This window comes from Capricornis sumatraensis, chromosome 8, assembly GCF_032405125.1.
Source record: "Capricornis sumatraensis isolate serow.1 chromosome 8, serow.2, whole genome shotgun sequence".
Lineage (NCBI taxonomy): Eukaryota > Metazoa > Chordata > Mammalia > Artiodactyla > Bovidae > Capricornis > Capricornis sumatraensis.
The window spans coordinates 14,428,757-14,491,110 of NC_091076.1; the positions used below are offsets into that span (position 1 = coordinate 14,428,757).

The 62,354-nt window shown below is 39.4% G+C and overlaps 1 protein-coding gene across 3 annotated transcripts; it reads left to right on the forward strand.

Moving 5' to 3' along the window:
- The first annotated feature begins 36,063 nt into the window (after window positions 1-36,063).
- Window positions 36,064-58,718, forward strand: ZBTB44 (zinc finger and BTB domain containing 44). Of its 3 annotated transcripts, none has more exons than XM_068977467.1 (5): window positions 36,064-37,081; window positions 49,697-49,781; window positions 53,413-53,576; window positions 54,974-55,274; window positions 57,031-58,718. In XM_068977467.1, exons 1-5 carry the CDS (start codon window positions 36,064-36,066, stop codon window positions 57,308-57,310), a joined length of 1,848 nt encoding a protein of 615 aa, XP_068833568.1. In that variant the 3' UTR covers window positions 57,311-58,718. The 3 variants fall into 3 exon arrangements, with proteins under 3 accessions (XP_068833568.1, XP_068833569.1, XP_068833570.1); XM_068977468.1 differs by having other exon boundaries at window positions 53,467-53,576; XM_068977469.1 differs by having other exon boundaries at window positions 54,974-55,057; window positions 57,031-57,147.
- Window positions 58,719-62,354: the final 3,636 nt, after the last annotated feature.

Sequence of the window (62,354 nt, forward strand, 5' to 3'; positions counted from 1 at the left end):
AGTTGCTTCAGTCATGTTCGACTCTGTGTGATCCCATGGACTGCAGCCTACCAGGCTCCTCCATGCATGGGATTTTCCAGGCAAGAGTAGTGGAGTGGGTTGCCATTGCCTTCTCCGTGCCAAGGAGCAAGTGTCTTTTAATTTCATGGTTCCAGTCACTATCTGCAGTGATTTGGGAGCCCCCAAAAATAAAGTCTCTCACTGTTTCCACTGTTTTCCCATCTATTTGCCATGAAGTGATGGGACCAGATGCCATGATCTTAGTTTTCTGAATGTTGAGTTTTAAGCCAACTTTTTCACTCTCTTCTTTCACTTTCATCAAGAGGCTCTTTAGTTCTTTGCTTTCTGCCATAAGGGTGGTGTCATCTGCATATCTGAGGTTATTGATATTTCTCCCGGCAGTCTTGATTCCAGCTTGTTTTTCAACCAGTCCAGCGTTTCTCATGATGTACTCTGCATATAAGTTAAATATAAGTGGGTGACAGTATACAGCCTTGATGTACTCCTTTCCAGATTTGGAACCAGTCTGTTGTTCCATGTCCAGTTCTAACTGTTGCTTCTTGACCAGCACACAGATTTCTCAAGAGGCAGGTCAGGTGGTCTGGTATTCCCAACTCTTCAAGAATTTTCCACAGCTTGTTGTGATCAACACAAAGGCTTTGGCATAGTCAGTAAAGCAGAAGTAGATGTTTTTCTGGAACTCTCTTGCTTTTTTGATGATCCTGGATGTTGGCAGTTTGATCTCTGGTTCCTCATAGGGGACTGGAATGCAAAAGTAGGAAGTCAAGAAATACCTGGAGTAATAGACAAATTTGGTGAAGCAGGGCAAAGGCTAATATAGAGTTCTGCCAAGAAAACATACTGATCATAGCAAACATCCTCTTCCAACACACAAGAGAAGACTCTACACATGGACATAGCCAGATGGTCAATTCCGAAATAAGACTGGTTATATTCTTTGCAGCCAGAGATGGAGAAGTTCTATACAGTCAGCAAAAACAAGACCAGTAGTTGACTGTGGCTCAGATCATGAACTCCTTATTGCCAAATTCAGACTTAAATTGAAAAAAATAGGGAAAACCACTAGACTATTCATGTATGACCTAAATGAAATCCCTTACGATTATACAGTGGAAGTGACAAATAGATTCAAGGGATTAGATCTGATAGACAAGGTGCTTGAAGAACTATGGATGGAGGTTTGTGACATTGTACAGGAGGCAGTGATCAAGACCATCCCCAAGAAAAAGAAATGCAAAAAAGGCAAAATGGTTGTCTGAGACTTCCAAACTGGTTGATTAACATCAATTCCTGGTAAAGGTTGAAACTGCAATTAGGTCAAGTACTAAATCTAGTTTTGCTATCATGGGCTTCATAAAACTAATGCCATTTGGGCATGTGGTTTTTCTCTTTAAATACTTATATGTGTAAAAGAGATGTCAACTGAGAGGAATTAGCTGAGGAATAAAGTATATATACACAGAGGAAATCATGTGCTCATTGGAGGAAAGTGTGTGGCATTTTGAAGATTCGAAAAAAAAATCTGCAGCTGGCACATTCCTTGAAAGAATATAATGAGAGTTGAAGCTGAAGTTATATATTGAACAGGCTCATGTTATGTAGCTGTGAAAGCCATGGTGAAAGTTTGATATTTTATCATAAAAACAGTACTCCCGGTGAATTTAAGGTTCTTTCTTTGCAGCAAAAGAATTCACAGACGAAGCAGGGAGGTTCAGAAAGTAAGAGCTTATATAAGAGAGGGAGTGGCAGAAGACGAAATGGCTAGATAGCATCACAGACTAATGGACATGAATCTGAGCAAATTCCAGGAGATAGTGGAAGACAAAGACCAACAAATGTCCGTTTAGTCAAAACTATGGTTTTTCCAGTAGTCATGTATGGACGTGAGAATTGGACCATAAAGAAAGCTGAGCACCGAAGAACTGATGCTTTTGAATGGTGGTGTTGGAGAAGACTCTTGAGAGTCCCTTGGACTGCAAGGAGATCCAACCAGTCCATCCTAAAGGAAATCAGTCCTGAATATTCATTGGAAGGACTGATGTTGAAGCTGAAACTCCAATACTTTGGCCACCTGGTGCAAAGAACTGACTCCTTGGAAAAGACCCTGATGCTGGGAAAGATTGAAGGCAGGAGGACAAGGGGACAACAGAGGATGAGATTGTCGGATGGTATCACCGACTTGATGGACATGAGTTTGAATAGGGTCTGGGAGTTGGTGGTGGACAGGGAACCCTGGCGTGCTGCAGTCCATGGGGTCTCAAAGAGTCAGAAGCAACTCAGCTACTGAACAACGATGCTCTCAGAGGGCAAACAGGTGAGGAGCTGCTCCCCTGTGTTTCTTTGGCAAGCTGGTTATGAGGGGCATACAAATGAAGGGGCAGAATATTCACTGGGGAAGGAGTTTAGGGATTGTTTCCCTAGAATAGAATTTTTCATCCCAGCTCCATTTTCCTGAGGGGAGGAGGGATTTTTGTCCTTTAGCTTAAATCAGAAGTGTCATCACTTCAGAGCATGATTGGTACTTATCTGCAAGGCTAATTTTATTGTAAGAACACAATGAGCAAGGTTACAGTTGGATGCAGGAGATTCCTGCTTTTCCCCATCTTTCTTTGTCTGATTTCAGGACACTTATCACCTCAAAGGTGTGGTTTCCTGTCAGTCTGGAGGTTCCTGTTTTTCTTTGTCTGCCCATGGACCCCCGCTATTTACAAGCGTTGCAAGATTTCCTGCCACCTGGTCCCTGCCCCCATTCTCTGCTCATACCTAGCTATCTGCCTGCTGTAACAACAGGAAGCCATTGTTGTGTGATACTAAGCATTGTAACTCCGGCTACCATGTAGAGAGTGAAGAGAGGAGGCAGTATATTTGGGAAACCAGGTAGGTATTACAATTCTCTGGACACAAGGTATTGGTTGTTGTTAGATTAGGATGGTGGCCATTAGGGTAGGTGGCTTCCCTGATAGCTCAGTTGGTAAAGAATCCGCCTGCAATGCAGGAGACCTGGGTTCAATCTCTGGGTTGGGAAGACCCCCTGGAGAAGGGAAAGACTACCCACTCCAGTATTCTGGCCTGGAGGATTCCATGGACTGTATAGTCCATGGGGTTGCAAAGCATCAGACACGACTGAGCAACTCACACAGGAATGGACAAATTTAGCAGGACGTTGATGGGCTGGAACTGAGATGTGGCAGAGCAGTGAAGCTGGTGTGCTCAACTGGACAGATGATGAACTGAGAATAGTAGAAGAGGTCCAAGTTTCAGAGTTGGGGAGCAAGATTAATTTTCTTAATATACTTGGAACACTAATAAGGGAGCAAGGGTTCTGGTGCAGTAATGAGTTCTCTACTAGAATTATCTAAGTTGGACCAGAGATCTCTGAGATATGTGTTCACTGTTTGTGCTCTGAAGTAAGTTGTGGACTAAATAACCAAGTTCGTATTCAGCCCTAATGGTCGACCACAAGCTAGTGCCATTTCTGCCAGAATTTGATCCCCCAAACAGTTCACGACTAAAATAAAACCCTCTTCGCCTGGAATTTGAATTCCTCAGAATCACCCACACCAGGTTAATAATTAAAGGTTCCTCATACTGTCTACCTTTGTTTGTTTCACCTGTGTGCAGGATTCTGGTTTCATAAAACCCTCCCAGCAGTATTATTTAATCTAGTGTCAAAGAAAGGTATATATATTCCACCAACCCAAGGGCAAGTCTCTACTAGTCCAAGAAGGTGGGAGGCCACAGAAACTGACCCTGCCCAAAGCCAAAACAGAGGAGAGGACTCCTACAAAGCTAACCTTTGTATTTTTTCTCACACCCTATCCAAGCATGGCTCAGCTGGTAAAGAATCCGCCTGCAATGTGGGAGACCTGGGTTTGATCCATGAGTTGGGAAGATCCCCTGGAGAAGGGAAAGCCTATCCTCTCCAGTATTCTGGCCTGGAGAATTCCAATAGTCCATGGGGTTGCAAAGAATCGGACACGACTGAGCAACTTTCACTTCACTTCACTTCATCCAAGCATCTAGTGCTGTGCCCTTAGGGCCCCACAGCCATTGGGTAGCCCCACAGTGTGGCCCCACAGATCATCGACTGATCCTTCAGTCCTAGGGTGGGGGTGCAGTGAGAGGATGCTAATTTTCAAACATAAAATCAAAAATAGAAAAGTATAAAAGGGGAGAAGAAACAAGAGAGTAATATATATTTTGTGTTAGGGCTGTCTCCTCAGTCCCCAGGGAAGCAGTAAACACTTGCCTAGTGGTCCTTTATTGATAGTCCTATTAAATGCCCTAGGAGAAGTCGAGGGGATTTGTTTGACACCTTTATTCCCACCCGATTCTTCTCCAAGTGCTAAGTCGCACACCTACCCTAACACAAGGCCCACCAGGACTTCAGGCTCCTGCCCTTCCTTCAGACTTGCTTTGTTGCTGCTGATCCTCTAAGGGTAAGCATTTCGCCTTCTTTTCCTTCTCCTTCAAATCTCAGCACAAAACTTTCTGGGCCTCATTTGCATCTTCCTGACTTTCCTCATCTCTGAAACGGGAATAATAAACACGATGGTGGGAGTAACAGTAAAACTGACCTATTAAAATTGCTGTGAGGATTAAACATTATATATACTTGAAAATCTGTTGGAAACCGCAAAAGACTATAAAGTTAGACGTTGTTTTCTGGCTTTTATTTCTAAAGTATATTTCAGTGGTTGGAATGAGTGGGTACCAGGGTGCTGTTCTCTCAGGGAGATTAATGCCAGGCGTTGCCAAGCGTTTCAGAAGAAAACGCCACTCTGCTTCAAAAGGGACGTCAAGCCCACCTTGCACACAGCCTTTTGGTGGTCTTTCGGTGCAAGAGCTGGGGGCGTGGGAAAACCATGTATGCAGATGCGGGGCGCCTCGCAAGCCGCACCCCCTCCGCCCCCGCGCAGCCCTCCGCTCGCCTGGGGCGCCCTTCCTCCCCGCCCGCCTGGGGACGATAAGGCATGGGGTCTCGGGAGCTCTAACCCTGGGCGCGATTCTGCAGGTGACCGAGAACTCTCGAGCCCCCGGCAGAACTGATCACTTCGGGGCGTCCCGAAGACGCCCTCGTCGGAAAGTCAGGTTAGTGGAGGTGGAACCCAAGGAGGCTCCAGGTGTGGAAGGAACAGGCCTACATGGGGAGCGGCTCTAGGTGCCCTCGTGTTTGGGGGAACGAGGTGGATCTCGCCACCCATTTCAGAGCTGGACGTCCCGCCAGCCGGCCCAGGGACTTTCTAGAACAACCCCATGCGCCGAGGCCGCAGGAAGCCGGAACCCGGCCGGGCGCGGGAGCCGGCGGGGCTCGGCGTCCTCACCTGCCTGGGGCCGCCTCTCCGCAGGCCCCAGTTTCCGTGTGTGAGAAATGGGCTGACTACGAGCTCACCCCCTCGCCGAGAGAAAGCGGCTGGGGTGTTCCGGCTCAGCGCCTCTACAGAAACCACTCGAGAAAACAGAGTCTGTTTCGGTTTTAGTTCAAAGAAGGAAAAAAAAAAAAAACCAATAGCTGTGAACCTTGCCCAGAAATGCTTGTCAGGTTGAGCGAGAAGCCGGCTAAGCGAACGAGCACAGGAAGGACGAATTGGCCAGGTGGCGGGTAAAGGTAACTCGGCACTTGTGAAGATGGACCGCCCGTACCCGAACCCGGCTGCCTCAGGAGACTGAGTCGCACACGGTTGAAGTAACGGATACCGGGAGCGGCCTCCTCTGCGCTTGCGCAGTACCCGCGTCTCCCCCAGCCCCGAGCTCGCGCCCCGCCCCCGAGCTCGCTCGCGCCCCGCCCACTTGCCCTCCCCTTCCCCAGCCCGGCCGCCCGCGCAGAGCATTGTGGGACACAAACAAAGTGCCCCCAAACAGGCTGGAGTGAGCCGAGCGGCAACGGCGGCGGCGCCGGCCCGCACGCGCGCGGCGGCGGCTCCCTCCCAACCTCCCCCTCCCTCCCCCTCACTCCCCTTCCCCTTCCCCACCCCGCCCCGCCGGGAAAACGCGAGCCGTCGCCGCGCTCCCCAAACCGCCGCCTGCCCTCGGCCAACCGCCCCCAACGGCCGCCCGCGCGTGGCTCGCCGGGCCCCCTCGCTCCTCCCCTCGGGCCCCCGGAGCGCTCCCCTCCCTCCGCCTCGCACTCTCGCACCTCGCAGGCTTGCCGCCGTTGGGGGCTGCCATGCCCCTGCCGCAGGCTGTCCACGGGCCTAGGCGCGGCGGCCCGAGATAGGGTCCCCTCCGCCTCCCGGGGGAGGAGAGAGGCAGCGGGCCGCGCGCTCCGCCCCCTCCCCCCGGGCCGCCGCCACCTCGCCGCCTCAGCCTGGCGGGGAGGAGGAGGAGGAGCAGCAGGCCTCCGGCCTCCGGCACCGCCGCCCGCAGGTAACCGGGAAGGGAGGGCAAGGCCGGCCCCTCCTCGCCGCCCGCGCCCTCGGGCGGCCCCCCATCTGGGTGCTGGGCGGAAGGGAACGTCGGGTCTCGTCACCCCCATCCGCCCCGGGAGACACCCCGCAGGTTCCCCTCAAAGGCGTCTAAGCCTTCAGGGAGGAGATTGGCCCCGCGCCCCGCCGCCTGGGAGAAATTGCCCCGATCTCCCAGGGCGCCCCTCGACCGCGCGCGCGTGTGCTCAGCACCCTGACCCTGAGGAGGCGGGGTGCTAGCGTCTCACCTGGTCGAGCCGAGACACACAGCTTCCCCCTCTCCCCCGCTTCTTTTTCTTTCGTATTGAAAAGAAAAGCGTGGCATTTATTTAAAAAACGAAAACCTTTTTTCTTCCCTACCTGGGGCACAGTCTGCATCTAGTCGTTTTCTGCTGGCCTAACCAGAAAAGGGTTACCTGCGAGTGAAATGATGAGTACGTTGGAAGGAAACTGCATGCTTGTTAGAGGTTTGAAGCTTAACCAGAATTTAGAATAAAGCCTAATAATGGTTTGCCTTATTGGAACTTAATTATAGAAATGAAGGCCAAAGCTTACATTTTTTTCGGCATCTAAGTGAATTATAGATTTTGGTCAAGAAGACATTCTAACTTCCAGTTATTTTCTTACTGTTTTATTCGGATAGAGGCTAATACCAAAAGTAGACTTCACAATTTGAGAGCTACTAATAGTTTGGATAGGTAGATTTTTTTTGTCTAGAGGGTTTCAGTTGGAATTACTGCATTAAAAAAAATACTGTGTAAATCTTCAATCATACAGTCAGTTGCTCCCATTACTTCCCTTTGACTGCCAATGGATATTTAATTTTACCTGATGTAGTTTCCTAATCATAGAATGTGGCAATAATGAAGGGAATGTTTTGTTGTCTTGTATTTTACAGTGTTTGCATTAATTAATTATGAGAACCTTCTCCATATCTGATCTGATTTGCAGAACAACCTAATGACTTAGATATTATTACTTGAGTTTTACAGGTGAGACAAACTTAAGTAATGTTAAGTAACTTGCTTTAGGCCACACAACTAGTGATAAAGGTGAGATTTATACCCAGATATGTTTTCAGTGTAGGTGTGTTTTCTACTGTACCTTCAATACAGGTACACCTTTTTTTTTTTTTAACACTTATTTATGAAAAATAATCAGTCTTTGAAATTGAGGAAAAATTTCAAGTAATATGCCAGTACCTAGGTTCTGTGATTGACATTTCTGCCATGTTGTCCCCCCCTTTCTGTGTGTAATCACTTGAAAGTAAATTGCAAACACCATGACACTCCAGTATTTCCTCCTGCGGTTATACTGACCCCAATATCATTATCAAGACTTTTCTAAATTAGCAATCCATATGCAAATATCTGGGGTCTCTTTGGGAAATCAACCCCCACCCCACCCCCCAGCTGTATTCAGTTAAGATTCACCCTTTGTATTTGTTGATTATGCCTTGGATCCTTTTTTTTAGACCAGTACCCATCTTCTTTCATTCTGCCAGTGAACCAAACCACTTGCTTTATAAGAATGCTCCCACTTTTGGGACTTGTCTGTTTCCTAATGGTGTCATTTAATGTAATCCTCTGTCCTCCTAATTTTCCTGTTACTGGAAGTTAGGTTTAAAGAAAAGCTAGATTAGTTTAAGGAAAACTTTTATTTGGCAAGAATATTTCATAGATGATGCTATATACCTATGTACTTTTATGTTACATCATGCTACACTATTAAAGATACTAAATGTGACCACTTGCTCGAAGTGGTGACTACCAGATTTACTATAACAGTTTGGTTTGCCTGTTTGTGATTTGTATATGATCTTGGGGTAATATCTTGACCCCAAGCAAACAACCTGTTTCTGGGTACCTTTTGCTCTGTGATAGCACCCATCGATGACTGTTGCTTCAATCAGTTATTTTATTGGAGATTTTCTGTCAAGATTTCTTTCATTAACTAGGAGTGAACTGAACTTTCTCCTAAAAATGTTAGTGTCCTCCCTTTATTTACCAATATTCAGGGTAAAGAGTTGGGGAGTTAGTCACCCCCACTGCGTGCATTGCATAATGGTGGTAAATTAGATTTTTTTTCTTTTTTGGGGGAATACTATGGACTGATGAGTTTTGATTTTTTTTTTTAATATAACCATTACAGTTGTTTTTCTTTTCGATGATCAAACTGTCCCAAATTTGGACAGTAAAACCCTTTCAAGTTGGTTCCTGTGTCTTTTTAATGCTCCTGCTCACCATTAGTCTTGGAACACTCTCTGGTGCAGAATATTCCAGGCTTACCTTGTTACTTTCCTTGTTCCAGATCTGGAATGGGCTTTTCATCCACGAAGTCTTGACTCTTTTTAGTGAGAAATGGTGTATAGAAACCAGGATCTGACGGGCATGTTCATTCTGCTGGAGTGTCACTGCATCAAGGCCCTTTGAGAAGGGAGAACAAAAAATGGTGTTTTGCTTGTTTGTTTAAGCAAATTCATAGGGATATATCCAATTCAGATTTAACATAGCAGGTTTTTCTTTTGTCTCTCATCTTAAACGAAAATCTTAGTTCCTAATAAAATGAACATTCTTGCCATAGCCTACTATATGTACTTAAAATCATTTCAATATTTTACCAATATCACTACTAGCAGTAAACTTCTGAGTAAAGTTTTAAGATTTCTTTGCATTTATTCTTGTCGTTAGAATATATTGCATGAAGGTTGTGTAATCAGAGTACTTTCTGTGTTCAGAAGTCACTTGAAGTACTTTCTCTGGTTATCCTGCCAATTTGATATGGTTCATTGGTTCCATTTTTTATTTTATGGTTTTCTTTTTTATTTAATTTTCCAAAAGAAACAACTTTTTATTGCAGTATAGTTGATTTGAAACTTGCTAGTTTCAGGTACACAGCAAAGTGATTCACATATATATATTTTTCAAATTGTTTTCCTTTATAGATTATTACAAGATATTGAATATAGTTTCCGGTACCATACAGTAGGCCCTTGTTTATTTTATATCTAGTAGTGTGTATCTGTTAATACTAAACCCCTAATTTCCTCCCCGCTTTGGTAGCTATAAGTTTTGTTTGTTTTTTGTGAGTCTGTTTCTGTTTTGTAAATAAGTTCATTTATATCACTTTTTTTAGATTCCACATGTAAGTGATATATGATATTTTGTTTTTCTCCGTCTTACTTCCCTCGGTTCATGGCATTATTTCATTCATTTTCATGGCTGAGTAATATTCCATTGTGTGCGCACATGTGCACATACCACACCTTCTTTATCCGTTTACCTGTCCATGGTCATTTAGGTTGCTTCCTTGTGTTGGCTGTTGTAAATAGTGTTACATTGAATACAGACACATGCCCAGGAGTGGGATTGCAGGATCATTTGGTAACTCTGTTTTTACTTTTTTAAGGAACCTCCATACTGTTCTCCATAGTGGCTGCACTAGTTTACCTTCCCAGCAACAGTATTGAAGGATTCCCGTTTTAAATTTTATTTTTGAGTATATAAATTATATGTGCTTAGTCGCTCAGTCATGTCTGACTCTTTGTGACCCCATGGACTATAGCCCGCCAGGGGGCTTGTCCGTGGGGATTTTCTAGCCAAGAATACTGGAGTGGGTAGGCTATCCTTTTTCCAAGGGATCTTCCCGACCCAGTTATTAAACAGGGGTCTCCTGCATTGCAGGCAGATTCTTTGCCAGCTGAGCTACCAGGGAAGGCCATGTAAACTATATACAAGGTTCAGAAGTCAAATATTTTAAAAGTATTCTTAAAGAAGCCTTACCTGAGTTAGTTTTAAAATGAAGTGTTATTTAACTCTGTCATACCTTTTAATATCTAATAGACTCACATATCTTCACTATAGGAGGATTAACAGTGGACAGAGTGTGTTACTTAACGTGAAGTGATATTGGAGTACATTTATGTTTTGCAATTAGATTCCAATTTCTCTGGCAAAGAGAAGGGACCAGACTAATCTTTAGAGGTGAGCAGAGAAGCAGATTTCAGGCTTATTTTTGCAAGCTTTACTTTGAAAAATTTCTTTATTGATGGGTCAATTCTTCTTTTTTCTTTTGGCCACGTGGCCTGTGGGATCTTAGTTCCCCGACCAGGTATTGAACCTGAGCCCTGGCAGCAAAAGCCTGGAATCCTAACCACTAGGCCACCAGGGAATTCTGAAAATCATGTCTTCAAAGAGGCAGGCACTTGATAGTTTTATAAATCCATCTACTTACATGTAACACAACAGAACTGACGTACATATGCTATCTGCAGATATAAAAGGTATTTGGATGTGTGATCAGTGAAGATAGCACTTTTTTTTGATTGGGCAAAATGTAATAGAATCTATAATTATGCCTTCAAATGAGGATTTAAGAAGGAGCAGTCAATGATGGTCTGAAGTGAGAATACAATTACACAGTTTATCAGCTGCCTGTCACCCAGGAAAAGATGAGCCCACGGTGTGTTCCCTCTGTACACCACCACTGCTTTTGTTAACAGAGCAAACATTTCTTTCCTCAGGGAATGGAGTGGGAAAATGAGCAATGCATATGCACTGGGCCCATTTGCCTTCATCCTGTCTTTAATCTTGGTAAAATATACTGCTGAAGATTATTAGGAAACATATAGTGATGAAAAAGTGCCACAAACAGTAGCATAGGTATATATTCTCACATAGCAGCTGTAAACTGTTTTGGTAGACTGAGTGGGCTGATACAGTTATGAGAATTGCCAGCATTTGTTGAGCCTTTCGAAAAGGTATCACTATGCTAAATATTTCATACATCATCTCATTCAGATCCCACTTTAACCCTTTGTTATTGCCACTTGTATCTTTGCAAACAAGTAAAGTGATATCCAGGTGTCAAACTAAAGTCCATCTTCAGTGTTGCTCTTAACACATTACTGCATCTCACAATTAAATATGTGTCATAAAATTGGATATATTTTCATTCAGCATGAATCACAAGAAATACATGACTGACATTAGTCCTACAGCAGCACTGAAGATTGCATCTGAAATTTTCCATAATAAAATGTTGGAAGTTTTAAACTTTGAGGAAGTCTATTTTCTAGCCTTGTAAAGGATAGAATTCTCTTGTTACTGATAATGGTGAAGCATCAGAGATTATTGTAAAGAGATTTCATATTGAATATGTGTGTGCATGTATATAGAAATACATATATTCCCCCCCGCCCCACCGTGGTTTCCTGGCATTTTGTAGACTACAAGTGAGCATATCTTTATATGTGCTATAATGGGATGTCTTAATGCAACCACCACATTCATGATTGAAACAGTTCTTCCTGTATCTTGACTGATTTCTTGAAATTTATCTCCTATTAAACTGAAAGCCACTTTCGTTTTTTCCTTTGTTCTTTATGTCAGAAATACTTCACTCCATAATGAGCTGGAAATCTCTGGATTTTTAGTCACAGCATCTAAAAATAGTGATTGTATGTGTGCCTTTAAAAAGATAAAGATGCATTAAATGTATATTGCACTCCTGCTTGATGGGCACTTTCTTCACTAACGTTAGTGCCAAAGGTGACTTCAGCCAGCACATTTTTACATAACTGATTATGGAGTAAATCAGTGACTTACATCATTGTGATCCTTCACATTGATAATTCTGTCTTGCTGCTGCTGCTGCTAATTCACTTCAGTCGTGTCCGACTCTGTGTGACCCCATATATGGCAGCCCCCCAGGCTCCCCTGTCCCTGGGATTCTCCAGGCAAGACTACTGGAGTGGGCTGCCATTTCCTTCTCCCATGGTGCGTGCTCAGTTGCTTCAGTTGTGTCTGACTCTTCGACCCTATGGACAGCAGCCCACCATGCTCCTCTGTCCACAGGATTCTCTAGGCAAGAACACTGGAGTGGGTTGCCATTTCCTTCTCTGAATTCTGTCTTATAAGAGTGAAAATTGATGAATGAAACTTAAACTAACGTCTCAGTTTTCTAGGAGAACATCATTTCTGTCTCCATATTGAATCTTCTTCCATTTTAGTAATTGTATAGCTTAAAAAAAAATCTTTATAAACTTTTGATACCCCAGTTTCAATATTCTAAACTGTTAATCCTTCTATAGGTATTAAATGGTGTATGTAGGTTGGTTTTGTTTTTTGTTGTTTTTTTTAATGTTGACATGATTTGTTATTTACTTGGTTTTAACAGTTTTTGATGCATTCAGCTTATAAACAACTTAGGGTTACATATAACTAAGAGTTTGAATCTTTGGAATCAAGATTTTGTGGAACTACTAGCCTCTGGCTTCTGAAACAATGTAATTCTTTTTAAAAATGACTTTCCTTTAATTCACATCTTAACCTAAGTATCTGATTATCACCTACTGTTACCAAGCAAGCCTGTTCAGAACTTTGTTGTTTTTTAGTTGCTGAGTCGTGTCCAGAGCCTTTGCAGCTCCATGGGCTATATAGCACACCAGCCTCTTCTTTCCATGGTGATTTTTTGGGCAAGAATACTGAAGTGGGTTGCCATTTCATTCTCCAGGGTATCTTCCTGCATCAGGGATTGAACCTGTGTCTCCTGCACTGGCAGGTGGATTCTTACTATTGAGCTACCAGGTTAGCCCCTATTCGGAACTGTCCTCTATTAAATGTGGCATGTTTAGTTTTGGAGGCTGGATAATTTCATTAGGCTAATGAGTGGGAGGATTATTCCAGCTATTTTGGAAAAGGGTCAGAGAGTTCCAAGAACTGGGCCACTGCCCACTTTTTGGCCTTTATAGTCAGCCTTGGAACTATCTTGGGGGCTTCCCAAGTAGCTCAAATGGTAAAGAAACTGACTGCAGTGCCAGAGACCTAGGTTCGATCCCTGGATCAGGAAGATCTCCTGGGGAAGGGCATGGCAACCCACTCCAGTATTCTTGCCTGGAAAATCCCATGGACAGAGGAGCCTGGCAGACTACAGTCCGTGGGGTCGCAAATAGTTGGACACAACTGAGCAACTAACAGACACAGACACACTTGGAACTATCTTGGTGCCTGTGGATGTTTCATTTAGCGTGCTGATGGTTATAGTGAGTGAGGCTTAGTGTCTAGAGGAAGTAGACTTGTCTGTCACCTTGGACCTACTTGCTTTATGTCATGTCCTCAGGCTATGTCGTTCTTTTAAAGGCTGTGCCCTGCCACCTTCCCTCCTGTTTCACATTTGGAGTGCTTCCTAGGCGGGAAGTGAGCCACTTGAGGATAAGTCACTCTGGTGTATACAGCTGGCCTCAATTTGGGCTTTCTCTCAAGTCAATTTGTCTTGCATTTGATTGGCGTACCCTGTTGAAGAGAGGAATTGTTGTGAGACTGCCTGATTTAGGAACCGGTTCATTTGCTTTTCCAGAGCTAGGCTTGCCAATTTGTTTGAAGGCCTCCATTTGGGAGTGGAAGTGGAATTTTTCGACTACACCTCTTCTGATTTTCTGTGTTACCATAGCTTAGTTGTTATTTATGTTTTTGTGTATGTGACTTTGGGATAAGCTATATATGGTCCCTTTTTTCTGGGCTGCTCTTCGTCTGATTATTTCTTTGTGGGGCAATGTGTTTGTTGTTTGTATGTGTGTTAGTACCTGCATTGGCCAGTTAAGACATCTTTGGTGAATAACAGGTCTTGGATATGACAATACCAGCTTTCTTATTGCTTAGGTTTCGCCTGTGGTGCAGCGAAACCACAGGTTAGGATTTTCCCTTTTGAACTATCCTTGGTCATTCATTCAGCTTTATCTCCAATGGGGCATTGGTTAGGATTCTCCCCTTTTGGGTGCTAGGGAACTGTGACACTGAGAGAGCAATTTGAATTGCTGTTTGCTTGTTAATTGGTGACACCAGCCATGAATAATTAAGTGTAGATGATCAGAGTTTTTATTTCATCTTACAGTCCCCTGGAGTTATTTGCAAAACTTAAGAGATCTTTAGCTATGCTTTGTAAATGAAAGAAAATGTTTCAGTCTATACTCCCTGAGATCTGGAAGGCAAAGGCCCCTAATAGATTGACTGTTTTGTCAAAGTGGGTCTTTTGCAGTTGCTTTTATCTTGAGGGTATGTGTGTGTATGTGAATGAGTGTCTTGGTACCTGAATCCAAATCTCTTTTTCTCATTTTGCTGAAAGAAGACTTGTGAATGTGAGTGGATGTTATGTATTACTGTATTTGTTTAAACTGGGTTGTTTCACTTAGTGTAATATCCTCAGGGTTCATCCATATCATAGCATATATCAGAATTTTCTCCCTTTTTAAGGCTAAATAATATTCCATTTTATATATATACCACAGTTTGTTTATCCATTTATCTGTTGATAGATATGGGCTATAGTGAATAATGCTCCTATGAACATTCATGTTACAAGTATATGTTCATGTCTCTGCTTTCAGTTCTTTGGAGTATATACCCAGAAGTAGAATTGCTGTATCATATGGTAATTCTCTGTTTAATTTCTTTGAGTAACAGCCATAGTATTTTACATAAAGTCTATACTTAACATTCCCACCAACAGTGCACTCGGGTTCTTTATCCACATTCTTGGCAACACTTACCTTCTATTATTTTGTCTTTTATAGTAGTCACGTTAATGAACGTGAGATGGCAAAGTGTGTGGGGATAGGTCACTGATTTGTAGACCATCTTCTCTTTGTATACATTTAAAGCTATAAATTTTACTCTAAGCACTACTTTAGCTGCATTCTACAAGTGTTGATAATGTTGTATTTTCAATATTACTCAGTTAGAAATACTTTTCAGGGATTTCCCTGTCAGATCCAGTGGTTAAGACTCTGTGCTTCCAAGGCAAGGGCCGTGGGTTTGGTCCTTGGTTGGGGAACTAAGATCCCACATGCTCTGTGGCAAAAACAAAACAAAACAAAGCTTTCTAATTTCCTTTGTTGATTCCTTCATTACTATGGGTTATTTAGAAGTGTGTTATTTAAAATACCTGGAATTTTCTTGATAGCTCATTGATTTCTAAGTTTTTAATTTGTGATTAGAGAACACACTCTGGGTGCATTCATTCTTTTGAAATTTATTAAGATTTGTTTTATGGTCCAATTGGTGAACATACCTTGTTGCACTTGAAATGGGTACCAATGATTTTGTGTCACTGGTAATACTTTTTGTCATGAAGTATACTTTGTCTCATATTAGGGATAGCCAATTCTTGCCTTCCAGTACTTACAGTTTGCATGGTATATCTTCTAACATACCTCTTTGGTTTTTTATTTAAAGTAGATTTCTTATAAAGTGCATGTAGTTGGGCTTGCTTTTTCAAATGATAGTGAAAGTTGCTCAGGCATATCCAAGTCTTTGCGACCCCATGGACTATACAGTCCATGGAATTCTCCAGACCAGAATACTGGAGTGGGTAGCCTATCCCTTCTCCAGAGGATCTTCCCAACCCAGGAATTGAACCGGGGTCTTCTGCATTGCAGGCAGATTCTTTACCACCTGAGCTGTCAGGGAAGCCTAGTCTCTCTTCCTTTTAGTCGAAATGTCTGTCAGTCCATTGAAATTTAATGTAGTTATATTTTATAGTATTTTGAAAAACAGACACATATTTGTCTGCTCCTGCTGCTCTAGCAAAAGAACCACAACCCGGATGGCTTAAAGAGAAAATTTTGTCTCAGCTCTGGAGGTTAGAAGTCTGAAATCTTGGTGTTGGCAGGGTTTAGTTCCTCTTAAGGGAAGGAACTTACAAGGGAAGGAGCTCTTCTTGGCCTCTCTCCTTGCTTTTGCTTGTGGCAGCATAATTTCAGTCTTAACATGGCCTCTGCCTTTGAATTTTACTTTATATAAGTACATCCTAACTACCTCAGTTTAGTTTGATTACTTTTGTAAAAAGCCTGTTTCCAAATAAGGTAACATACTCAGGTACTGGGGATTAGGATTTCAACATATCTTTTAGGGGATACGCTTCATAAGACAGCAGTGCAAAAGTGTTTTAGGTAAAGTCACTATACTTGTGTACATATTTTAAAGCATACAGAGTAGGACTTGGTATGAACACTTAAAAACTCCTTAGGGAAATACAGAGCTCTTTAAATGCTAATTGACTATAAAAGTGACTTAAATTTGACTTGCTTATGTAAGGATCCTAGAGACTGAATAAGATATACCCTTTCTTCAGGCTTTCTTTTTAGTAAAAATGATTTGATGTTAATTGCTGGTATTCCTTAAGTACTGTGGTTGAATTCTTGTAAATGGCAACTTGTAAGTTGGGGAGACGGGACTGAATCTGTGTTTTTTAGTCAGATCTTTCTTCAAATCCTGGTTTTATTACTTATAGTAATGTGGACAAGTTAATTTAACTTTCTGTTTCCTCCTTTTTTTTTTGTTTCCTCCTTTTAACTGGATCTTAAAAATTCTTTCCTGAAAATTATGACCACAGTGAGATAAAGACACTTCGTGGTACTCAGTGTATATGAATGTATTTTCCCTGGATATAGAAATTAATAATAAGCATAATTCTGGTTACCAGCAATGAGAGGAGATTCTAATAATTTAATGTTACTGGTTTTATTGATTTATTGCTTTAACTCCACTCAAATCTCATTCTTACTCATGTAGTAAAATAATTAAAATTTTTACTTGATTAAAAAGTGGCTAGTTATAAAAGTTAAAGTGACCTTTTTTTATAACTCAGATACAGTAATTTGGAATTATTTGTAAAAAATCAATAAAGACTTAAAGAAGACCTTTGAGGGTTAAACTGTTGTCAGATAAAGATCACATGCATTTTATTAGTGTTCATGCTCTCAAATATGAGTACTCATATGAAAAAGTTTAGTACTCCAGAAAAAAAAGGTGTGATTCCTCTCATGGGAAAATACAGATATTTGTTTTTGATTAGATTGACAACATAGTGACAGTTTTCTTAGAACAAAATTTAAAGTATGAGGTTCCATAGCATTTGTCCAAAATACTTGATTCTAAAGGAAATGATAGTGAAAAACATTTTAACAATAACTTTCTAGAGAAGGAAGTTGGTGACTTGTAATTTTCACTACTTCACTCAGATTTCTGTGTAATTTGAGCATGAACTTTTTTCTTCCATCCTTGCTTGAACCATGTATATTGACAAGTTTTCTATAAAATATTTGTATTTTAATTTTATATAAAATTATAATTTTATACTTTAAAATATTTGTATGTTAAACTCCTTTAAGTATATATTTTAGGTATTTTGTCTGAAGCTTTATTTTGCTGTCATTTATAATTGTACTTTTATTAATAATATGAATGAACATAAAAGAATGTGCTTATTCCAAAAGTAAGCACCATAAATCGCATTTATTCAACTTTTTTAAAAATGCCCCCCACATCTGTGTTAGGAAGTTATAGAATATACACAGGCTCAACGTTTTCCCACAAGTAGCATATGGATCTGTAGGAAAGCAAGATCTAGACACTTAATTGACTACCTGAGATACATATAATGCTAATTAAAAGAGCAGTGATCTTTTTGTGGCCATAAAGAAATGCCCAGTTGAGAACCACTGCACTATAATACACAATGTTACTGATAAGAGTGTAGCACATGTTAATGGTGTAGACAGAAATGATTAAGAAACTGCTGGTATGTTTACATGAAGACTGCACCAATAGTCATAGCAACTTTATTTGTAATAGCCCCAAACTGGGAAAACAGAGTTTGTTCTCTGTTAGGTGACAACCAGACTGTGGTAATTGCACACAATGGAATAGTATTCAGCAGAAAACAAAAAGTAACAAAAATTCTGGAGCCTAACAACATAGATGAATCTCAAAATAATTATATCCAGTGAAAGAAGCCAGATGATTCTATATATATTAAAATTCTAAAAAATGCAACTAAAAAGCAAATTAGCAGTGGAGGTGAGAGGCTGGTGGGAGAGATTGTGAAGAGGCACAAAGAAAATTACAGGAGTCATGGAAGTGTTCCTTATCTTGATATCCTGATGATATCTGTGTGAAAACTGACCTGATTGTATTGCAGGGCCCCTTCCAGGGCCCAAGAGTGGGCTCTTGTCTAACACTTGGAAATGAATTGTCCAAGGAGACACACGTACTGACAAAGCAAGAGATTTACTGGGAAGGGGCACCCAGGCAGAGAGCAGTAGGGTTCGTTCTGACTCAGGATTCTTCCTGGTGGTGTACCCGTTGCTCAGCCAAGATGGATGCCACTGAGAATTATCCTTGGAGGTGATTAGACACATGGTGTTTCCTTTTGACCTTTCCTGAACTCTTCCAGTTTGTGGTGACTTATTAGTGCCATGTTCCTTACTGGGACTAGGACCTCTATCATAAAATAACTCACATAAATGGTTAACTCTGGCGCCTGGCCAGAGTGGGCGGTTTCAGTCAGTGTGCTTCCTCTGACAGTTCAGTTCAGTTCCGTCACTCAGTCGTGTCCAACTCTTTGCAACCCCATGAATCGCAGCATGCCCGGCCTCCCTCTCCATCACCATCTCCCGGAGTTCATTCAAACTCAGGTCCATCAAGTCTGTGATGCCATCCAGCCATCTCATCCTCTATTGTCCCCTTCTCCCCCTGCCCCCAATCCCTCCCAGCATCAGAGTCTTTTCCAATAAGTCAACTCTTCGCATGAGGTGGACAAAGTACTGGAGTTTCAGCTTTAGCATCAGTCCTTCCAAAGAACACCCAGGGCTGATCTCCTTTAGAATAGACTGGTTGGATCTCCTTGCAGTCCAAGGGACTCTCAAGAGTCTTCTCCAACACCACAGTTCAAAAGCATCAATTCTTCGGCACTAGGCTTTCTCCACAGTCCAACTCTCGCATCCATACATGACGACTGGAAAAACAATAGCCTTGACTAAACGGACCTTTGTTGGCAAAGTAATGTCTCTGCTTTTGTATATGCTATCTAGGTTGGTCATAACTTTTCTTCCAAGGAGTAAGCGTCAATTTCATGGCTGCAGTCACAATCTGCAGTGATTTTGGAGCCCAAAAAGATAAAGTCTGACACTATTTCCACTGTTCCCCCTCTATTTCCCATGAAGTGATGGGACCAGATGCCATGATCTTCATTTTCTGAATGTTGAGCTTCTTTAAGCCAACTTTTTAACTCTCTTTCACTTTCATCAAGAGGCTTTTTAGTTCTTCTTGACTTTCTGCCATAAGGGTGGTTTCATCTGCATATCTGAGGTTATTGATATTTCTCCCAGCAATCTTGATTCCAGCTTGTACTTCTTCCAGCCCAGCGTTTCTCATGATGTACTCTGCATAGAAGTTAAATAAACAGGGTGACAATATACAGCCTTGACGTACTCCTTTTCCTATTTGGAACCAGCCTGTTGTTCCATGTCCAGTTCTAACTGTTGCTTCCTGACCTGCATACAGGTTTCTCAAGAGGCTGGTCAGGTGGTCTGGTATTCCCATCTCTTTCAGAATTTTCCACAGTTTATTGTGATCCACGCAGTCAAAGGCTTTGGCATAGTCAGTAAAGCAGAAATAGATGTTTTTCTAGAACTCTCTTGCTTTTTCCATGATCCAGTGGATGTTGGCAGTTTGATCTCTGGTTCCTCTGCCTTTTCTAAAACCAGCTTGAACATCTGGAAGTTGATGGTTCACATATTGCTGAAGCCTGGCTTGGAGAATTTTGAGCATTACTTTACTAGCGTGTGAGATGAGTGCAATTGTGTGGTAGTTTGAGCATTCTTTGGCATTGCCTTTCTTCGGGATTGGAATGAAAACTGACCTTTTCCAGTCCTGTGGCTACTGCTGAGTTTTCCAAATTTGTTGCCATATTGAGTGCAGCACTTTCACAGCATCATCTTTCAGGATTTGAAAGAGCTCAGCTGGAATTCCATCACCTCCACTAGCTTTGTTCATAGTGATGCTTTCTAAGGCCCACTTGACTTCACATTCCAGGATGTCTGGCTCTAGGTGAGTGATCACACCATCGTGATCATCTGGGTCGTGAAGATCTTTTTTGTACAGTTCTTCTGTGTATTCTTGCCACCTCTTCTTAATGTCTTCTGCTTCTGTTAGGTCCATACCATTTTTGTCCTTTATCGAGCCCATCTTTGCATGAAATGTTCCCTTGGTATCTCTAATTTTCTTGAAGAGATCTCCAGTCTTTCCATTCTGTTGTTTTCCTCTATTTCTTTGCATTGATCGCTGAGGAAGGCTTTCTTATCTCTCCTTGCTGTTCTTTGGAACTCTGCATTCAGCTGCTTATATCTTTCCTTTTCTCCTTTGCTTTTCTCTTCTCTCCTTTTCACAGCTATTTGTAAGTCCTCCCCAGACAGCCATTTTGGTTTTCTGCATTTCTTTTCCATGGGGATGGTCTTGATCCCTGCCTCCTGTACAGTGTCACAAACCTCATTCCATAGTTCATCAGGCACTCTTATCTATCAGATCTAGGCCCTTAAATCTATTTCTCAATTCCACTGGATAATCATAAGGGATTTGATTTAGGTCATACCTGAATCGTCTAGTGGTTTTCCCTACTTTCTTCAATTGTACACTTTAAATATGTTTGGTTTTACATCACTTATACTGAAAACATTTATAAAATGATTTTTAAAGAGCATGGGTATCATTGATTCCAAATATATACTGGAATTATCCTTGGAGAGATAGCACATACATCTGGTAAACCTAAATTGGTGTGGTGTCATATGCCAGATCATTGGTCAAGACAGAAAATGGTCTAGGAGTTCAGGGGAGGAAAGGCAGCATAGGTTAATAGTAAAATGAGGAGAGGATTAATTCAGAGTGTCTGATTTTTAGGCCCTATTAGGCCACTTATTTTCTCTGATCTTTGTTTTCCTTGGTCTTTGAAGAATTTCCTCATCTACTTCAGAAGATTGTCTAATTTTTGTATTTAGCTGCACCAGGTGTTAGTTGCAGCATGTGGGATCTTTTATTTGCACCATGCAGATCCTTAGCTTTGGCATGTAGCATCAGTTCTCTGACCAGGGACCAAACCCAAGCCCCTGCATTGGGAGCTTGGAATCTTAGCCACTGGACTATCAGGGAAGTCCTTCATCAGATTTTTTTAAGATCCAAATAAAATATGTTTTAAAACACAGTGTAATCTGAAAAGTGACATGCAAGTGGCAGGTATTGCTGATATCCAGAGTAGAAGAAAGAACATAGTAGAGTAGTATTTGACTTGATGAGAACAATAAGGGAATTCCAAAATGAGACCAGAGATGGAAAGTGGAGATAATGTGTAGTATGTTCAGAAAATGGTTCAAAAATCAGTTTGGAGCAAAGAAGAACATCTAAAACAATAGCATAATGGAGAGAATTTGAAGTATTAGTGAGAAATAGTAGCATCAGGTTGTCAATTGCTGTTTACTAGCCTTATGACCTTGGCTAAGTCGTTAATTCTCTGAGCTTCTATTTCCTCACCAATATAATGAATGGTGAAATAACAGTCCACCTTAGAATACCTCAACAGACATTTCTCCAAAGAAGATGTAGACAAAGCTAATAAACACATGAAAAGATGCTTAACATCACTCATTATTAGAGAAATGCAAATCAGAGCTACCGTGGTATCACCTTACACCAGTCAGAATGGCCATCATCGAAAAGTCTACAACAATAAATGCTGGAGAGGGTGGGAATCCTCTTGCACTGTTGGTGGGAATGTAAACTGATACAACCACTATGAAAAACAGTATGGAGACTCCTTAAGAAACTAGGAATATGACCCAACAGTCGCATTTCTGAGCATATACACTGAGGAAATCATAATCGAAAAAGACACACATACCTCGCTGTTCATTGCAGCACCATTTACAATAGCTAGGAAATGGAAGCAACCTAGATGTCCATCAGCAGATGAATGGATAAAAAAGCTGTGGTACATATGTACAATGGAATATTACTCAGCCATAAAAAGGATTGCATTTGAGTCAGTTCTTATGAGTTGGATGAACCTAGAACCTATTACACAGAGTAAAGTAAGTCAGGAAGAGAAAAATATCACATATTAACATATATATGGAATCTAGAAAGATGGTACTGATGAACCTATTTGCAGGGGAGCAGTGGATATGCCAACATAGAAAACAGACTTACAGACACAGTGGCAGAAAGAGAGGGTAGGGTGATTTGAAAGAATAGCGTTGAAACATATACATTACCTTATGTAAAATAGATAGCTAGTGAGAATTTGCCGTACGATGCAGGGATCCCAAACCTGGTGCTCTGTGACAGCCTAAAGGGGTGGGAGGGAAGTGGGAGGTTCAAGAGGGAGAGGACGTGTATACCTATGACTGATTCATGTTGTCGTATGGCTGAAACCAACACATTGTTGTAAAGCAGTTATCTTTCAATTAAAAATAAACTAATAAAAGTCTGTCTTATCTCAAATATTTTATATATTGAAGTCAGTTGATATCAAACGACAAAAATGCAAGTGCTGAGAAGAATTTAGTGCTGTTAAGAGTGGTTCTGGGTGATAGTTAAAGCATGAGGTAATTGCTGGACTAAAATGATTGGATTTTAAACAATTTGAACAGTGGTAAAGGATTAACTCAACATCCTGAGACTAAAGACAGGGAGAACAATCAGGATGTTAAGTAGCCCAGGGCAGTGGCCAAAACAGAAAGGATTGATTTGATACAGGTCTTAGTGACCAAGTCTGTGTTTGGAGGAAAAGTGAAGAACAGAAGTTGTATTAGTTTCCTGCGGCTCTTACAATAAATTATCACAACCTGGATGGCTTTAAACAGCAAACTCATCCTTTCACAATTCTGGAGTCTAGAAATTCATAATTGGTATCATTGGATTGAAATCAAGATCTTGACAGGTACCGTCTTTCTCCAAAGACTCTGGTCAAGGTGGGAAATCCATTCCTTGGCTCTTGTAGTTTCTGGTGGCTGTATGCATTCTATGACTTGCAGCCTCATCACTCCAATTTATGCCTGTCTTCCCCATCACCTTCTCTGATACCGGTGTCATATCTTCTAACTTCTGTCTTAGAAAGATGCTAAAGATTGTACCTAGGGGCCACTTGGATATCCAGAGATGTCTCCCTATGTTGGGATACTTCATCCCGCCTGCAAAGTCCTCCATAAAAACTGTTTGCAAATTCCAGGGATTAAGACATGGATATATCTGAGGGAGTGATTTTTTTTTTTAGACTACTGTAGAAGTCGAAGATGACTCCCAGGTTTTTTGCTTTTTGGAATGATGGTATCTTTATCTTGGGCCAGAGAATTTGAAAATGAAGAGTACATTTGGAGAAGTGATGATTAATTCTTTTGGACCTGTTGAAGTACCTATGGGAGGTCTTTATGTGGATATTTATTTTGTGGATCAGAAAACTTTCAATGGAATGAGTTAAAACACTATTTCAAAACAAAACAAATTCTAGAGTAAGGCAGCTTCAGAGTTAGTTACTCTGCAATTCAGTGACATCATCAAGAGCCTCAGTTCTCAACTTCTTGCTTTGCCATCCTTAAGTTAACTCTCGTTATGGTTCCGAGGTGACCCGCCACAATTCTAAGCCTTAAGTCCAGAGATGAAAACACCTAACTGAATTTTTGTGTGCCTTTTTTTTTTTTAAATCACCCTAACTCCTGAAGCTCTGAAGTAAACTCTATTCCTTTTAGCCAGATAAACATTTTAATGTTTTCTTGGTTATCTTTTACCTAAATAGACCTATTATGTCTATGTTGCAGTTGGAACTTATGATTATCTTATGTGACAAATGGATTTTACTGCTCTTTGATGTGCAGATTTGAATACACAAACCATGTCTCTGGCCTGGCTCAGAAAAGCAGCCCGTTCACCTTGTTGAGCCTTTTCTATTATTAGGTTCTTGTCTAAAAATTTCTAACCATCTCCTGATTTATTAAATGTTAAGGCATTTAAAAACATTTATAATTTTTCTGAATTTGCCTATGAAGGGGAGAGTAGCAAAGGAAAAATTTACAGATTTTTAGAGGAGATGGTGAATCAAAAATAAGTACTAGATTTTAAGCTCTGGGTGAATGGTTAATTAAAAGCGTCTATCATTAGCAGTTAGAAATCCTATAGTGGAGTGTCAGTTGAGAAGAATTTGGAGTTCAGTTTCAGGCAGTTAATTTGAAAGATAGCAGACATATCCGGATGGAATTGTCTAGCATTCTCGCTGATCATACAGAGGAGCCTGGTGGTCTACATACAATCCAAGGGGTCACAAAGAGTTGGACATGATGCTAAAGCTGATACTCCAGTACTTTGGCCACCTCATGTGAAGAGTTGACTCATTGGAAAAGACTCTGATGCTGGGAGGGATTGGGGGCAGGAGGAGAAGGGGACGACAGATGATGAAATGGCTGGATGGCATCACTGACTCGATGGACGTGAAGCAGAGTGAACTCCGGGAGTTCGTGATGGACAAGGAGGCCTGGTGTGCTGTGATTCATGGGGTCGCAAAAAGTCAGACACGACTGAGCGACTGGACTGAACTGAACTGATGTGACGGAGCACACGTGCACTAGCTCAGCATAAGCAGCCCAGAATTGGAGTTCAGGAAAGTGCTGGGCTTAGAGATTTGGGATGAATTGAGCCAGTGGTGATAGAGCCCTGTCAAGAAAGATTCATCACTCAGCGCTGTGTGGCATTCTTCTGTTTATGCTATGTGCTAGGCACTGGGCACTTCCCATGTATTTGTTTTATCTTGCTTGACTCCCGCCACATTTAACTAGTTTAAGGGCATCCAGTAAGTTCAGTGATACAAACATGATTAAGATCCAAGTTTGTAGAGGAAAATAAATACTATATGATACTGCTTATATGTGGAATCTTAAAAAACTAATGACTGTAACGTAGAAGAAGCAGACTCACAGATCCAGAGAACAGATTAGTGATTACCAGTTGGGGTGGGCAATGTAAAGGTGTGGTGAGTCAGAGGTACAAGCTGTGAGCTATAAGACAGACTCAAGTATGTATTATACAACATGGGGTATATAGCCAATATTTTGTATTAACTTTTAAAATTGTGTAAAAAAAAATAAAGCAGGTTTTTAATTAAAAAAAAAAAATTCCCTGGAGGTCCAGCGGTTAGGATTCTGAGCTTCTTACTGTAGGAGGCATAGATTCAGTTCCTGGACGGCTGGTCAGGGAACTGAGATCCCACAAGCCATTTAACACAGCGGAAAAAAAAAAAAGAGGACACTGAAGCAGACTCACAGACATAGAGAACAAGCTTATGGTTACCAAAGGAGAGGGATGGAGGGACAAATTAGAAATTTGAGATTGTAACAGATAAAAACTACTATACATAAAACAGATAAGCAACAAGGATTTGCTGTATGTATAGCAAGGAATTGTGCCCCAAACCTTGTAATAACATACAATGGAATATAATCTGCAAAAAAAAAAAAAAAACAAACCCTGAATCTCGGTGCTCTACCCTTGAAACTAATAAAGTATTGTAAATTAACTATTCTTGAATAATAAACATTATAAAACAGTAGCAACCACAAATATCCAGATTTGTCTGAAGTACAAAGCAATGTTCTTCCTACTATATAAACTATTTCTAGGCAACATTAATTTATTAATTGATACTGAATTGGGTATAGTAAAATAAAGAATGCTTAGTTATACATGAGGTGGAGAAGTCTGTTATTGGACTTGGGCAATGTGAAAAGACTTTACTTTTAGTTAATGCATGATACTGTGTCAAAAGACTTAATGTATTTATCCTTATAGTAGTTTATCATTCAAAGGGACATGGATACCAGGAGTGTCTATCTATTACATATATCTAGAATTTAAAACCTTAATAGCAATTGAGGAGTTATGATGTATGATATATATTGCTCATTGGGGAGATGTGAGATAGTAGTTTCTAAGAAAATTCAAATTAAGAGGTGTTTTTTAAAAGAGTTTACTCTATATTTCTATACAGATTGAAGAGTTGTAACTATAAACATAGTTTTGCGGGGCAGTCAGATAATCATAATAGGCCAATGTTTGGTATTTTCACAGTCACCTTTTCCTCTTTAGATTATTTTGCAGCAAAGACTAAACTCAGCTTTTAAAATTCTGGTCCAACAGTAGTTTCTTTATTTCAGACATCATTTTGTTACACAATTTGCCTAACTAAATCTTTGGCAATATAAAAAGGTATTTAATGAGTCCTAACCTTTTCCTATCCCAAGCTGTTTCCAATTGTTCCTATATGGAAACAGTTATTCTTATACTATTATGAAATCAATGGAAAGAGTACGTGTTGTAATTTAGGAGTACTGGTTGCAGGTCCTATTTTTAACTGTGATTTTTGTACAAAACAGTAGACTCCTTCAAGAATCAAGTAATCTGAGGCTCCACTCCTGTCTTCCATTGAGTTGTGACTGGTTAACCTTTCTGGGCTTTTTAGCCTAGTAGTTATATTTAGCACCTGATAATGTTTGTTGAACTAAACTTTTTAAACCATAATCTTTCAGCTTTAAAATTCAAGTTCCTTCATTCTATTTTCTGAGAATTTTTTCCCCATTGAGGGGGAAAACTTTGCCTCTTTTCGATCTATTCTCCCATATCTCTTTAAGTTCTAAGATAATGATCAAGCCATGAAAAGTAATATCTGTAAAGTAAGAGAATGAAAACTGTCAGTTCCAGAGACATACCTCACAGTCTGGCATATGGTTCCTCTGGAGACACTTAATGTAGTATTGACTATATAAAAGTACAGTGTTTTTCCATAGTTGTCTGTATCTTCAAATACAGGTGATGGCCAGAGTTACTATAGGAGTTCCTGTTCTTGACCAGTTTGAGTCAGGAGTCTTCAAAGGACTGGGTCTTAGCAGAGGTTTTTGTTTTTGTTTTTAATTGAAGGCTACTTACTTTACAGTAATTATGTAAATGTATGGTGGCTTTTGCCATTCATCAGCATGAATCAGCCACGCGTGTGCGTGTGTCCCCCCATCCTGAACCCGCCTCCCTCCCCACCCTATCCCTCTGATTGTCCCGGAGACTGGCTTTGAGTGCCCTGCTTCGTGCATAGAACTTGCGCTGGTTATCTGTTTACCAGAGGTTTTGTGATTGCTTTTAATCAGTTGTGAGTTTAAGCTAGAGCTATTGTATAGAACCATTACTAATGTACAGTACATCTAACAGTTGTGGCAGTTGTGAATTATTTGTGTGTTTTGTGATTATCACAGTTACTTCTTTTCTATTCTATCCATGAATAAATTTTTAATGAAAAAGATGAGTCAGCTAGGTGTCAATTGCATGTCCATACTGCCTATAAGCAAGAATGATTCCTTGAAAAAATTTGTAGTAACATGCAGTGTAATCCTGTAAATTTTACCTACCTGTGTGCTGCCTTTTTAATATTGCCTGTGGAGTAGAGAATCAGAAAAATAAAATCAAGATTCCTTCTTATTAAATAAAGCTCAATTTTTAAAAATTAAATTGAACATATTTTCTTTATATAAAATGAAGTCTCTTGATATATTTAAATGATGAGCTTATTTCTTACACACTTTGTAAGATTCTTTTGGGACTATCATGCCAAAGTAAAGTCTGTGATGCTTTTGTTCTCTGCAGTTCTTTTGAATGTTGTCTAAGTCTATCCTTGTCAATGACAGAATTTTAGAAATAGATAATGGTGCTATCTCCACAGCAGTGTGAATGTACTTTATGCCACTGAACTGACAATTAAAAATGATTAGAATGGCAAATTTTATGTTAACATATATTGAGCACAGTTTTTTTTTAAATCTGCCCTTGCCCATAGAGGTGTATCATACATGTGAATATCCTCTGTCATATGTGCCATGGCTAAATTAAAATACTGGTGGTAGTTTCCAACTTGGAAAGGAGAAATGTGAACAGCTTAAAGTGGTAGCCACTCAACAGAATTTTATAATTGTGATAATTTGTATCAAATGATTTAAGTATTAGAAGGCTATGGAACTAGATGACCTCTAAGATTGATCTCTACCTGAAGATTGTTTGAATTTGTAAATAAATCCTGCTTTCATTAGTTAAGTAGAGGATTAAAAAATGACACAAATCTTCATCAACAGGTGAATATGTAAATAAAATAATCAATGAGATATTATACAGTCTTTAAAAAGGAGGGAAATTCTGGTACGTGCTACAGAGTGGATGAAGACTTGGTGCCAAATGAAATAAGCCAGTTGCAAAACGACAACTATTTGATGCTTCCACTTACATGACGTACCTAGAGTAGGAAAATTCATAGACAATTAGAAGGTTGGCTGCCAGAGTCTGGTAGAGAGTGGAGGATGAGGAATGAGGAGTTACTGTTTGATGGATACTGAGTGTCATTTCAGAATGAAGAAAAGTTCTGGACATACTGGTGATGGTTGCACAACAGTGTGAATGTCCGTAAAGCCCTGTACTGTACACTTTAAAATGACAAATTTTGTTATATTTTGCCACAATATAAACCTTTATTAACCACTATTAGTTAAATAACTGAGAATGTGGGCATTTTCATTTATAATAGAGTTTTGGAGAACTTTTTTAAAATGAAGTGATATGTGCACATTACTAAATCAGTACAAGTGCTTTTTCACATATTACTTTAAATGTGTCTAGTGAAATTCAGGAGGTGAATTTTCAATTTAATTTAGTTTAATTGATTTAAATTAAAATTACCACATGTGACTGGCAGTTCCTTCATTGGACAGTATAATTCTGTATTTTTTTTTCATCCTTTTATAATACTTTAAACCTCCTTATATCATTATTTTGAAATGAGTGCCTTATAGATAGCATATAATTGGCTCATGTTGGCTCGTGTTTTTAAAATATGCGTCCTACCAATCTTTGTCTTGTAGTTGGTTTTATTTGGACTGTGTACATTCAAGGAAATTATTGATATGTTGAGACTTAAGTAGACCATTTTATTTTTGTGTTTATTTGTTCCCTCTGTTCTTTGTTTCTGTTATTTTCCTGCCTTCCTGTGGCTTATTGTACCTTTTTGAAAATTTGTTTGATCTGTCCTTGGTGTTTTGAGGGCATGTCTTTTTAAATATTATTTTGAATCTGCTCTAGGTATTATATATACATAAATAACTTATCACAATCCATTGATGTCAATACGATATCAGTCTGAGTGAAGGCTTACCTCTTTTTGAAGTTATATTCCCCTGTTTATAATTGTCTTAAATATTTACTTTACATACTTTGAGAATCACATCAACATTAGGATAGTTTTTGCTTCAATTATATGAAACATAATTTAGAAAAGTCAGAGGAAGAGGGAAGACTAGAACCTGTACAGTTGACCCTTGAACACGGCAGCAGTTAGGAGTAGATAAACTGTGTATAAGTTATAGTCAGCCCTTCGAATCTGACAGTACCTCTGTATCCAGGGTTCCGCATCTTCAGATTCAGCCAACCGCAGACCAGGTAGCATTGTAGTATTCACTGTTGGAAAAACCCAGTATGAGTGGACTTGCACAGTTCAAAGACTCAGTTATATGTTTTTACTTTTCATTATTCTTCCTTTCATTTCAAGAGCAATCTGAACTTATTCTTTGTGGGTGAATCTGCTGACGACAGCCGATTCTCTAGTTTTCATTCACATGAGAATGCGTTGATTTTCTCTTTCTTCCTGAAGGGTATTTTTGTTGGCTGTAGTGTTCTTGGTTGGCTGTTCTTTCTTTGGGTACTTAGAAAGTGTTGTGTCACTTCCTTCTTACCTCATAGTTTCTGATGAGAAGTACTCCATTATTTGAATTGTTTCCCCTTATTATAAGTAGGGAGTCATTCCCTTCTTGATGCTTTTAAGATTTTTCCCTTCGTCTTTTTGTTTCCAGCAGTTTGTATCTGAGCATGGACTTTTTGAATTTATCTTGTTTAGGTGTGTTGAACTTCTTAAATCTCTAGGTATAGATTTTAAAATTAGTATAGAGGCAATGGCACCCCGCTCCAGTCCTCTTGCCTGGAAAATCCCATGGATGGAGGAGCCTGGTAGGCTGCAGTCCATGGGCTCACTGAGAGTCGGACACGACTCAGTGACTTCACTTTCACTTTTCACTTTCAGGCATTGGAGAAGGAAATGGCAACCCACTCCAGTGTTCTTGCCTGGAGAATCCCAGGGATGGCGGAGCCTGGTGGGCTGCCATCTATGGGGTCGCACAGAGTCGGACACGACTGAAGCGACTTAGCAGCAGCAGCAGTAGCAGCATACCCTACATATTCACCCAAGTGTACAGTTCAGTGGCTCTTAGTGTATTTGCTGATTTGTGTATCAGTAACCACAATCAATTTAGACTAACATTTTCTGTTAGCTAAAAAAAAAAAAAAAAAAAAACCTGAATCCCTTAGCTGTTAACCCCAAATTTCCCCCACCGCCCCCTCAACCCTAGGCAACCACTCATTTACTTTGTCTCTCTAGATTTGCCTGTTTGGAACATTGCCTATAAATGGAATCATACAATATGTGGCCCTTTGTAACTGGCCTTTTCACTTAGCATGTTTTCAGATTTTATCCATGTTGTAGCATATATCAGTACTTAATTTCTTTGTTGTGAAATAATATTCCATTGTATAAATATACCACATTTTATTTGTACATTTATCATGATGGATATTTGGATTGTTTTCACTTTTTGAATATTATGAATAATACTGCTATGCTCTATACGTTTCTGTATGGACATGTTTTCTATTCTCTTTGGCGGGTGGGAGTTGCTGGGTTGTATCTAAAGGTCCTAGTGTTGCATCTGCTACTAAACACAGTTCAGACATTTTCATATGTAAATTCCACCTGGATATTCCTGTTGGAGGCATCTTAAATTCAGAAACATCAGAAACTTTCTTTTCTGTCCTTGATCGGTTTTAATGAGAATATAGGAGGGGAACAAAATTATATCTGGCATTTCCCAGTCTAATCTTCATCTTCCTCCCATCCCATACCTCCATCTTTATTATGCTGTGTACCACATGTGTGTAACATTGTACAAACATGATTTGCAGAAGATACTTAGAATTTATTTTATTTTTGTCTTCTACCATACATATAAATTTGTTCTGTAGGGTTAGTACTCCCTCCAGTTCCTTGAAGGGCAAGTCTTCATAACTTTTCCGGTCACTTTTCGGGAATACAAACATTTATTTTCAAAAACTAATAAACTTAATTCAGAGTTAAAGGTTTTCTTATTTGCCCACCTCAGGCCTACTACAGGTCTGCAGTGGAAAGAGATTTGTTTGGCTTCCTTTTTATTTCTGTTTTTCCCCTCTGCCTTTTTATTCTTCCTTGTTTGGTGACTGGTTTCTGGCCCATCCAGGACTGGGAGAGGCACAGGATTGAGTAAGAAGAAAGGTCTCTAATAACAGTAGCAGCAGCATCAGGACTGTTGTTTTGTAGCATTTATTTCATGCTGAGTACTGTTAAAAGCCCTTCACATGTATCAGGCTGGTTAATCCTCAGAACGCTGAGTTAGGTTGTCTTACTCTGTTTCACTGCTGAAGAAATGAAGGTGCAGTCTGGTGACTTGCCTAAGGTCCCACAGTGACACACAGCAGAACAGGGCGGGCACCCAGGGTTGGGGCTCCAGAGGATCCTTGCCACTCCAGGTATTGCTTTTATTCACTGTTGGGAGATGGTAAGCATACTTGGTAGTCTTGGCCAGAGTTTAAATCAGACTTGTATCCTTTAGATTCGTTTCAAGTGTGACACATTTTCCATAGACCTGAAACAAAGGGCAGACTTGCCTCATCTCCTTTCCCTTACAGGGGAATAGAAGGGAGTGGGAAAGGGATTGGAACTCAAAACACACTGATATCTCTCCACAGGAATCCTTTTCTGATATGTAACTCTTTACCTCCTTGCAAGGTTGCCTTGCACCTCACTTTGAAATGGTAGTATCTGTTGTTTGGAACCTCTACCCAAATTGCGATTGAGATTTCAACATCCTGTTGCACATGTTCTCCAAATACACTATTTAATTTCTTGCCTTCACACCTTTGTTCATGCAGATGGTCCCTGGATTATGAGTGTCGCTTGCTTGAAGGCATGCTCCTGTCTGAACCATGTGATCTCCATCAAACTAAGTGCTCTTGGTGGCTGGGCTTTTAAAGAAGCTGGTTTACTGGGGTGCAGCAAATGGACAAAAAACTTGTAAAACCTTCCCATTTTTTTTCCTCTTCATCTCATTCCTATGAGAGAGAAATCAACAAGTATGTTGAATGATACTTCGGTTAGATCAATCCTAGCTGCCTGGTGTCTTATGATTACTTGTCTTTGGGAAAGTAGAATGGAGCAGGTTTATGTTTGAACTGTTCCCTTTGATGTGGTTAATTGTTTCAGTGGCCTTACCTGGCTGTCTTGGCACAAGGCTTTATGCCATTTATTGTGTTATCAGACCCAGAAGATTCTTAGATTGATCATTTTGTCCTCTTATATTAGAGTATTCAGTGGATTATTTGTATCTATTCAGCTGGAAATCATTAGAATGTCTTTTTAAAAATTGTTTCCCCTTCACATGTACATATACCTACAAAGAACATTCAAAGGGGTTGTTTATGTAATGGATTGATGTTTGAACTGACATTGACCTCTGCGTCCTCACATTTAGAGTAACCTCCGATGGCTCAGATGTTAAAGCGTCTGCCTGCAGTGCAGGAGACCTGGGTTCGATCCCTGGGTCGGGAAGATCCCCTGGAGAAGGAAATGGCAACCCACTCCAGTATTCTTGCCTGGAGAATCCCATGGACGGAGGAGCCTGGTGGGCTACAGTCCACGGGGTCGCAAAGAGTTGGACACGACTGAGCGACTTCACTTTCACTTTCCCTGGTGGCTCAGACGGTAAAGCATCTGCCTACAATGAGGGAGACCTGGGTTCAGTCCCTGGGTCGGGAAGATATCCTGGAGAATGAAGTGGCAACCCACTCCAGTATTCTTGCCTGGAGAATCCCATGGACGGAGGAGCCCGGTAGGCTACAGTCCATGGGGTCACAAAGAGTCAGATACAACTGACCGACTTCACTTCACAGTGCCATTAACAACAGTTGGCCAGTACAGTGCACCCAAGGCATGTCAGGATGGTGACCACTCACTGAGATCGTGTGAGCTCCCACGAGAGCTTGGTGCACCTGTTTGCTTTATTAACCTGTAGAGTTCTTTCATGAGGCCCTGCTCTCTGTGATTCTTCTTTTGCCTAGCACACTCAGAATTAAATGTTTCATTGGTTGCTTTCATGTAGCACTAGCTGTGTAGTCTTAATTAAGTACATATGTCATTTTCATAAAGACTGTAAGCTTAATGAGGTAAAGGACAATGTTTTACTTGTAATTGTGTTCCTCTCTTACATAATAAAGTTCCTCACATCTAATAAGTCGATTATTAAGTTTTCATTAGTGTAAACAAAATCAGTAGTATGGCTTCACCGTCCCAATACCCGGTTTAGTCTTATTTGTGCCAAGATAAGGAAGGTAAAGATAGTAAAGTTATGCTCAAGTTATAATTCCCATACCTGTCATATTGTATGCAACTCTTTGAACCAGTCTTAAGGAAATATGGGAAGTGGAGATTGTTGAGCAGAGCAAGGATATTCATTTAATTTTAAGAGGCACTTAGAGGGACAAGGGATGTTTAGCTTATAGAAGAGAACCTTAGGAAAGGAATGTGACTGCCATCTTCAGTTTTTGAAAGGTTTTTCAAGGGGAAAGAAAAAGGCCTACTCTGCATGACTTTCGGGGTCCAAACCAGGAGAAACTGAAGCCCTGTATGTGTGTGCATGCTTAGTTGCATCCGACTCTCTACCCCATAGAATGTAGCCTGCCATGCTCTTCTGTCCATGGAATTTCCCAGGCAAGAATCCTGGAGTGGGTTGCCATGTCCTCCTCCAGGGGATCTTCCCTACCCAGGGATCAAACCCAGGTCTCCCGCATTGGCAGGTGGGTTCTTTACCACTGAGCCACCTGGGAAGCCTCAAGCCCTATTATGGTGCTTTTTAAAAGAAAAAAAAATGGTTAATGTGGAAAAGAATAAATACCCATATGTTTTGCATAAATAAGAAGCTACCATCTATACATGCAGACATCTTTCTGTGTACAGTTCCAAGAAGATCATGGCCCCTTAATGAATCCATGAAATCTCTAGTTAAGATCTTATGTTCTCTTGCTCTGTGTGTGTGTCTGTGTGTACAAATAAATACATATATGTATATATTTCACAAAGATGGTTATTATCTATGTACTCTGATGACATTTTTCACTAAATACATAACTACTACTATTGAGTGTTCACTGTATTTAGTGGTTGTGCATTTAATGCTCAGAACCACACATTTTCCCTGGTCAATTAAATATTCATCAACTTTTAAACTTTTTTTAAAACTGGTAGCTCTAATTTTAAGGTATTTGAAACTTCTTTATCTAAAGATGGCTTACAAAAAATATTTCCCTGAATATGCTTTGTTTTGTATTTATTTTAGTACTTTTTTTAAAGGTTATTTACCTTAGATAAAATAATAGCTATGTGTTTTCGTATTGGAAAAGTACTGTGATTAAACAGTAAAAAGACTCAGATCTTAGCTTCGGTTATCATTTGTTAGTCACTTAACTTCCCTGAGCATTATCTTTCTTATCTTTATCAAGGGGCTAATATCAGCCTCCCTGACTTCACATAGTGAAGAAGGAAATGGCAACCCACTCCAGTACTCGTGCCTGGAAAATCCCATGGACGGAGGAGCCTGGTAGGCTACAGTCCTTGGGGTCGCAAAGAGTCGGACACGACTGAGCGACTTCACTTTCACAACAGTTTAAGGGGAAAGTACTATAAGAATTAGTATTTAGAAGTATTATTAGAGTTTAGAAATTAAAAGTATTTAAGAATGTCAGTTTTCTTAGTTTTTAGTAAATGTAAAATCTGATAAAGCCAAATCAGTTTTTTTTTTTTTTTTAGGAAAAACCCAATCAAGTGTCTGATTTTAAACATTTGTTTCATAAATTTCCTTCCAGAAACGTCGTTTTGTTGTGTTAATAATATAAAAGCAGTCACTTTCCTCTTGTTGCACGTTCACAAAGTGCCAAATACCGTGCTTAAGCGTGTGCTGCATGTGTTTCATTTAGTTCTTATAACAAACTTGGAGGAATTGTTGAAGAAAGTATGCAGACCTGTTACATTCTAAGACCTAGGCTCTTGGCCACTTGTACTTACTCACCTCATATCCTAAAAGAGGCAGGATAAAGCATTGAGGTTTAGGGTGCAGATTCTGGGGCCAGCCTGCCTGGATTTGAACCCTGGGCCTGCAACTTAACAGCTTTTGACTTCTTCAAGGTAGTTAGCTAGCCCTTTTCTCTTCAACAGCAATAAAATGTACCTATTGGTAAGACATCATGACAATCAAATTATGAAATGTGACGCACTTGAACAGTATCTGGCATGTGGTTTGCAAGCAGTGGCAGTAACAGGGACTCGTCTTGAGTAAGCTATGCGTGTGACATGAGCACACAGACTCCTCTGGTAGGATGCTTCAGGGAGCAGGCACTGGGAGTATATTTTAACATGGTTCTTACCTTGGACTTTCCCATGGCCATCTTTGACCTTTCTATTTAGCATGGTGGCTTCATGAAAACAATCTCAATCACCTTGTATTTCGGCTACTGATTCATTAATTAATGCTTATTTTATGTATCTTTTAGGACATTTCTGATTCATTTGCATCCTTGAAGAGCATCTATAGAAGAGGAAGGGAAAGATGGGTGTGAAAACATTTACTCATAGCTCCTCTTCCCACAGCCAGGAAATGCTTGGAAAGCTAAATATGCTTCGAAATGATGGACATTTTTGTGATATCACTATTCGTGTCCAGGACAAAATCTTCCGGGCACATAAGGTGGTACTAGCAGCTTGCAGTGATTTCTTTCGCACCAAACTTGTAGGCCAAGCAGAAGATGAGAACAAGAATGTGTTGGATTTGCATCATGTTACAGTGACTGGCTTTATACCCCTTTTAGAGTATGCGTACACAGCCACTCTGTCAATTAACACAGAAAATATCATTGATGTTCTAGCTGCAGCCAGCTACATGCAAATGTTCAGTGTTGCTAGCACCTGCTCAGAGTTCATGAAATCAAGCATTTTATGGAATACACCCAACAGCCAACCAGAAAAGGGTCTGGATGCTGGACAAGAAAATAACTCCAACTGCAATTTTACATCTCGAGATGGAAGCATTTCTCCAGTGTCTTCAGAGTGCAGTGTGGTAGAAAGAACCATCCCTGTCTGCCGAGAATCACGGAGAAAGCGCAAAAGCTACATTGTTATGTCTCCTGAAAGTCCTGTAAAGTGTAGCACACAAACAAGTTCTCCCCAGGTGTTGAATTCTTCAACTTCCTATTCAGAAAATAGAAATCAACCAGTTGACTCTTCTCTAGCTTTTCCCTGGACTTTTCCTTTTGGAATTGATCGAAGGAATCAGCCTGATAAGGTTAAGCAAGCAGAAAATACCCGGACTTTAGAATTACCTGGCCCATCTGAGACAGGGAGAAGAATGACTGATTATGTGACTTGCGAGAGCACAAAAACTACCTTGCCTCTGGGTGCTGAGGAAGATGTCCGGGTCAAAGTGGAAAGGTTAAGTGACGAGGAGGTCCATGAGGAAGTATCCCAGCCTGTCAGTGCGTCTCAGAGTTCACTGAGTGATCAGCAGACAGTGCCAGGAAGTGAGCAAGTGCAAGAGGACCTTCTGATTAGTCCCCAGTCTTCCTCCATAGGTATTGTGTCTTCTGTGTTTTCCATGATGCTATAAAGTATGGGGAGGCATTTTTAAGGGCTTACTAGATAAGTTTTGTGCTGTATCCTATAGGAAATATTAAGAAGACTAAAACATGGTAACTGGGATTTTTTAGATGCTATCAGTCCTACCATATTTTTCAGTAAGTTACACATGAGTAGAAAGAAAGTAATTGAACAGTATCTGATGGGACACATATATTATGGCACAGTTCATGTACCAATGAATTGTGAATTACTTTCAGTACAGAAAGGACCAGTTTTAAAAAATGAATTAGTGTTTTATTCTTTATTAAAATTATTTATTAAAAACTTAACCATGTGCCAAACTTGGGGGGATATATGATGAAAAAGACAGTGCTTGCATCCGAGGAGTTAATGCTGTTAATTGAGAAAGCAGATGAGTAAGTCAGCAATTAAAACTAGGCTAGAGGTATAAACAGTGTGACAGGCTCACACAGGAAACTTCAAGTTAACGCTGCATGTTTTAGCTGGATGTTACGTAATAAGTAGGAGTTTACCCAAGCGAGGAAATAACATTCCTTTGAAAATGTATAGAAGCTCAGATGTGTGGAAGAACATTCACTGCATGTTTGATAAAGCAGTGAATTCAAAGCACAGTGATGTGAATAAAGCATGAAAACCTGCAAGTATAGAATATAATGGGAAATAAGAAAAATGAGTGGTTGAGAACATGTTTGAAAAGCCTCAAACACTAGTTTCAGTTAGGATTGCATTCAACTACATATGACAATCCCTTCAAAGTGGCTTAAACCAAATAGGATTTTTTTTTAAATTATTGCATAAAATGTTCAGAAATAGGAAGTCCAAGAGTAGTATAGTGGCTCTACAGTGACCTAGGCCCCTTGTATTTTTGCAGTCCACCATCTTTAGTTTGTCATCTGTCTATTTATTACTTCATGGTTATAGGTTTTTTGCTTCATCTTTAGCCTTGTCTTTTGGAAAGGGGTAATGCTTGTATGGAAAATGTTTCTAGAACTCTCAAAAAAACTTCTGTCAGATTATGTCACATGCATGGCCTTTCCTAGCTGCAAGATAATCTGGGGCTGCTGCTGCTGCTGCTAAGTCACTTCAGTCGTGTCCGACTCTGTGTGACCCCACAGACGGCAGTCCACCAGGCTCCCCCGTCCCTGGGATTCTCCAGGCAAGAATACTGGAGTGGGTTGCCATTTCCTTCTCCAGTAGATGAAAGTGAAAAGCGAAAGTAAAGTCACTCAGTTGTGTCTGACTCTTAGCAACCTCATGGACTGCAGCCTACCAGGCTCCTCCATCCATGGGATTTTCCAGGCAAGAGTACTGGAGTGGAGTGCCATTGCCTTCTCCGAATCTGGGGCTATATATATATTAGTTGGGTATGTAACTGCCTCACAAAATTATAGATATTATCTGCAATTAGCAGTGTCTCCCACAGCTAGGCCAAGTAAGCTTGCGTTTTATCCTACTGGTAATAAGGAGTCTACCTTAAATGGAATGAAAAAATATTTTCAGCTATTTTAGGAAAATTTGATATTGGTCAAATTCATAGGGGGTTGGTTGGGGAGAAACAGTCCAAAAGCCAGATATAGTACAGTTGTCTTTGTGTGAAAGAAGATACCTGAAGTCATACTGTAAAGAAAATGGGTATGAAGAAACTTTGTAAAGGAAGAATCATTACTACCTGATGTTAATGAATATGTGGTTTGAGGAATAAGAAGGTCAGGGTTCGTGAATGACTAGAGAAAGAGATAACATTGTCATTGATTATAAGTCACAGTTTTTCACGTTTTATTATGTCTAAATTCAGATATGCTTTACAATTAATCTTTACAGTTACTTTTTCTTTCTTAATGGTGCAAAAAATAATGGTAATCATATACTTGATAGGAATCTGTTAAATACCATAACTACTATGAAAGTCACTGGGAGGAGGTAGAAGCCCAGTTTTAAGAGTTAACTAAACAAGGTCAATTCTTTGTGAACTGGGCTTGGGTGATGACCAGGCAACCTGCCTCAGAGCCCTTGAGGTCAGGACTGGAGGTGACCACTTTAGCACTTTTAGCAGTGACACATTGACTCTCAACAGAAAAATATGTTTGTAAGAGCCAGAACCAGAGAACTGCTCCTTGAGAAATAATCTGTATTCAGGGAGAGAAGGAAAGCCAGCGGAGATGAGTGAAGAGGATTTCTCCACAAGGTTGGAGAACCAGGAAGGCCGTGTTGACGTTAAGTTCTTCTTGGATTCTGATGCACTACATGAGTTTCCCAGGGTTGCCACACCAGCCACCATAGATTTCAAACGGCAGAATTATATTCTCTCGCAGTTCAGAAGGCCGAAAATCTGAGCTTAGGTGCTGTCAGGTCTGCAGGGAAGGATCTTTCTTTGCTCCTTTCTAGCTGCTGACAGTCACTAACACTCCTGGTGGGCCTCCGAGTTTAGCTGCCTCTCTCCACTTTCTGCCCCCATCCTTCTGGGCCTTCCTCCAGATCTCCCTCCTCAGGACACCAGTCACTGGATTATGGCCCACCCTACTACAGTATAATCTCTTCTAACTTGTGTATTAGTTGGGTATGAAGCCACCTCACAAAACTGTAGGAGAATGGATATTGTTTGCAACTACCAGTGTCTACCACAGCTAGGTAGAGGTGATCATATACTCTGTTGTTGCTGTTTAGTTGCTAAGTTGTGTCTGACTGTTTGCGACCCCATGAACTGTAGCCCACCAGATTCCTCTGTGCATGGGATTCTCTAGGCAAGAATACTGGAGTGGGTTGCCGTTTCCTTCACACACTCTAGGTAATGGTAATTACCTAGGTCTCTGCAGAGAGCCTGTTTCCAAGTAAGAGTATATTTACTGGTATTGGAGGTTAGGGCATGAGTATGCGTTGGGGATGGGGAGGAATGCAGTTCTTCCCACAGTACCTATTAAAGATAATATTTCTAAAGTTGGGTCAAGATACTTTTGTACTTTCCAGATAACCACACATTGAATAATGTATTTGATGGCAGGAGATCCTAGCTATATGTCAGTATAACCCGGTTTTTGTTAAATTACTGACATCTTTAATCTTGAAAACACCTTTGTACCTTCTAAATAGTGAACTAATAGGTAATTATTAATACTATTAATTATCTGAGAACATAGGAACCAAATACTAATATAACTGAACATCTTGCTAACTAGCTATGTGAAATAGCCTTATTTTAACCAATCTCGAGTATACCTAATCAGTTCAGGCTTTGCCTTAATGTATTATTAACACAATTAAATAGAGGAGTTAGGACCATAAGTACAATAAGCCTTTCCATTATCTAAGAATAATTTCCAATATATACTATTACAAATGTAGATTCTATTACAAATCAGACATATGGAAGAACTCTGATCTGAATATATGTAATCAAATAATCCAAACGAGTTGTCTTTTCTTTACCTTCAGAGCAAACTCACTAATTACTCTCAGCTACCCCTGTTAACTCCAAATGTATACACTAAACACCTTACAGAAAAGTGAAATTCAATGAAATTTGTTTAAGTGAGGACTCTAGACTCTAAAATCTCCCATTAAAAGAGAAGTGATTGTTACGAGGGTCAGTTAAGATGTTGAGAAATAGTTTGACAGTTTCTCGGTAGCAGTAGTGAATAGATAAATTTGTTGAGGTGAGCAGTTAGAATGATGGAGGAGTTTGCAACACTGAGCATATATGCAGTATGGGGAAATGATTAAAAGTTCAGGACTTGGAGTCAGGCAGGTCTAGAATCTGCTCTCAGTTTCTGCCACTTACTAGATGTGTGACTTTGAACAAGTCACTGAGCCTCACTACGTTTCCATAACCATAAAGTAATGATAGTATTAACTCTCTGTTGTATGTCAGTGCTCTCCAGCAAGACTACCAGGAATACACCTGTAGTTGAACATATTGAGATGGTGGTTTGAATGTCTGAAAATCCCTAACAATTAGCTAACTATACAAGATACGTTAGTGTGCAGCAAGCTTGGGTAAACCCTGTGTCACATAGAAATAGTGTTCTAGTAGTGGGCATATTGAAAGTGTAAGAACTGCTCACCGCAGCAGGAGTGAGGCAGTTTCGGTCCCTTAAAATTGACAGTTTCTTTGAACGAATGGAGTTAAACAATTCCTGCAAGTCAGACTCAAGTGTCTCTGAAGAGAACCAACTGGCTATCATAATTGAGATGGTCCCAGGATTCTGGTCTTTCTGACTGAATAGGTCTTGCTGTTAGGATTGTAATTGCAGGAGAAGCATGTTGATTTGAGGTCAGGTCCATTTCTCTGTGGCTGAAGGCTGGAATATGATACATAATGTTGCCTATAAAAGGGAATCTACCTTCTGCGGTGCTTGCTTAAAAGAACAGTTATTAAATTTTTGTCAGCAGGGTCAGATGGAGGTTAATAGATCCAAAATCTGTCAAATTCATATTAGTAACTGTTCTGGGGTGGGGGTACAAGAAGTTTTTTCTTAAGTGGCAGAAGAAGATCTTAGGGGATCAGAAACTAGAGGATGAAGATGAAAGAGCATATTGGCTTTTATAGGAATGATAAATAGTAAAGAGAGGAGTACTAAAGAGTCAGAAAATTAATATGATTTTGCCATCTTGGGTAGGAGCTGTCCACTTTTGAGGTCATTATCTTCTGGAGAATTCCTTAGAGGGAATGGATGTATAGGAATCAGAAGGATGTGATGTCTTTCAAGTTAGAAACTATGAATCCAGTGAATGTCACCTCGAACTGTTACTGCTGAACCAGTGGTTAACATCCGATCAGTTCCTTTCTGTAGATACCAGTGAAAAGTTTTCTCTGGTGGCATCTTTTCCAGAAGACCAAAACTCCAGACTTTAAAGCATTCAGAGGCTCTTCTGTGTTTGTGATAAACCTGGAGTATCATTGTAGTATTTAATTGTATCAGTTGGTAATCAGGTAGAACCTAAGATTTAAACCAGAATTCCCACCTGAAAAAGGAACATTCTGTTATCACATAAGGGGTCACCTTGTGGATCTTAGAATGATTTATCTTATTGCCATCAAGACTCTTGGCAGTACTTAGGACTGTGGAAGTTTGAGGGTTTTTAAGTGCTTTGATAAATATAGTTTTAGAATTCCATTTGTTCTCTTAACGTTTGTGGATGATGGGGATATTGGAGAGTCTGTGTTTTTAAAAGGTCATGCTTATGGGGTGTTTTAAAAGCAACATCAGTGTGATGTGTGGTCCTATCACTTGAGAAATAGTTGCTATTTCCTAGTCAGGAATACAGAATCTGCTCATTTTTCTTCTGCCATTATAACATAGCTCTTCAGCGTGAGGAAGCCTCAGTCTACCTTAAAAGTAAACAAACTGATAGCTCATTTGAAGGTGTTTAAAAGTGTACCTCAGTGCTTGGTTTTTGTCCTTGTCTTAACCAAGGTTGTGTCATTGCCAGGAGGACCATACATCAGCAGCATCCATGGGGATACCTCTTGAAGTCCCTGCTCCAGTGTTGGTACAGTGTTGGTGTATCACAAATGAACGATCTTGTTCATGCCTGAAGCTCCCCACAAAACGGCTGCTTCCAACTCCAAATTGTCCTTGGTGAAATTGAGTCAGCTGAGAGATAAGTGTAACATGTTAGTTACAGAGAAAGCATGGAGGAAGCAGATGTTTGGCCAGAGAGAGATGCAATTTCAGATTGAGACACCTCATGATAACTGTAGGAGTCCACAAGAATAATGCTTGTGTAATTTTTTATTTCCAGTTGCAGAGGCCAAGGATCAGACAAAATCTGGTTCTGGGCATTTGAAACTAAGCAAACCCATTCTCAGGACACGAAGACAAACTTGAAGTCAGGGCCTTATAAGGTTTTTTTAAACATCTTTATTGAAATACAACTTACATATCATTAAATTCACCCATTAAAAGTGTATACTATAGTGAGTTTTAGTATGTTCACAGAGTTGTATAGTCATCCCCCCAAAAGAAACCCTGCAATCCCTCTCTCCAGGACCCACCTCTAGTCCCAGATAACTACTTATACACTGTCGGTATAGATTTGCCTGTTCTAGATATTTCCTATAAATGAAAGCAGCAATATGTAGTCTTTTCTGACTGACATCAGTCATTTTACATTATATTTTCAAGATTCTTATATATGTCATACGTTATACAGTTTTCAAATGTTTTTGCCAGTCAGCGGTCTCTCTGACCTCAGCCTCCAGGGCCAGTTCATAGGGACTAATCTTGTCTGTGTCCATCCTCTCATTACAGTGTATTCCTCTTGTAGATGGGAGTCGACACTCAGTAGATTATAGGAGGAGGTGTTAGAAGGCCAGAAAATAGTTTCATCAGGGAACAGTGACAAGTCTATTTGGATAACCAATATATTCCCCAGAGACCTTTTTTCTAGAAAAACACAATAAACCCAATACTAAAGGGCTTCAGTGAAATATTTGAGCTCAATTCAGCATAAACTTACTCCTAGCCAAAGGGCAGGTTCCACCTCAAAAGGAATTTTAGATACACACTTTGTTATCGAGGTTTCCAATGCAAGGCAGTAAGAACTTCAGCCAGATGTCCATGAGCCCTGCATTTCTGCCAGTGCCCTGTTGCCAGAGACCACCAGGAGCCACCTATAATTCAGCAAGTTGAGTTCAGTGCCCATTTGCAGTGCGGGAGATTACACACTGGTGGGGGGTGGAGGGCTTCAGGGCTCCTCATAAGAACGTATTAGAAAGGACCTAGAAGGTTTGGGCTTGTGTTACGTGATTTCAAGGAGGATTCAAGGAAGTGGGATTTGCTCAGGGACTGGTGGTGTCAGAAAGCACAGATGACGGAGAATCTTAACAGAGATCTAGGAATGCAGACCAAAGTGAACCTAAAGCAGCAGGGACATCCATTACTTTTGCAAGGGGAGGTTCAGTTTTTATGGTTGCACAATAACCTTGTTTTTGTCTGTGCTTAAAAAAGTTAGGTGTTTGAGACCAGTGTGACAGGGTCTGCTGTTGGTGTTCTGTGAGGTTGTTTTTATGTCCAATAGAAAAACACATGTCAAGCCAGTTCCTCTTTCACAAGTATGAGATAAGGTGTGTTTAACACATATAGAGCAGTGGCTGGCATATGGTAAAAACTCGGTAGTAGATGACCACTGTTTATTTTTCACCACCAGAAGGCTGTTTTTCTAAGTGTCTTAAGTACTTAAACAATGGTTAGCAAAAACAAGACTCATTTGATGGAACAGCACTCCTTAATGGTGGAAGAGAGTAGATTCTCTCTTGATAAGATAGCCTTAACATATAAAGCTGGTAAGTCAGAATTCTTAATCCCCATACCACTGAGAGCAGAATTCTTATAGTTTAGAAAGGAAACTTCGTTTTAATAATTTAAGAAACATCACTATTACCTCAACAAAGTAAATGCTGTGTATCCTACTATTAAATCAGTTCAAGTAACATTCCAATTAATATGATTACTTGCATTGATGGGCAGAAACCATCATGTCAGGAAAAAGAAAAAATTTATAAGATTTATTTTTGTGTATAGTTGCATTACTGATACAACACTGTGTGTTACAGTGCCCACAGTATGGATAGATTTCTAAAAGTCTGTTTTAACTCTTAATTTAGCTTGGAATGGTTTTTATTTTTAGCTTTTGGCACATTTAATGTGTCATGGACAAGAAGAGAGTGCCCTTTGTTTTACTTTCCATGCTTACTATCCATCAAGTTAGGGATCTAGAGGCCAAGGTTTAGATATTTTAGAATGTGGAAGTAGATTTGTTTTAAGAGGGACCATCTGTTAGATATGTCTTGTTCTCCATTTTAGTTCTTTCTGACCAGCTTTTAAAGCAAACTCTTGGTAATACCAGAATCAATCCGAAGCACAGTGGGTTTTATTTCTACCTCACCATGACCCCACCCTCTCCTAAAGTATTATAGCTTGCCTTGCCTGATGGTCATATATCAGTTAGGTCAGTCTTTCTGACACCCCCAGGCTTTTTTTTTTTCTTTTTTTTTGCAAATATTTACCTATAAGCTTTAATAATGCCTGCATTCTGAACAACTGCAGAATACTAGAAAGTAGATTTGTGTGTGTGTCCAGGGTGACCAGGTCCAAATACCAAGACTTTTCCAGTCTTTATCCTAGGACAGGTTGAAATGTTAGAGTTCCCTCTTCTTTAAACAAAAAAGTGACAATGGGAAGAAATTGACAAGAGCTCTTTCTTAAACAAAATGCAGCATTATCTGGTCTTCCAACCCACATCTGGTTTAAAAACCAATGAGAAGGATCAGGAATAAGTTGGATAAGTAGGCATAGGGAAAAGGCATACATGTCTTGACAGTAAAGGAAAAAGAAAAAGAAAAGGCATACACTGACATGACACAAACCAGTAAGGGAGAGATGGCATGGGGGCAGAAGGAATAGAGGTGCAGTTGGGGATTAATGCAAACACATAGGGTCTTGTCTCCCTTCAGAAGCCTCTGTCAGTGTATTGGAACAAGGTATAACAATTGGTGTTCTTGAGTCATCAAGAAATAAGAAAAAGTTATATTTAATGTTCTGTATTTAAGAAGTCAAGGTAAAATACAATTCTGGCACAGATTTTGTAGTGCAAAAGATTTAATAAAGTTTGGATGCCTTAAAAGGGATTAGGTTAGTTTTTTAGGAGAATTTTACTTAAGTAGAAAGCATATTCATTTCCTGATGTCACCTGGTTCAAGTGTTCCAAGAGGGAAAACTGAAGTGCTGGATTCTAAATTTTCACTGGGAGGAAATTTAATCTTACGTGTCTGTTAAGAGATGATGTTTATTAAATGTTCACGTGTATGTGGTGTTGTACAAACTGTTACAGTTAGTACATTTTAGCTTTTGTTACAACACTGCCACCAGAAGAGTGTACAGCTGCAGAGGCTCCTTGGTTCAGTTGGGGCAGCACAGCTTTCTGCACATGGTAGAGACATCGACCAAGTTCAACACCTGATGAGAACTGGCGAGATTGTTTGGATCTACCCTCCCATTGAAAACAAAAATACCTTTTTTTAAAGTCACCTTTTAAGGTATTTGAAAAGATGATCAGGGTTAACTTTAAGGAAAAGAGTCTGACCCGGAGAGGTAAGTACTCACCAGAGCACTAAAACCTGTTTTTCCCTAAATATTTGACAGAACACCAATGGGCTTTGGTTCATCAGCTCAAAGGTGAGGGAGACAGAGGTCAACCCAGAGCATATGGAAGCTGCAAAGTCTTAGAGAAGGTGCATGCATGAAGTAGGGGCCCCAGAGTTCACATACCACAAAGACTACACTTGCTCACCTTCCTTCAGACTCCAGGGGAACTTTGGAGACAGCTACCTTGGCAATGGGCTGCCTAGAAGATGAAAAGGGAAAAAAACGCACCCCTGAGAATGATGGATAGTACTCTTGCAGATTTCTGTCATGCTTGCTCCTTGCAGGGGCAGGCCAAGGAATCTCAAACGGTAAATTGGTTTAGATAATGTCTACCTTCCAGGAACCTCACAGAGGCAAACAGAAACCTTTTCTGGAAGAGGGCACATTCATCCTCCCCTCAGCAAGTCAGTCCTCTCCAGGGTGTTTTCAAGGGCAATAACCACTGTCAGAAACAACCAGCCCAAAGGAACCATGGCTAATCAAATATTTTGGCAGCAGGTTGAACTGAGCAGAAGAGAATTGTTGAATCAGAAGATAAATTAGAAGAAACTACCCCAGCGCTGCACAGACAAACTGTTAGGGTTCTCCAGAGGAACAAACCCAGTAGGACGGATAGGCGGAGGCGTATGCAGGGTGAGGCGGGAGCGGGGGATTCCCTCACATGACAGTGGAGGACTAGAAGTCCCAGAGTGTGCTGTCTTCTAGGTGGAGGCCAGGAAAGCCGGTAGTGCAGTTCCAGCCCAAAGCCTAAGCCCTGGGAACTTCAGGCCTGGTAGTGTCAGTCCCAATTCAAGACCAAAGGCCTGAGAACCAGAAGCGCTGATGTTCAAAAGCAGGAGACCACGGATGTCTCAGCTCAAGCAGAGTGCAATTTGCCCTTCTTTCACCTTTGTGTTCTATTCAGCCCGTCACCAGACTGGATAATACCCACCTGCACTGGTGAAGATGGTTCTCCTTACTCAGTCTACCAAAATGCTAATCTTTTTGGAAACATGCTCACAGATACACCTGGAAGTGATATTTTACGCTCTCTGGTTACCCCTTAGCCCAGTAAGTTGATACATAAACTAACCATCAGACTACAGATGTAGAAAAGGGTAAGGCTTATGGATGGTACAAACGTAGGTATATTTAACTTCTTAATAACGTTAGAGACCAATGAAGTGATCTCTTTAACGTGCTAAGGAAAATAAATGTGAATCTAGATGTCTGCACACAGTGAGAGTATCTTTGAAGAATGAAGGTGAAATGCATTCTCAAAAATGATTCGAATATCATCTCTAAAGAAACATTTAAGGATAGACTATAGGTAGATGTAAAGTGAACATGGAAGGTTTAATATACAAAAGAATGAAGAGCAAAGGTAAACATGAACAGATGTGGACAAACATTGCTTATGTGAAAAAGTAGAGGCTTTATCTAAAAGAAGTAAAATCTGAGGCAGTAATTTATAAATTGCAAAATGGGTGTGTATGAGAAATGAAGTTAAAATTTCTAAGATCCTTCTGTTGTCCAGGTGGAAGTAAAGTTTTCTTTCAATTTTGGTAAGTATGTGTCTAATTTCCAAAGCAACCAGTAAAGTGAATAGGGAAACACTATGTAATTTCCAAACTGATAGAAAGGGAGAAATGGAATAATTATTATCACTTACATTCAACAAGTTAATTCTAAAATGTATAAAGAAATGCAAAGATATTCAGGAAGCAAATGAACAAGGTAAGAGGATTCACTCAGCCTGACATCAAGATTATTCTAAAACTGCAGTAAGTACAGCCTGGCATTCATGCAAATATAGACCAGCAGATGGAACTAGTAGAGAACCTGGAAACAAACCCACGCATTTAGAGCTCTGCAGAGCAGAGAAGAAAAGACAGACTTTTCAGTAAGTGTGTTCCCTTCACAAAATCAACTCCAAGTGTGTTCAAGAAAGATATAAGTGTCAAGGGCAAAATCTAAATCTTTCATAAACTAATTTGAGATAGGAAAGGATTTTTAAAAACAAGCCCCCAAAGCCATAACCATAAAGGAAAAGACTGATCAATTAAGGTATAAATCTTTTGAGTCATCAAAAGAAACCATGAAAAGACAAGTCATAGAAGGGGGAAAATATTTGTAACATCTTTCACTGATAGAGACTTTGTATCCAAAACATGAAAAGAACTTTTATAATGAAGAAGGCAACTCAGTAGCAAGACTTGAACAAGGATTTCATAGAAAGTGAAAATGTTAGTCACTGAGTTCATGTCTGACTATTTGTGACCCCATGGACTAGCTCACCAGGCTCCTCTGTCCAAGGAATTCTCCAGGCAAGAATACTGGAGTGGGTTGCAGTTTCCTTCTCCAAGGGTTCTTCCTGACCCAGGGATTGAACCCCTGTCTCCGAATTGCAGCCAAACTCTTTACCAGCTAAGCCACCAGGGAAGGGTTCAACAAATACATGAAGTTAAAAAAATACATATCCTGCTGCTGCTAAGTCACTTCAGTCATATCCGACTGTGTGTTGACCCCATAGACGTCAGCCCACCAGGCTCTCCCGCCCCTGGGATTCTCCAGGCAAGAACACTGGAGTGGGTTGTCATTTCCTTTTCCAATGCATAAGTGAAAGTGAAGTCGCTCAGTCATGTCCGACCCTTAGCGACCCCATGGACTGCAGCCTACCAGGCTCCTCCATCCATGGGATTTTCCAGGCAAGAGTACTGGAGTGGGGTGCCATTGCCTTGTCCATACATATCCTATGACCAAGCAAATCCATTGTTGATTTAGATACCGTAAGAATAAAAAACATGCGTACGTCCACTGTTGTACAAGAATACTCACAACAGGGAATTCCCTGGTGGTCCAGTGGTTAGGACTCAGTGCTTTCACTGTTAGGAGTGCTGGTTGAATCTGGTGAGGGAATATTCCGCAAGACACGTGTCACAGCCAAAAAAAAAAAAAATGAAGGGTGAGGAGAAAAGGAAGCAAGTTATAACCGTGAAAGACAGGATGATGGTTGCTCTTGGAAAGAGGGGTTTGTGATCAGGGAAGGGTAATGGGGACTTTAAGGATGCTGCCAGTGTAGTGTGTTAGGGTTTGTGAGAATATTGTACACATGTTCACCCTACAGCTGTCTTTAATTTTGTGTAAAAGGTGTATGTACAACAAGTCAGCTGTGTGTCACCATAAAATGTCTAAAAACAAAACTTGTCAGTCATTCCTTAAATGTTACATTATTTAATTTTATGTCAATTTTTGTTTCATTTATATTTGGATTTCTGTGCTCTTTTCTAAAATTACTCAAAGAAATAATCCAAAGAATTTAAGTAGTAATATAAGAATGTTGTTTTACACATTAAAATCACATGTAGATAATCTGTTCAAAGTCTTAGAGACAGAGCTTGCAATTCATATATTCTGGTTAATTTGTTTCACCAGAGTACTGACAGCTGTCCTCTTGTTTCACAGGCTCAGTAGATGAAGGCATCACGGAAGGGTTGCCTACGCTTCAGGGCACTTCTAGCACCAACGCTCACGTAGATGATGATGACCGGTTAGTACCAACACAGTAGGACATTTTCTTGTAAGGGTTCTGCATGTAATTCTGAATCCAAGCATTTTACCTAGGATTACATAAAAGCTTATTGAAACCTGACTTTTGTATATTTTGTAATCATGAGGTAGCCACATAAATTAGACAAGGTTTTTCAGGTATTTCCTAAACTTCCCAGCTCCATTGTTTTAAATAGTATCTGTTTCAGGTGTTGGCAAACCTGTGGCCCACAGGCCAGTTCTCCCACCACCTTTATTTGTAAATCAAATTTTATTGGGACACAACCATGCTGTGTCTGTGGATGGCAAAATTGAGTGGTTGAAGGTAGAGATCATGTAGGATGCAAAGCCAAAAATAATTGCACCTGTCCTGCTGCGAAAACAGTTCACCAAACCCTTTTACTTATACTCATGATTCCCAGGTCATTGTCTTCACATTGACCCTTCCTGCTGATATCCTCACATAGATGTAGCAGGGCCATTTCAGACTTAAGACCAAAACAGTGCTCCAGCCTCCTCCCTCAGACCTGCCCTTCTAGTCTTCCTGTCTCAGTAAATTGTGTCATCATCAAGCCCAGATTTCTTCAGCAGCATCTCTGAATTATACTTGATACTTTCCCTCACACCCACCCCTGTATTTAATCCACAAGTCCTTTCCTCTCTGGATCCAAAACACGTTCCTTGTCAATGCACTTTTCCTCCAGCTCTGCTGCAACCACCCCAACCCAGGTCACCACCGCCTTTTGCCTTGACTATTGCAGTCACCTTCAACTGGCCCCGGATTTCATGATCCCCTCTACTCCAGTCCTTCATGTAGCAGCCAGAATTTTGTTTTTTACATTAAGTCAGATTGTGTTGCTGTTCTAAGTAGGAAACTATTTAAATTCTCCAGTAGTTCACTTCAGTCACTCAGTTGTGTCTGACTCTTTGTGACCCCTTGGACTGCAGCATGCCAGGCCTTCCTGTCCATCACCAACTCCTGGAGTTTACTCAGACTCATGTCCATTGAGTCATTGATGCCATCCAACCATCTCATCCTCTGTCATCCCCTTCTCCTCTCACCTTTAATCTTTCCCAGCATCAGGGTCTTTTCAAACAAGTCAGTTCTTCACATCAGGTGGCCAAAGTAATGGAGTTTCAGCTTCAACATCAGTCCTTCCAGTGAATATTTGGGACTGATCTCCTTTAGGATGGACTGGTTTGATCTCCTTGCTGTCCAAGGGACTCTCAAGAGTCTTCTCCAACACCACAGTGCAAATGCATCAATTCTTCGGTGCTCAGCTTTCTTTACAGTCCAACTTTCACATCCATACATGACTACTGGAAAAACCATAGCCTTGACTAGACAGACCTTTGTTGGCAAAGTAATGTCTGTGCTTCTTAATATGCTATCTAGGTTGGTCATAACTTTTCTTCCAAGGAGCAAGCGTCTTTTAATTTCATGGCTGCAGCCACCATCTGCAGTGATTTTGGAGCCCCAAAAAATAATGTCTGTCACTGTTGCCACTGTTTCCCCATCTGTTTGTCATGAAGTAATGGGACTGGATGCCATGATCTTAGTTTTCTGAAAGTTGAGTTTCAAGCCAACTTTTTCACTCTCCTCTTTCACTTTCATCAAAAGGCTCTTTAGCTCTTCACTTTCTGCCATAAGGGTGGTGTCATCTGCATATCTGAGGTTATTGATATTTCTCCTGGCAATCTTGATTCCAGCTTGTTCTTTCAACCAGTCCAGCCTTTGTCATGATATACTCTGCATATAAGTTAAATAAGCAGGGTGACAATATACAGACTTTGTACTCCCTTCTGGATTTGGAACCAGTCTGTTGTTCCATGTCTGGTTCTGACTGTTGCTTCTTGACCTGCATATAGGTTTCTCAAGAGGCAGGTCAGGTGGTCTGGTATTCCCATCTCTTGAAGAGTTTTTCACAGTTTGTTGTGATCCACACAGTCAAAGGCTTTGGCGTTGTCAGTAAAGCAGAAGTAGATGTTTTTCTGGAACTCTCTTGCTTTTTTGATGATCCAACCAATGTTGGCAATTTGATCTCTGGTTCCTCTGCCTTTTCTAAAACCAGCTTGAACATCTGGAAGTTCACTGTTCACAAACTGTTGAAGCGTGGCTTGGAGAATTTTGCACATTACTTTACTAGCATGTGAGATGAGTGCAATTGTACAGTAGTTTGAGCATTCTTTGGCATTGCCTTTCTTTGGGATTGAAATGAGTAGATTCTTAAATCTAAACTCCTTGCCATGCCTTGAAAGCCATACACGATGTGATTCTAGCCTGACGCCCTTCAGACGACACTCAAAGACCACGTTCTGGCCGTGCTGACCTTCTTCAGTTCCTGGAGTAGTCCATGTTTGTTCTGGTTTGCAGGCCTGCCATTTTAAGGCCTTTCTTCTGCCTGAAATGCTTTCTTCCCTAATTTTCACTTTGCTCCCTCTGTCTTCATTCTTCAGATCACTGTCAGTTCTGAAGGTTTTTCCTGACCTCCAGTCTAAAGTAAAACAGCACCAATCATTGTTGGGTCACTCAACTTTAATTCTCTGTTCTGATCATTTTTTTGTATGCTTATTGTGTGTCTCTGACCACTGAATATAAAACTTCACTGAAGTAACTCCTCATCATTAGAGTCCAGGACAGACTTTAAGAAGTGTGTTTATTGAAAACTCAAAGGATTGAAAGAATTCAAACATGATTTACTGTATTTGAGAAGATAACCTGGTAGAGCAGGTTGTGAACCAGAGTCCTTTGAGTAAATTATAGAAGGTGTAAGCAAATGGAAATATGCCTAGCTTCCTTAATTTCAGACATGAATGGGGTTGTCTGTTCTGTACTAGATACTCTGCTGAGTGGTGGGGATGTTGAAATGAAAGGTAACCCTTGTCCTCAAAGAGGTCACGCCGACATTCGAGCCGGGAGAGAGGTTAAAGACTGACAAGTAAGCAGATAATCATGAGTGATCTGCAGAGGAGTCTATTGCTCTGCACAGGAGAGTACCTACCTAAATCACTGATGAATCAAAGAAGGCTTTCAGGAGGAGGAAGTAAACTTCTTGGCTACATTTCATAAAATGACTGGTGTGTTATCTAAGCAAAAAGGGTAGGCAGGTAGAGGAAGTTAAATATATGAAAGCACAGCACTGAGAGAGAAATGTTAAGGAGGAACTGCTTGGTAGGGGTATGTTGGGGGAGTATGACAAGAAATGAGACTGGAAAAGTATACAGACCCAGATCATGAGGAGTCTTGTATGCCTTCATTCTGAAGATAGCAGTGAACCATCACAGGACTGTTATCAAGAGACTGATTTAATCAGATCACTGTGAAAGGGGTGTGGGGCAAAATAGAGATAGCCATATATTGAGCAGAGCCTGAATTAAAGCAGTAGTAGGAAGGAAAGGATTATTAGATTAAGGATACCTAAAGTAAAATCGTTTATATGATCTTGGTCGCATGTCTTTGCTTAACTTAGGATGCTGGACATTCTGGACAGTAACACTTTTTTTTATTATAAATGAATCTTATAATCTAACTTTTAAATTTGTTTATTTCCTTTTGTTCATTTAAACTTGTGCAGAACTGTTTATTGAACTTAAAATCAGAGCTTGGTTGCCTTCTTTGGTCTGTTTTTTAGATTGGAAAATGTTCAGTATCCCTACCAACTCTACATTGCTCCTTCCACCAGCAGCACAGAACGGCCAAGTCCCAATGGTCCAGATAGACCTTTTCAGTGTCCAACGTGTGGGGTGCGATTCACCCGTATTCAGAACCTGAAGCAGCACATGCTGATCCACTCAGGTAATGCCATCGTTTCTCTTGTGGCATAAATGAACCCTCCAGAACATTTTATTTTGGAATTCCAGTTAAAAATAATAAATAGATGCTTTTGAGTTAGGAAAAAGTATATCTCTGGGAAGTCTAGTGAGAACAGATAAATTCAGGTCTGTTGCTGATTTGTTGCATTGTCAGAAAGATATTTGCTTAATACATTGGCCACAGGCATAAATAAGTCTTCTGATTGGAAATGGGGACAAGTGTGATGTGCACATGATATACATGAAAAAGAGACCAGATATTTGTGTGTGTATATGTGAGGGAGGAAAGCACAAGTGCACTTGGTAAAGCAAATAGGATTAAAAGGGCATATATTGGTATTCTCTGTGCTGTTCTTCTAATTATTCTTAAGTTTGTAATTCCAAATAAAAAGTGTTTTTAAAAATTAAATACAATAATTTTATTTTAACTGTGCAATTCGAAATTTCTCTGTGCCCTGAGAAATTTCTCTGTGCCCTTTTCAGCCAGCCTTGCAGAATTATTTTAGCGTAAAAAAGATTTTGGATAAATGATGTGTAGAACATACTTGAAACTTAAGTTCAGTGTTCACATAAAGGCAATAAAATTCTTACAGGTAGAACACTGACCTCTGATAAGGAAGAAATCTTTGCTACTATTCTCAGCTGTTTAACTGTCTGACTTTCCTCTTCTTCAGATAGGTCTAACAATCCTGTGCTAACACTAATTCCCTTTGATTTTGTTGAATCAACAGATTATGTTTTGAAGGTTTTTGAAATTTTTTTGCTAAAACTGTGATAATGAATTGGAAGAGACCATAAATGCAATTTACATTTCATATATTAATTTCTACATATTTATGTCACTATTACATTAAGTACACCAAAACTTAACCAAAGGTAGTTCTGTTACAATCACTAATTATGTTCAGAGATGTTAGAATTTTTCTTTTTTCTTATTTTTCTCTGAGATAGGAAATTAATATTAGATAACTGATCAATTTACACATTTTCTTGATATAAACCTTACTACTTTAATGAAATGAAATAATAATAGGTGAAGAATTGGAGTCTGCTTAAATAAATACTCTTGTTATATTGTATTTTGAAGTCTAAGAAGATTTGGAAGAATTGAAAAATCAAATGGAGTATATATCAATTTGATTACCCCCACCCCCACCCCATGGTGCCTTTCTTGCTTGCTTGCTTTTTTCAAGCACTAGTGACTTTTCAGATGTTTTGTAATTTTTCTAAGATACTGAATTTGGGACTCATTTCTGCTGATGATTTTTATCTTTTCAGATTATCTATTGCTACAAAATTACAGTTCAGAAATTTGTGAAGTTTATGACATTTCCGTTTATTTTGTTTTTAGATAATATTTCGTATCACTTTATTTTATAGGAATTAAACCATTTCAGTGTGACCGCTGTGGGAAAAAGTTCACCAGGGCTTACTCGCTAAAGATGCATCGCCTAAAGCATGAAGGTAAACGCTGTTTCCGGTGCCAGATATGTAGTGCCACTTTCACTTCCTTCGGGGAATATAAACACCACATGAGGGTTTCCCGGCACATTATCCGCAAGCCTCGGATTTACGAGTGCAAAACATGTGGCGCCATGTTCACCAACTCTGGAAATTTAATCGTGCACCTGAGGAGTCTGAACCATGAAGCGTCAGAGCTAGCAAACTACTTCCAGAGCAGGTGAGGTGCACACCGAAAACTGAACCAGGGAAACTGCTTTCTAAACTCTCTCTTCCTGTTGTTAGGGCAGCCAGCTGTGTTTTGTTTTGTTTTTTTAATCAGGTTGCCAGCTAATCAATCACATTCCTTAAAAATTCCCACTATCCAATAACACTCTGATCTCCTGATAAAATTTTGCTAATTCTACTAAATATAAATAGTTTTAAATACTTTTATAGTTGGCATTAGAAATCTTTTCCTACAGAGATAGGCCACTTGTTTTGGGTTTTGGGGGGTTTTTATGGGGTGGTCTGTTGTTGTTGTTTTTTTTAATATAAGGTTAAAGTAATTCTGTAGTAGATTTTAAATAGACATGACTGGAAAATTTACCATGTCAGATGATATTTGGTGACAGTGGATTACTTCCCATTCTTTGGATGTTGGTTAAATTCTTGACGACTCCTCTTTTTTTTCTTTTTTCCTCTCTAAATAATGAGAGAAACTTCAGCAGCAACTATAATTGATAGTTTACATCAAATGAAATTTTCCTCTTTTTCTTTCAGTTTAGAACTCCATACATTGAATATTAAAAATTTATGATAGAGTTAACCTTTCTGATTTATCGGGTAGCTGAGGATCGGGTTCTAGTTCTGGCTCTGCCGCTCCCTGCTGGTATGATTGAACACATCACTTCACAGATGAAGAAGCTTGAACTTAGAGAAGGATAATGTGTAAGCTTTAAAGATGATTGCTAAGGTCTCCTCTAGATATAAAATTCTGTTGTCTATTTTTAATACTTTATCAGAATTGTACATCTATAGGAATCCTTAGTTTCTTATAAAATGAAATCAAATTTTACACCACCTTTATTTTTTTAATCTTATTTTTCTAGAAGTTTTTTTCCTGCATTGATTTTGTCTCTTCAAGCCAGGCATTTTGTCTAATGTAATCATTCCTGACTCTGAGTGTCTGGTTATTATATCACTAAACTTACATTATACATGACATATCAAAGTTCGTTCAGGCCTAAAATCGTGTCCCAGTTAACTGCACAGCCCGTTTTCTGTATCTTCCCTGTGCTGAGCCCTCTGTCCTCCAGTCTTTAACATCGGAAGACTTTTATAACCGAGGACATCCTAAATTGCTTTGCAAATGAGCAGACTTTAATTTTTTTTTATTAATAGTGGACAGATTATAAAATAACCTAAAGTATCTTAGATATTGAAGTTATAAAGTATAATGAACTTTTTTGTTCAACAGTAAAGATTTAAATAAAGCGTCTAAGTAGTAGTTTACATTTTCCTGTATAGTAGATTGTATATAAGGTCATTTATGCATGAGGACTAGTTTCTTAACTATATCCAAGAAGTAATAAAAAGCTAGGTTTATATACCTTATAATTAGTGTATAATCCAAGAAAGGTTACACATAAGTTATTCAAATGATCTTTGTTTAAATGAACATGCCATTTGCATTTGTTTTGTGCACAGAAACTCTTCTACATAGAAGGAGAAAGGCTGTTTAGGTGTCCACAGTGACACTGAATGTGATCTCTCTCTCGTGATGGTAGGGAGAGTTGATATACTTGGGTTCTAATGGATGGTTTGGGCTCATATTTAGGGAAATTTAGAAGCTGAAAATAGGAGTTATAATCTCATTCAAGAATTGGAGAATGAAAATTCCCAATCTTGTTTTACAGATCAGGTCTTTTTATTATGTCTTATTTATTCTGGGCTTGAAAATTAACTCCCTGTTTCATCCTTTGCCTCTTACCTAGTGATTTCCTAGTACCGGACTACTTAAACCAGGAGCAAGAAGAGACCCTTGTTCAATATGATCTTGGAGAACACAGTTTTGAAAGCAACTCCTCTGTCCAAATGCCTGTAATTTCACAGGTCTCCTCGACCCAGAATTGTGAAAGCACTTTTCCCTTGGGGTCTCTTGGGCTGACAGAAAAGGAGGAAGAAATGCCAGAGCAGCCAAAGACCAGTGCTTGTACCGAGGCAACCAGAGATGACCCCCCAAAATCAGAGCTGTCTTCTATAACTATTGAGTAATTTCATAGTTTGGCTTCATTTTTAATTTTTGGAAAGTGCCTGTGCTTGGTCTTGTACATTTGAATTTAATTTTTTAAGCAAAAAAAAGGGTTTGGAAAAATTTCCCTTTTTACTTTGTAAGTCCTGCAACTGATGTTTTATTTTTCGTGACTGAGAGATTGCTTCTATAAGTGCACAATAACATGGTGTTGAAATACAGTAGAAACCCTGAAACTTAAGGAGAGGAAGCAGGTGACATCACACTTACATCAGTTTTCTCTTCCGACATCAGGAGTAGGCTAACAACGTATCATTAGGTTGAGAAGAAATCAGATGATTACTGACCTTCCTGAAATGAAAGGGTACACCAGAAACATACTACTAAACAGATTTGGCAAATAGCCTGAATAGATGTTACTCCTATACACAGGACATTGTACAATCTTCTGTAAAACCTGTTGTTTCTGGAAATATTTATGGTGAGCTTTCTTAAAAATTATTAGATGTGTACTTCTGATATTCCACGTATTCTTTTTTTTTTCTTTAAGCTTTGTCATTATAATTTTTTATGCTGAAAATTTGGTATTGGGATAGGTATTCCCTGTACCTTTATAATAGTACTCTCCAAATTATCTTTCTTCTATGAAAGATGGCAGAGAGCCACGGTTGAGAAGAGTCAAGCTCTGCATGAAGAGACCAGGAATGGGGAATATAGTGTGTGAATCTCAGCTTCATAGGAACTCTTTCATACTGCTTTTCTGGTTAAAATCATTGTTTACCTGGTCTTTGTTAATGCCTGGCTAATGAGGTAATTGCCTAAATCAGTTTTTGTCTTACCCTGTCAACAGTTCTTTCTTTTGCCTATACTTGGCATGATCCCATAAAAAGGAAATATACTGGAGATGTTCTATATTTTATATATAGGTTTGTGTATTATTGAGGATGTTTTCATTCTGCTGTTTGGACAAAATAAAGAATTCTCTGTTAAGGCTATGTTCTTAACCCAACTAAGATTGTTTACAAAATACCATGTAACAGTGATATATTGTCCTTATTCCAAAATATTTTTAGACATTGCCAAATGTCATATTGAAAGCAGTTAGTATAGTTTTTACAGAATGTAAGCAATAATGTAGAAGAGAAGAGGCTATAAAATGATGATCTGTGACTCAGATCTATTTGCGGGAAAAAGTTGTTAAGACTAAAGAAAAACTAAAAACCTTAAGGTAATGAATATTACCTCTTGCTGCTAAAAGAAAATGAAACTTCCTGGTTTATAGTTGAAATACATATGATATTCTAGACTGGAGTATATATTTTACCTGGTGCCGTTAAAGCATCGCTTACCTTGATCCTAAATTTCATGAGTCCATGAGCAATGATCTTTTGAGTAACTTTTTTTTCTATGTATATACCCAGAGTTTAATCATTATGAAAACACCTGATTAGATTAGAAAAAGAAAATAGTTTCTTATTCAGAACACAAGATCTCAGTTTTGTCTGGGTGCTAGACCTCAATAAAAATTTTTTAAGTTATAGTGATTTGTTTCATTTTTTGATTGGCTCATTCTGTAACTTATCTCTTACAAATGTAAAGAAAGGGAAAGTGAACTCCTTGAAGTTTTTTTAGGCTAATGTTCTTTTTGTTTTCATATTCTGCTGTTTTTAACTTGTTTCCAACTCCTTTTCTCACTCAAGAACCTGTTGTTTCCTTTTTGCTCCCTAAATAGCTACATTACCTTAAGGAAAATGAACACGTACAGATTCTGATCGCCTTCCATCATTTATGCTTCTTTATCAGTAGGTTGAATTACTTTTCTTCAGCAAGACTATATGATACTAATAGCGGTACTGCTGTGTCTCAACTGGAAAGGTCAGGAATTTTTATTTTTAATATTATATAGATTCTCTGGAAACTTATGCCTACCAATAGATAAATCTCAAAGTTAATTTTAAAATCTTATATGAACAAGACAAGAGTAAGTGAAATTATCACCAGGAGTCATTGTTGCCCTCAGTTCTAAGAGTTATTTTTTTAGAATAAGGAAGGAAGAAAAGAAAGAAAACAGACTTGATGAGAAGATACGTCAGAACTTGGAGACTGGTTGATGGAAAGTAATTTAGCATACCCCCTGTCCTGAGAATTTTGGACTGAGAGTCCTGCACAGGTTTGCCCATTCTGAGGTGTTCTGTGTTCTCAGAATGTAGCATTACCATCACTGGCTATTTTTTCCCAAGTGGAAACTTTAGACTTTCATTGGTAATTACAAATTACACAGATTTCCAAGTTTTATGCGACATTTGAACCTACTGTGAAAATGCTTATTGCTGGTTGTCTGTTCCCCACATCTTATCAATACAGGTAACTAACTAATGTTTAATGTGATATAAACAAAGGCCTTTTATCTCTATTTCAGTGAGGCGCTACATTTTTCTTGATATATAGTTTAAGGTTACTTAGCTTATGGGCCTGTTTTAAGAAACTAAGCTGTAAGAAAATAATTGTATATAGTGTTACTTAGATTTATTTAAAATTCATCTAAGAGAAGGATGCCTGGATGTATAATTTTTACCAGAATATATGGAGAAAAAATACAAAGAGATGAAAACATGTTATATTATCTCATCAGAAATTACCAGTATAACTGAACATTAAAAAAATTCCAATTTAGAATACCATAGGTATCTTGCTTAAATTAGGCCCCAGGGGGTACCTTTGTGATATTTAAAGGGCTTAAATTTTAGGATGCAAGATAAATTGCCTTAAGCAAGGATTTTATATAATAAAAACATTTATTTTCATTTTAAAGCTACCAAATAGGTATGCTGTACATACTTCACAGATGAGCAGAGATGTGTGCTCTGATACTGGGTGTTTCAGCACCTGCAAGCATCCTTTCCACTTTATAAGGCTGTGTTCTAATAATGAAAGCACTTGGCATGTTAGTGATTACACTAATTCACAAACAAAAATTTAATGCTCCTTTGTTTTTTTTTTTTAAGTTTTCAAGAAAGGGATGCAGATGGAGGTTATCACCCACAAATATATTTAAATAAGTGTTTCTTACTTTGAAAGTAATCCTTAAGTAATTAGCTATCTATCTAGTTACATTACCAGTTTTTAAAGTTCTCAATTTCAGTGAGATAAAGTGTATTAAAATGTTTAAATAGCCTCATTTGTTCTTACGTTCTGGCTTACAGAACTTTACATTCTGGTTCCTTGTTATGACACATGCCCTTAGGTTTTAAAAACAACAAACAAAAAAACCCTTCCGTTTTGTTAAATTATGTTACCAGGTGGAAAGAACTGTCCAGCACATCTAATGTATTTCTGTTGGTAACTCTGTTACCTTCTGACTACTGAGCCAGTCTCTCCTGATGTATAAATGGTTCCCTGGGAGCCTTTGGAAGCCGTATTAACTCTTTCAGTTTTTATGTTACCTCTTAACTAATTTTTATTCTCATACTTAATCTAAATAGAGGCCATTTATCTAGTTCAGTGGCTTTTATTTTGAAGATTCTCAGATCACGGTTTGCTTTCTTTCAGCTTTGTAGCCCCTGAGAAATACATAACCTTAAAATGTAATGGCAGTGTATGCTAGAATAACCACATGGAGAGAATTACTACTTGATGAATGAACAATCCTAAAATTATAACTGAAAGGACTTTGAGATTTAAGGAATTGATGAAGAGAACTAGCAACTTTTGTGTGGCGTTTACTCTGTTTTCACTCATCTACAAAAGGTGAAGTCACAGCTTTGGAGATATACATCCTAGTGAGGGAGAGTAGTTTTCTAGTTATTAGTATTAATTGGGAGGGAAAAAACGAGAAAAATTCACATCAGGAAGTGAGCCAAAGTTGCTGAAGGATAGTAAATGCTGTTTTCAGTGTAAGTTATTGACAGAAGATGATTTAATTTATATTTAGATTTTGAGAGTTAATAAGAAAAGCATATATACAAACTTGATTTTCTGAATCAGAACAGAATGGTGGATGGTTGCTCAATTAGAGTAACCATGTCTATGAGGAATATTAAAGCTAAGCATACTCCTACAGGCATTAGGCGCAGATCATCCAAATTTAAGTTATTCTTTATTTTGCCTATACCCATTTTTATCTTTCAGTGTCATTTTTGCCTGACCAAATGTTGGTGACATAGGGTATTTTTATTTGGAAAGTCCTCAGCAAGACTAATTGCCAAAGCAATAATGGTTCACATTAACAATGAAGTGGAATTAATATCCAGGTTCAACTAAGGAGCAGACATCGTATGGCTATTTCATTTTTAGATTATAAACATGTTGAGATTTATTAATGGGGGATTAAGCCTATGTCAGATTATGGGATGACTCTTCATGACATTATTAGTTGTACTTTTCTTTAACTTCATACTCAACTAATACACTTAGATATTTATACTATATCATAGTGATTATATTTTTATGATAAAAAAGCAAAAGTTCCATATCTTTACAAATAGTCTCTGCAGAGATGTCAGGCAGTGGTGGTGGTGGCATCTCAATTTGACAGTATCTGAAAAATGAAACTGCCTTAAAGTGTACGTGCTACAGAGCTCACTCTGCATATGGTCCAGGCCAGTTCCAACTAACATCAAGGTTTTTATGTACATAATAGTTTACAAAGAATTTAAAGGTGTGGACTATTGGTTGAAAACAAAAACTTTAAAAAAAAATTTTTTTTAACTTAAAATTCTTAAATTTCAGTTTGAAGTGCCTGGTTTATAAAAATCAGATTCTTTAATTATTGCCTTTCTCTTTTAAACTGACTTTGCTGATTAAACTAAAGCCCTAGGCTCAATTGTGATGATTTATGGATAAAATTGCTGCTTGATGGTGTGAGGGCCTAAGTGTCAAGATTTTATTAAATTGTCCTTGTTTTTCCAAATATCAGTCTAACCATATCCAAATTTCATCATTCAGGTAAGCAGGTTAAAAAATCATCCTATGAATGAATGTTCAGATTACCAAAGTACATGGTCTGCTGAGGAAAGGTCAGTCTTCCCTAAATTAATTGTATTAGTGGAGGTTGTGTTCACTTAAGGA

Bases quoted from the DNA above. Each gene is read 5' to 3' on its own strand.
- ZBTB44 (XM_068977467.1), top strand. From the start codon at position 36,064: ATGGGTGTGAAAACATTTACTCATAGCTCCTCTTCCCACAGCCAGGAA. The intron at 49,782-53,412 runs GTTAGTACCAAC...TCTGTTTTTTAG, and splicing joins CACGTAGATGATGATGACCG to ATTGGAAAATGTTCAGTATC. The intron at 55,275-57,030 runs GTGAGGTGCACA...CCTCTTACCTAG, and splicing joins GCAAACTACTTCCAGAGCAG to TGATTTCCTAGTACCGGACT.